Here is a 72089-nt window from a genome sequence, read left to right as displayed (position 1 = left end):
ATTAGTAGAAAATAATAACATAATAAAATCATTAAAATAATAATTATTTTTTATTATTATTAATGATATATTTTTATATAAAAAATCGAATCAAAATTATTTTAATTTGCTATTTATTTATTATATTTAGTTAATAATATGTTATAAATGTTAATATAAATTTTTCCTCTAAGATAATAAACAAGAATACATTGTCTATATATTTCTAAAAAATATGTATAAATATTTAAATGTAAAAATTAAATAATAATTTTGTAAATATAGTGGATATAATTATATATTATAATTACATATTATATATATAATATTTATATATAATTTTTTAATATTAATAATTTTATTTAAAAGAGATTCTAAAAAATTTATTAAAAATAAATAATGAAAGTAATATATATATTTAAGAAATATAATTATAAATTAAGTGAATTTTAAGTGTGATTATATTTTCTTGATCAGACTTTTAGATAAATAACTGTTAGTCATTAATTTTTGAGGATGATTTTATAAAAGAGTTTTTCGTTTGAGATATTTTATAAATACAAATATTAAATATAGACAAAATTTGAAATGAATTAATAAAATAAATTAATAAAAATAAACAAAAATCTGGAATATTTCCATAAGAAAATATTACTTGAAAATACTATTTCATTTAGTGTGTAAATTATGAATAAATTATTATTTTTTATTTACAAATGATTAAAATAAAATACGAATGTAAATAAAATATTTATGTATTTTTTGTTTAATTAGAATAATCAATAATAATAATAATAATCAATAATAATCAATAATAATCAACATAAATAATAACATCAATAATAAACATGAAAAAGAATTTTGTTTTATCTTTCATTCTTTATTTTTTAAATATCAAAAAATTTTCAATTTTTTATGTTATGTTATATACATATAATAGCATGATTCAATATATTATATTGTAATAATATTAAATTTCAAAACATTTTATTTGAAGTAAATATTATTTCAAAATATTATTTTTTTTTATATTTCAAAGATACACTTATTTCAAAATAGTATTTGAATTGATTTATTGGAAAAAAAATCTGTTTGTAAAATACATTAAGAAATGCATACAAGAAATAAAAACATTTACTTTTATTTATTTTTTTCAAAAATATTATTTAATATAATAAAATATAAAATATAATATTAAAGGTAAAAAACGAAATGCGTTATCTTAATTACTAATTAATCCAATTTTCAGGAATATTAAATCATATTCAAATAAATATATCTATTATAATATATCTTTCCATTTTTTTTGTAATATTTCTTTTACAATCGAAAATTTATTTGAACAATGAAATTTGAAATATATTACGTAACTTTGCTAATCTAGCGCTCTTTGATATCTGATTTTATCAGATTATGATTTTTGTACGATCTGACCGGTTCACAAGCATATGTACGTGCACACCGCATAAGAGAATCACAGACACGTTGTAAGACCGACTTTCTCCTGCGGCAAGCAATAAGGCGGCATTACGCAACCGCGCTCTCTGTACCTTTTACTATGTTGCAAACAGAGAGCCGTTGGTCAAGCCTGTTTTCATCATCCGCACTCAAGCTGCGAACTATATGCATGAAACGTATGATTCGAACTCGAAACGATATAGCGCGTTTCTCCACGGATTAATTATTATGTTATATATTACGGAATTTTTTGTAATTTGTGATGATGTCAAGGAAATGAAGTCAAGGAGCTAATTGTAAAATGAAAATAAAAAAAAAATAAAATTATTTTGAAGTTATTATTTCTGAAAAAAAAATAGAATAGAATAATATATATTTTATTATATATTGTTATAGTTTTTGAATGAAATTATTTTTTCTAAAAATTTAAATAATAATTAACTTTAATAATTTAAAAATATATATATGATTTTTTGAATTTTAATTTTAAAAAATTTCATCATAATATTTAATAATATAATATTAATATTTAATAATATTTAATAATATTTAATAACAAATTTTCTTTTCATTAATTCTTATTTTAAAAAATTTATCATCTTTTAATAAATGATTTTTTAATTTTAATTTCAAATATATATATATATATATATATACACAATTATAATTTATATATTTAATCAATACATATAATGAAAGTTGTTATATTATAGATATATTTTTATGCACTAAATAAATTTTAATATTGTTAATAAATTATTTAAATTAAATCTATGTACATATTTATTTTTGCTTTGAACAAATAATGGAATAAATAAAGTTAAAATTGTAATTTTAAAGCAAATAACATTTTTTTGCAAAAAAACATGAAACAACAAATGTTTATAAAAATAATATTGCAATTTAATCGAAGTTTCTTCTATTTTGAAGTTTTTAGGAAAGTTTAAGAAGAGTCGAAGCTAGAAAACGAGTGGTTTGCGAACAGAAGAAATATGTGTAATAACTGCTCATTCAATACAACTTAAAAGTTTTTTCTTTAAGCAATAAAAAAGTTTAAAAATCCATTTTTCGTGTATAAATATATATATATCTATCTATTATATACTGCATAAAATTTAATTTTTTTTTACATATTTGAATAAAATTATAATTGTTTTTGTTATTATTCTTTTATTCTAATATTCTAATATTTTTCTTAATATTCCTTTTAATTTAAATTTTTTATTTAATTTTAAATATATACACATCTTATACATATATTTAATATATTTTCTGGAAGAATTTTTAAAAAATTGATTCTATCAAAATAGAATTGATATATAAAAATTGATTAATATTTATTTATTAAATTACAAGTAATTTATGTTTGTTAAATAAAAACTATGGATATAGAGCTTACTATATTTGTCTTTCATTTTGTCTAATATAAACTTTAATTATTTATAACTTAATGAAATATAATAAAAAAATATGAATATTTCTTTTCTCTTTGTATTTAACGAGGCACATTGTGCGCGCTTGCAATTCCATCGCTTTTGTTGAGTTGTACACGTGTGTGCACAATTATAATAATAGAATCTTTTTTAAATAAATGATATTATATTTAAGTTAATAATTTTCATATAACAATAATAATGTTAAACTGCATTCAGTTTATTATTGAAAAAATCAGAATTTTTATGCTTAAAAATAATCAGGATTATCAATTTCTTTAAAAAATATTTAAATTTATATTAATATTTAAAAAATATAAAATTGTGATCAGAAAAACAAAATATAAAAGAAAGTATATAATTATATATAAATTTCGAAACCAAATAATAAAAACTGTTAATAATTATTTTAAAAACAACAAATTATTGCATAATAAACTAATATATAATATATATTTATTTTTCAAATTATTAGAAAAAATATCAACAGGTTATGAAATTATGAAATTTGTTAAATATACATTTGTTAAATATAAATTTTTTCGTAAAATTCTACAAATTTATTATCAGTAACGACATGTAATATAAAGTGCTTGGACGCATGTATGTTAATAAATAAATCTTAGTAATATTTTTTTATACTAACTTTTATATTTGTTTTGATCTTTAGAATCGATTTTGTAAAGCTATCTGAATATATTAACATCTGTATATGTTTAATATATACGTTTTGTTTAATCCATAAAATATAATATTGTTGTTTATTTTATTGTATTGATTAAAATTAATAAATCTTATTTTTTGTATAAATAATTTAAATAAATTAAATCAAAAGTAATTGATTTTGGAAATATAACAAACTTAATTATGAGGGTTTATTTTTACTTAGAAAAAAAATTAATTTGATAATGATAAATTATTAAAATTGTTAATACAACATGAATTTTAAAAAATAAATTTATTATGCTATAAATATATTAAATATATTATCTTATATATATTATTATATTACATCCTGCATATATATATATATTGGATATGTATATATTATATCCTTATTATATTCTGCTTATGTACATATACTATATACTATATGAATATATCTACTGTATTTGCATCTGTATATTTTATGTGATATTTATGTATATTTATTTTATTTAAATAATAATTATACTTATCATTTTAATAAAATTTTTTTATTGTTATAAATATTAATTAATATTTATTTATTAATTATTTATATTAATTAATATTTATTTTAAAAATGCATTATTTTTACTTTTATTTGATATTTATAAGATAATGTCTCTTAGAATAATTAAACAAATTTTTTTTTAAAGTTTTATGTAAAATGTAAAATATTTGTGTAAGTAAGTATCTATATTTCATTCAATAATGTTTTCGAAAATGAATGATTCTTGGAAATAATTTTATAAAATATAATTATTATAATTATATATTAATTTTTTTGTTATACATTATATTCAATTACAAATACAATTCAATATATTCAATTACAGAAGAAATTTTTTTTTTTTATTACTTTACAAGTAATGCTCATAGAAAACTTATTAGCATATTTAATTTGATTTTATTAAGATTGTTAATAAAATTAGTTTCACAAGATATATGATGTAATATGTGATATATGTGATATATGTAAATATTACTTATCTAATATTTACCGCATTGAATCATAAATGTAATTTTAAATATAATGTCAGTAATAAAGAAATAAATTACAAAATAATACATAAATGTAGGATAATTTACGATATAAATTAGACTCAGAAATATTTCAATAGTTCAAAATTAGATGAAAATGAAGAATAATAAAATTATATTAAAATAATAAAATTACATTAGAAACTTCATTTTTAAAAAAATCAAATTTATTAAATATATGTAAATTTGATTTAATTTAAGTACTATTGGATCTATAAATGAATATCAAATGAATAATGGATTTTTGAATGTTGATCAATGAAGATATTGAACAGTCAATTAATCAAATAAACATATATTCAAATTTGAATTTAATTTTCTCAAGACTTTAAATAAAATAATTTTACTTTATACATTTTACTGATTTCTTCATGTAATTTTGTATATTGTATATTAATTATTTAATTGGAATAAATTTTATTAGTGGGAATAAATAAGATACAAATGTATTATAATTTTTTTATAATTTATAATTTATAATTTATTTAATTATTTATTTATTATAATTATTATTATTTAATTATAATTATTTAATTATTTTTTATAATTTAATTATAATTTTCAAATACATTTTTTCAGGAAATTAATTCAATTTTATAATTGATTTTTGTCTTATCCTGAGTAATATTATTTCTCTATTTCCCTCATTTGCATCATTAATTATAGAATATCTATATATCTATATATGCTTAATTATAAAGTTGAAGCACTAATTATATTATTCTATATCAATAATTATTATTCTATATTGATATAGGATTAAGAATTTAAGAAATTTAGTAAAATAATAGCTGATGGAAATTACTTATTAAATTTAGAAATCGTTTGTTAAAATAAATATTATTTTTAATTTTATTGTTATAATAATATTAATAATAGATTATGTACCTTTTAGACAATTTGTTTAGAAAGAAAAATTTATCTAGACAATTGATTCTGAAATCTCTTGGTTCTTGATTACTTAATTAAAAGCAACGTTAAGAGTTATTAAAAGAACTATTAAATTACATTACTTATAAGGATTATTTAAAAATTAACTTTGCTTTATGAAATTTCAGGCGATGAAAGGATTATTATTATAATAAGACATTGAAATCGGATGAGTCTGCAGAATAGTGAATGGCATTTGAATTTTGCATGATTATATTTCTCACATAAGTGGAATATAAATTTATCTTTAAAACAATTAAAAATAAAAAGAAATATTTATTAAATAAATATTTATAATTAAAATTTAAATGATAATTTATATATTATACATAACCGCATTTGAAAAATATAATTTCAAGTATTTTAATATATGAGTGGATTTATTGATGTGATTTTTTGTTCTTTACAAAATATAATTAATCTTCAAATTTTTTTTCATTAAATTTCGATCAATACGATGTTAAATTTTTATATAATAAATTACGAGTAACGATAAACAATATACGTAACATATCTTTCATAAATTACTTTACATAATAAAATATATTTAAATTTTGAATAAAAATCACAATAACAAAATTTATTATACAATAAATCATAACAATAAATAAATAATTGAATGTATAATTTATTAAATATATTTATTAAATTTAAATCTATTTATTATACTTGTATAAACGTTATTTCCTGGTCTGAATATAAGTATATACATAACTTAGTTTAATATTTTTTTTTAAAAGTAAGTATATCGTATAATATTATTAGTTATGTTTTATAATAATGATATTAACAGTAATTTTATCGTTTAATTTATTCGAAAGAGAAATCAAAATTTTTATTTAATTTTACTAAATTTTTGTGAAATTATCATTGAATTATTGTTTTCTTGACGACAGTATCTTTATATACATTTATTTAATACTTGACTATATTCTGGAATATATTATATGAATACGCATATAGAAAAATAATTTTTTAATAATTATAATTAATTATAATTTATTAATGATGATTATAAATTATAAAGAATGCATATAATTTATAATATTAAAAAAAATATAAAAAAATTTAAATTCTAAAATTTAAAATTTTTATTAAATAAAGTAAAATAATCATAAAATAGAAAAATAAATTTATATTATAAAATAAAATACTAAGTTATATTTAAAAAGTATATTTAAAAATATTTAAAAAATAATAAAATAATAAAAAATAATAAAAAATATTAAATTAAAATTTGTGAATTTAATAAGTTAAATTTTTTCAATGAAACAGAATGATATATTTCTTGGTATTATTATAAGTGATTTTTCATTAGGATTTTAGCATCATTGCATAATTCAAATGAATAATCAATGTTTACTGACAGTTATAATAGTTAAGCGATTTCAGCAAATAAATATTCATTTCTATTAAATTTCACAATTCCATTTTTTGCTATATAATATATAATATATAATATAATCAATGTAAATAATAATATATTGAAGCATTCAGAAATAAGCTATGTTTTGAATTAAATTTGAATTAAATTTAATTAAATGAATTTATTTTAATTAAATGAATCTATTCTATATATTCTACTTTAGAGTTTTTTAATTTTAGAATAGATAAATTTTGAATAATATTTTTTTAATTTTTATATTTTCAATTGCAAGAGATATCAGTTGAAAATAATATAATTAATTCATTGAAATTTAATTAATTTTATTTCTGATTATTATATACGTAATATATAATTAAATTGTAATAATAAAAATAAGAAAAAAAATATTTTTAAAAGTTATTATGCATATTATAGATATATGATATAGAAAGATAATATTATGTATATAAAAATTCATATAAATAAGAATGTGGATTTTATGAATTAGAATTTTTTTAAAAGTTATGCAAAAATTTGTTTATAGAATTAAAAAATATATTTTTAAAATTTTATCTGAAAAATTACTGATATTTGTTTTATTATAATTTGAATCTGAATTTTTTATTTTATAATACTGATTTTGATATAATTTTTAAGTGAAATTGATTCAAAAAAATATTTCACTACTTACTAATTTATATATCATATGTTTTAATATCATTACATAATGAAATATCACATATTTATCTTATGTTAAATTAAAGGTAGATATTTAAATTTCTTCCTTTCAACAAATTTAATAAGAATAATGTTGTTTTTTATTTTAAAATAGATATTTTTATATTTTTTTATTTTTATATTTTTATGTTTTTATATATTTATATTTTAAGTTTTATATTTTAAAATAGATATACATAGAAAATAATTCATAATTTTATTTTTGCTTTATTTATGTTCATAATGAAATACTCAATATACATATAAATACATATAAAAAAATACAATATTGTACGAATTAATTCGAAAGTTGTTTAAACAATTGTTATAATTTGATATAATTTTATTTTAATTTTTAAATTTATTAAAGTCTTAAACTTAAAATTTATTTTTTTTGTTTTATTATATTTTTATTTATGTTGCATAATTATTTTAATTTAAGATTGAATTCTAAAATAAAATTCTTGATATTGAAATTTTTTTAGCAATTATTAATATATATTTATATTATAATAATTTCATTGCAATCCAAACTACTTAAACATTTTATAAGTTTTGTTCAATAGAAATAAGTTAACTCTACAATGAAATCTTTTATTATTTTACAATCATAAAATATATATAACAATATATCTCACAATCATAAAATATATATATATATATATTTCCATTATGTATTGTTCTATAAAATTTGTATAACTTTTTTTTAAATTACATAAAAATTTTTTTTAATTACATAAAAAATATGTAAATATTTGAAAATATTCCAGAGAATTTTTTTAGAATATTTTTATACCAAATTTGAAAAACCTTAATTCGATGAATTAATTCGAAGAATAATACATCATTCTATAATTAATATTATATATTAATAAAAATATTGAATGTTTCGAATTTTTGAATCAATAAATTTCTCTTATATAATAATAAATTCTCTTATATAACAATAAATTTGCTTATAATGCAAATTAATTTTAATTAAGTAACAAATTGGCTGTAAAATTTTTGAAATTACTTGTTCAATAATTTAAATTAAACCAATAATTTACAATATTTCATTTGTACACTAATATTATTAATCGATTAATTATTGCAACACATATATGCAAGAAAATGATTTTATTATATGCGTGTATGCACATATGCGTTTTATTTATAGATATATTATCAATAAAACTCGAATTAATTAATGTAATCTTTGAGATTTTGGTTATAATAATTTTTAAATTATAATAATTTTTAATATGAATTTAATAAAAAATTTAATTGTTTTTATTTATCAATGTTGTTAAAAAAGTAAATATATTCTCTGAAAAACAATATTTTTACATATTATTTTATATTACACAATAAATAATATTATTTAATATTTATATTTAACTTTAAAATTCTTATTTTTTTAAATTATATTTTTTATAAATTATTTTAAATTTATTTAATCAAGTTTATATTTTTCTCTTTTCAATATTTGATACAACAGCATCGCAAATCAATTATTATTGATTCATTATTATATCGCACTTCAAAATAAAGTACTTTGATTTTCATAGAGTGCAGTTGGAGATACCAAGCTGATTCATTACACTTTCTGTACATATGTATAATTCGAACTTGTAAACATCACAGATGGAAATACGTTTTATATATTAATAGTCTGTTCACCAAGATGCATCTGTATGAAAGTGAGCAAGCTGCAAGAAGGAATAAGTTACATAGAATTGGAAATTAACGAATACAGTATCGTATGTAAAGAACGTATTTCCACTTTCGAATATATACACTTTGAGTTTTATGTTAAAAGCAATTGGCCTTGAGTGGTTTGATGGCCTTTAGGAAGTACTTACAAGTATCTCGAAGAACATTTAATTTTAAAGGAATAATTGAAATATTTTATTTTTGTATTATTTTGTGTATTATTTTAATTTTTAAGTAATAATTATAATTTTAATATAATGATTTTAATTAAATTTCAAAGTTTAATTTTTAATGACATTTTATAATATAAATGATATGTTGCAAATTATTATTATATATAATTTTTTAACTTTTATTTATTTTTAACAAAATATAAAAAATATTAAAAAAATTTAAATATCGAATAATTAAAAAAATATTTTATCTTATTGATTAATAGAAATATAGATTATAAGAAATTTTATTTTTTCTATCTTATTTTATCTATATTGTTAAATATTGCAATTTTATATTGATTATGTCTTAAACTAACTTACAAATTAAATAAATTGATTTAATAAATTGATAAAATAAAAAAAAATTTATATTTTCAATGCATTTTATGATAATTGAATATACAAAATATATTATTATAATAACTTATAAAATCAAATTTAAGTATACAGAATAATCTGATCATATTTCTTTGTTTATATATTTGTTTATATAATGTTAAATAATTTTGTTATCTCTTTAATATTTTATGAAGATTTTTTTTTAGAATTTATGATAAATATCTAAAATAAGAACTATCTAATTAATTTTGATGTCTTTGAAATATGTTGTGAAGTTCAATATTCTAAACAATTTTTTTTTTACAAGGGAAAGTAGAATAATGTAGAACGAGCGGCGAAATATTAATGTTTTTCTAAATAAAAAATATGAATGAAAGAATATTATATGAAAAGAATTTAGACAGAGATCGAAGCATTTTATGATTGATCACAGCTCCATGAAAAAGTTTTTTTAGAATGCGAAGAATTTGTAAGTATAAAAATTTCTAGAACGAAGTTTCTTGAAATATAGAAATTTCGATATATTAATGACATAATAATTTTTTTAATTTGGATATTAAGAAATTATTATATATGATAAAAAATTATATTCTATCGATTAGTGTAAATATTTTATACATGTAAAGAATAAAATTAAATACTTCAGCGTGAAGTGAAGGAAAATAAAAGCTATATATAAGAAAAAAAGAAAAATTTCTTTTAATATATATTTATTTTTTCTTAAAATAAATAGATTGAATAATAATATATTGGGACATGAAAATTGTCAGAATGCAGAAAAGAGAATAATTTATATATTTATGATAATTCTTCATATAAAATTTGTTTATCTATTTTTTAGTTTTTTATATTTTTAATTATATATTTCATTACCATATTTATTAATTAATTATATAAATTAATAGTTTTCATTTTAATAAAATATATTTTTCAATTTTAAACGTTTGTTGATTTTAAGTGTTTATTATACCACTTTGAAAATATCTCGGGAAAATTTTATTTTTCCTTGTAGCTAAATATCTTTTTATTATATCTTATTTTTTATCTTTCTTTCTTACACAAGTCCACTTAAGACTCTTATATAAAATAAATGTTATTTTTGCCTTTCGTTTTTTTGTCAGCAATATAACGTTATGCGTTTAGTTTCATAACCACTATTTATTCTTTCAAAATATACACAAAATATCTTTAATATTATACATTGAAATAATTTTAGATGAGTTCGCATTATAAATTAAAATAAGTTTAGATAAGTTCAGATTATACATATAGATTTCGATTAGATTAGAATTGTTTAGATTAAATTCAAAATAAATTTTTAATTAAATTTTTGATTAAATTTTTGATTAAATTTCGATTAAGTTTTGTTTTTTTAAATTCACAATTTAGTACTTTTAAATTTAATTTGGATTTATTTGATCTAAAATTAATCAAATTAAACATAATCTGATATTAATCTAAAATAACAGAATATTCTTGATTTTTGTTCAATCAAACTTTTTTTGTATAAAGAATTTTTTGCTAAAATTTAGCTTAATTTAACATTAATTTTTTGAAATAGCAATTTTTTTTTATTTATTAATGAAAATCTATAATTATATTGGAAAATGACTGTTTCTAATTCCGCGTTTCTATGTTAGTTCTAATTTTGGCTCGGGAATTTGGATTGATAGAAAGACAAAATGAAACTTCGAATAGAAGAAACCTCAGTTATCAAGCATAAAAGAAATAATTTTTGTCCTCGTAATTTTAAAAATTTGAAAAGATAAAAGCTTGAAATATCATCGGATAAAAGAAAGTATTTCTTATGCAGCAACGTATAAGAATTCCAATGATCGAAAATTCAATGATTATCACATGACTTGGGTTTTGTATAACAGTTTCCAGATAATAGAAAAAAATATTAAATATACCAAATATTTTAAGAAATGTTATGAGAATATATTAAAACTAAGTAAAAGAATATGCAATTCCATATAACTTTATTTTTCATTTTTTAAAATTTTTATTTAGAAAAGAAAAATTATTTTTATGTTTTTATAAATGAAATATTTTTTAAAGATATATAAAATTTATTTCAATTTATTAAAAACTGTTTCTATCGTTTAAATTTGGAATTATTTTAAAAAGTAAAATTTTTTTATACTTTTTATCTTAATATTATTTAATATAATTAATATCATTTTTAATTTTAATAAATTAATAACAAAATTTAAAATTAAAAAAAATTAATAACAAACTTTCAAAGTAATAATACAAATTTTGATAGATTATAATATAGATAAATAACCTTAAACTTTGAATATGAACAGAAAATTTTGGATATATATATTATATATATAAAATTTGAAATATTTATTTTCGTTCATCAATACAATAGTTAATAAATTTTAAAATAATAATAAAATTTGTAAAATAAGTTAGAAATTTTTAAGAATTCTTGTGCCTTAAATAATTTATTGTTAAATAGTATTGATTTATTATTAAATTATATATTGATATAAATAATGATATTAATAAAGTTTAAATTAAAAATATTAAATTAAAACTAACATTAATATAACATAACATAACTTGTATAAATTATCATTTTTATTTTTATTTTGAGAAAGAGATTAGAAATTTAATTTTTTCGAGAAAAATATTTAATATAATAATAATTGCATTTTATGTGAAGAAATAAAATTATAAAATTTTTTTAGAAAAAAAGTAATAATTCTTAAAGAAACAAAAAAAAAGAAATATAATGAAAATGAGAGATAGAAATTGCTTATATGTAGATATAATAAATTTGTTTCGATAAATCTGTTCGTAATGAATTATTTGTTTGATATTTTTAACAAAATATCTAAAACAACAACTATTATATTTTCTGTATGCAGAATCTTGTATTTAAAGAATTTTGTATTTAATCTCTTTCAATTAGCTTTAGAATAAATAAATAGCAATAAATAAATAAATATTTTTTATATTTAATAAAAACAATATAAATTTTTTAATATAAATTAATAATAATAATTTTGTAGTGTTCATATCACATTTTTAATAAAATTTTATTAATGAAATTATTTTTCAGTATTTTGAGAAATTGTATTACTAATATTAATTTTAATAAATATAAAAATTTAATGTATTTAAATTTATTGAAATTTATATAAATTAGTATTTTTTAATGGTAATAAATTTAACAAAATTTAACAAAAAATGGTAAAAGTTATTAAATCAGAATAATTGAAGAATTGATTTTTCGTTTGTGATTATTTTTATTGTTATGAAAATAAATGAATCTTTCTATCATATTATAATTTTCAATTCAAATAAATATTCCCATGAATTTTTATGAATTATTAATTACGAAATAAATTTTATAGACAATACTTGGTTTTGAATTGTTTTGATTCATGAACTTAATGTGATTTATATAACTGAATAAATCCAAACTTTTAAAAAATATTCATAAAAAATATTTATATAAAGAATCGTAGCTTTTAAAAATTTGAAAGAATTAATAAACATAATATATGATCGTTAAATAGATAATCAATATATTGATGTAATCGATTAGAAATATGTACAGTTACATATATGTATAAATATCGTCGATACTTGTACACGTTTTTAAACGTTATTGCAGTAAACAATACTCAAATAAACAGATTAATTGAACATGTTAAAACGATCTTGAACCTGCTTACCTTGGGCTGGCCATGCGATGATGTTTCTTCTTCACATTTGCCACGTGACAATAGTCCAAGGAAATCGTCTTTAGAGAAATCCGAGATTTAACAGTAATTTGAAGAATTGAAACACCGATCCCACGATCAAGTCAAATTCAGGAACGATTATCACAAGAAAACAATGGGCTCACTATAAAAATAACAATAATAAGGGGAACAAGAAACACTGAACTATCGAACAATAACTTGTCAATTTAAAAAAATATCTCTTTTTGGAACTTGCGCAAAATATTGTAACATCCGTCACGCGGTTCCTTAAAAAGGAAAAACTGTTATTCGAGTGCGTATTAACAACAGAATTTTTTCTTGTAATTGTCTGGTAATAATCCTTTTTTCGAATCGTTACGATCACACCGACAACAACGACGACAACGATGATGACGGCGATGCTGACGGCAGCCAACGTAGCGTGGATGCACGCCAGGAATAGGGGACTTCGAGGAGGGCTAAAGGGGTGGTTGGCGGTAAGCCTGCAGAGGGGGAGGAAGTGAACCTAAGCGCAGGTTCCTGCGCTCGACGAGTACATTTGCCTATCGAATGCACCTTCCTGCGATGTGAGAATATTCGCAGCAGCAGAGATTTCTTCCTTCCTTTTTCTCTGTCAAAAGCTATAATCTTTCGTTGAAATCTGATTCTGCTATATTAACTTATTAGCGGAATTGAGAAGATAAATTTTTTAAACAGATAATAGAAAATAAAAATATATAAATATTTTTATTTTTTTTAAATGATACAGGATATAAAATTTTAATAGCAACTCATACAATTATTTTAAAATAAGTATTTTATAAAATTAAATAATAAGTATTTTATAAAAATAACACAAATGATAGATACTTTATAAATAAGCTTAACATTGTTATTTATTTTTATATATAACATATAACATAAAAATTCAATATTTAAAAAAATTAGAAATGAGAAATTGAATGTAATTATTTTTAACGCTTATTGCGTTCTGAACGAAAAAGAAATATTTTATTTACATTTAAATATAAATAGTAAACAATATTTGTCTATGATTTGTACATTAAATGTAAGAATAATTTTAAAAACAACGTTTGTTTATAAATTAAATAAATTAAAATATTTTTTTAATATTTATTTTAATTTATTTCAAATAAGTTTTCTAATTTTAATTAATATTAATTACTCCTAAATGATTATTGATTGTGTAATACAAATAATCATTTATTTAAATTATGTTATAATATGATATTAAATATGATTTTAATAAGAACTTAATTAATTTACAATTATAAAAAAATGATTAAATATATATAAAATAAATTATAAAATATAATATATAAAATATATTATATAATTTATAAATTATAAAATATAAAATATAATATAAAATATAAAATTTTTGTGTAATAATCATTTAAAATAATCATTTGTTTAAATTATATTGTAATATGATGTTTTAATTTTAATTTTAAGAAATTGATTAATTTACAATTATAAAAAATGAATAAATATATGTATATGTAATTTTTACTTACATAATATTTAAATAATTTATTAAAGTTTTCACATAGAACCCAAAAGAAACAAAAGAAAAACTACAACGTGCTATGTAAATATTTAAAATGCATTAATGATAATATATACTTATTAGTTAATATACTAAAAAAAATGATTATATAATTATATATAAAACATATATAGTTTTATATATAATATATATACAGTTTTATAATACATTAAAAAAAATAATAATAATTATAATATTATTTTAGATAATATATAAATATTTTAATACAAAATGTAGTAAAATATTTTCTTACGTTTAAATTATTTTTCATTTGTACAACACGTTTTTAATATCTATTTAAATATTAAATGTTAAAATATCTAAATATTAAAATTGTGACCATTTTTCATAAATGATCTAATGATATAAAAACATCATTTCTTTAATTTATATCATTCAGTAATTCTGATTTTTCAAATCATATAATATTTATAATATTATAATATATAATCATAATATAATCAAAAAATATTAAATGCATCAATATTTATATGCACAAATGATAATTCTAAATATTCTTTTGATTGTATATGTAATTAAATGAACTTCTATAAATTCTTCATATCTTTTTTAAATTTCTATAAATTTGATAAGAATTAATGAAAATAATTTTAAAGTAAATTATATTTATCTGTATCTATATCATTTTAAATATAATAATACTTAAATATAATAATATTATTTACAAATAATATAAAATATACAAAAAAAGAATAATTAAAATAAAAATGAATAAATAAATGAATAAATAGGAATTAAAAAGCAATATATAATATTTAATTCAATAATTTTTATTTTAAAAAACAGGATATTTATTTATGCAGCAATTCATTACAATATATTATTGATTTGGAAAAAATGTAAATTTTTTATATTATGTGATAGATTTATTTCGTAAATTAACAACATTACTTGTTGATTCATTTCCCGTAATTTTCTGTCAGACAGAAACAAGTTGTTGAAAGTAATACGCTTGAAAACACCCTTTCATTTCAAATTCATGAGTTATAGTTAACTGGTCGTATTATTCGTACTTCAGTCTCGGTTTCATTCGAAAAGAATTTGAGTTTTACGCGAGGTGAACAGATACCGTGAAAGAATTTCCGTTTTGGCAGCATCGTTTAGTTAACCAATTTGCCAGAGAGGTAGCTTCGTTTAAATGTGAAAGATTACACAAGCATCGTGGCATAACGTCGTGTATGTCGTCATACAACATTGTACCAACTTCCTTAATTTGTTTTTACTTCGTGCGTTCGCCTATTTATGCCCACGTCGCTGTGGGGATGCTTTTAGCTAATAACACGTCGTAACCATCCCCTTGCTTCTCTTTTATTCGCTTCGCTATCTCTTTTTCGCGCTCTATCCCTTCTATCTCTCCTATCTATCCTCGAAGGATTTATCAAATTTCCGACGATTGTGCATATTTTGTTTTTCCATTGAACACATTGTTTTTAAATCATAATTCTGACGTACATAATTCGCCTTTTAAAAGATAAACAATAACGCAGATTCAAACAAATGCAGGTTATCCGTGAAATCAAAGTAACGTAATATTTTTGCTGTATGATGTATAATTTATATGATATTGATTGTAATTTCGTATCCATCGATTGTAAACAATCTGATATTTAATATTTTCAGTATTGAAATCGAACAAAATAAACATATTTCTTCATCATTGATATGCTTTGCTTATTTTATTATTATCTTCTTATTTTATCTTTTTTTTTTAAATAATTATATATTTATTATATGAAGTTATGAATAAATTATGATAATTATATCATAATTTTAAAAATCTATTTAAAGATATATTTAAAAGATAATATTTGAAAATAAAATATCATATGTATTCATGACTCATAATATGATAAATAAATTATTTCTTACTCTTTCCGAATTTTCTATATGTTCAAATTTATTATATTTTCTTTAAGATTAAATTAGTAAAGGAAAAATTGAATTCTTTAATCTCTTTCTAAACTTTTTCTTTCACACATAGATAGTAACTTCGCATGGATATCTATGTATAAAATTATCTATGTATAAAACAATCCTATCTGTAAAATTATCTGTAATGTAGTGGATAATAATAATTATATCCATATAAATTAAATTAAATTATTATTATATAATAATATAATATCATTATAATAATTATTATCTTTATATATATATTGTATTTACCGATAGATAGATTAGATTATAATTTAGTATACAGATATTCTTAAATTAAATATAAATAATTATTTTCTAAATAATAATTTTTAATTAATCATAAGTTCAATATGAAAAAATTATACTAGTTTTAAATAAAAAATTTTGGTTTGGAATATAATGATATGATAAATATAGTAAATTTTAATTTTTGAAATAATGTAATATGAATATAATAAATGTATTATATATATATATATATATATATATATATAATGTATAATAAAATTAATAATATAATATATGAAAAATTTAAAAATTTATTTTAAATTTATTTTATTGTAAATATTAAAAAAAATTGAGAATCCTTACATTCGTATTTATCGTATTACTTTAAGTTCAAATTTTATTAAATGTTTATTTTTTATATTTTCAATTATAAAAAAATATACATATATATGTTCTTATTTGTAATTTAAAATATCTATATACATGTGCACATCAATTTAAACATCAATTTTTGAATGCTTTGCTTTAAAATAGACGTATGATAAATATTAAAACCAAGCGCATTTTTTATTCTTATAAGAATATATCTGTAATTTATTATTAATATCAAGAAAATATATAAAATTAATTAAAATGTTCAACATTTGGTGGAAATGGATGATAGAAAAATTTTGAGTTTTTTTATTTAAATTTTGAGTTTCAAGACATTTTGAATATTATTAAGAATAATCTTTTCTGTAATATCATTAAAATTGTAATAAAATTGTTAAATAAATATCTAGAAATATAAGAAAAATATTCCTTGAAAGCAGTTATGTTAACATATTTCTTGAGGATCGTTTAATTTATTTCAAATGGTCATGCAAAATTAAAAGTAGTAACATAAAATAAGAAACTATTTTTTATTTTATATAATTTATTATTATATTTGATTATTTTTCATACATTTAAGTTGATTATATATTTTTATTATTATTTATTATTTTTTTATTATTTTTTTATTATTACTTAGTTATTAAATACTATTATAATATATTTAATTTTCATAAAACTTGACATAATAGAAATATTTTTAATTTTTACTTAATAATTGTATACGTATATGGTATCAGTGGCAATACATATCATTCAAATTTTATAATCATTTATTAAATAATCAATATAGGTTTTAGAATAGTGGAGATGAAACAGACAACTGATGAAATATAAATCTTCTCACTTTAATGGGAATAAAATAATTATTATATTATTAAAATACTATATCTTAGTTACTGTAGAATATGTTTTTTAAGCAAGACTATTAAAAAATAACTATTAAAAATAAAAAATGCTATTTATAAAAAAATGATTTTGTATATATTTTATAAGTTGAATAAGGAAAAAGAAAAAATATAAAATTTGTGAGCATTTGGATTTCTTTATATCTAGCAGAATAGATGTGAATGATATGTTAGTAATAAAATTATCAAGTAAAACTATTGGAAATAATTATTGAAATAATTTTATTAAAATGAAATGATAATAATAAGTTATTAATTGAAATAATTTTTTAAGATATTTTTAAAATGTACTAGAGTAGTTGTTAAGGATAGTATTTGAAGCAATTTGTTATATATTTAAATTTACATTAATTATTTTAAATAATATCTTTCATGAAAAATAGATATATTTTTTATTGTGTTTTTCAATTAATAAATCAATTTAATTGATTATTAATTCCTATTCATTTCATAATTCCATAAAAACGAATGTTAAAATATGTTATATTTGTTTGGTGGACATTATTTTATGAAAATAATATTCAAATATATACATATAACAAAGAAAATATTTATTTCAATTATTTCAAATTTCAATTCAGAAAAATATAATTAAAATATTTGTTACACATTCGTAAAATCAAATAATTATTTCAAATTTTTTTAATTAATATGGAAATTAATTATTATTCTAAGTTAATCATACTTTAACAGAACAATTTTTAAAAAACCAAATACATTGTTCTGTTGAAGTTAATCGGATGCTAAAGCAACGTGACGCTGTATGGCGTTAGTCGGAAGTTTGAAGAGAGTGCGCATGCGCACAATTTTGTACAGAGCTGCACCGGGAGAGATAGGTTGTATTTGGTGGGTGGTCCGCGAATATTGACGCAACGCAGGCGAGCCAGGGGATAGCAGGTGGCAGGAGTTTTGCTGAGGCCAAGGGCTCCTGGGAATAGTTATGGGATGGAAACACTCGAAGAAGCTCGATTCTTTATAGCTACATTTCTTTTTATCTTGTTTGATAAAGATAGTAAAAAAAAATTTTAAGATCAAAAATTCAATATAAATTAGATTCAATATCGTTATTAATACGATAATGAATACGTTCGATCACCCGAATATCATTCTCATTTTTAATTATATAAAAAATTTATCGTTTGAATTATATCAAGATTGTTCCGATAATTGCAAATATAGGTATTTTCAGCTTTATTTAATGTATTTTTAAATAATTTGATTTGAAATGCTGGAGCGAATAAAAAAACATTTATGATACATCTCTTATTTTTAAATCGAAAATTAATTTTGTCTTTTGAAGGAAATAAAATAAAGAAATATGATAGTTTATATCGTGAATTGTAAATTTTATATAGATTATTTATTAAATTGGTGGGAAAGTAATATTGATTTTGCAGAAATGAATTAACTTTATATATTATGAAATAGTCTATATATCATATTCTATTGATAAACAGATATGTATTTTTTTATATTTTTTAAATCATTCAACATAATCATTAATAAAAAAATTCATTTATATTATTTAATAGAATATATTTTTCTAAAAAAACATTTGTACTTCTTTAAATATATAATATAAAGGATAAAAATATAAATTTTATCTTACATTTAATTTATATTAATTTTTAAACATAGATAAATAAAATATTTTGTGAATATAAAATATTTTATAAAATAAATTTATCATAAATAATGATTTGTAAGTCATTTGAAATTTTTAATCTAATTAAAAATTGACAAATTTTCTACTAACACATGTTAATGTAATAATATTATAATGGAAATCGAAAGAAGATGGCAAATAAAAATTAAATTTAAAAAATTATAATTAAATATAGTTTATTAATTAATAATAATAATTCTCAAATTTTAATTATTGCATATTCTATTATCATTTTTCAATATCATTATTTTAGAATTTCAGAATTTATAATTCAAAATTTATTTTTTAATTGTTTAATTATTACATACTACATGTAAAATTTGATTTTTGATATTCTTTATGATTTATGATAGATTAGTACTAAACTGAAAATTTTTTATTAAATACATAATAAATAATATATCAAAATCATTTCATTTAGATATGAATTATGAAATTTAAAATTATTAAAAATATAACATATAACGATAAAAACATTATTTTCACTTGGCTTTATTTTTTAAAGTATTTAAACGTAAAAATGTATTTTATTATTTTTTTAATAAACAAATTTTATTGTTTTAAATAATTTTTAGATTTGTATTCATATATCTATTTGATATTATGTATATGTATATATATATAAGTAATATTAAGTATAATAATATATATATTACTAAAGTATGTAATATATATATATATATATAAATAATATTATATATAATATATAATACAAGTAATATTCTAATTCCATCAATAACTTTTATTATTAATAACTAAAAAAATTTTTTTTTCTAGTATTTAATATTATTTAGCGTTTGCTAAATAATATTATCATAATTCAAAATAAGTTTTTTATCATGTTTCCGTAAAACAATAATATATTATTTTAATATATATAATTAAAATTAATAATACAAATTTTAAATTAATAATACAAATTTTTGTTATATTTTACGATCATATATTGTGTTAAATATATATTAAGTTAATATATAAATAATATTAAGTTAAATTATTGAATTTTTTTTTCTTTATTTTCATGGAAATATGATTTTGATACAAGAATAGTATTTTTGTACATTATAATAAAATAATGGATTTTTTGATATAATAATAAATATTTATCTATTTTTTATAATTTATTATAATCTTAATTGATTTAAATCTAATTCTATCATAACTTAATTTTAATATAATCTAAAATTAATTGAAATATAAAGTCAATTTAAAAAATATTTTTACATATAATTAGGAAATTAAAATCAAATAATGATAATATTTATAAATAAAAATTGTTGAATGATTCGCAACATATTTTCCACTTATAAAATTGGTGAAAAATTGCTAATGTAAATAATTATCTTTATCTTTTCTTACAATGATTTCTTATAAGTTACATACATTTCTTAACTTGAAAACAAAATGTAATTAATTAATTACAATAAAGTTACATAGCAATAATTTTAGAAATTATGATTAGTTTAGTATCTTATATTAAGTTTCTCTATGTATTTTATATAAAATATTATATTTTATCTTATATATTTTCTTCTTATAGTTTTATTTATATGATTATCACAAAAAATTATATATAATAATTATTATATTATATTAATTATTATATGAAATTAAATATAAAATTTTAAACATAATTCTGATATTATATTCAAAATCTATATTTATTTAAATTAAATTATATAATAATATATTCAAATTTTAACTGGAAAAAAGTAAAGCACAGAAAGATTTCAGATATGATACTAAAAAAATATATGTAGATAAATATATACATTTTACGTTTTGTAATATAGAATGTTTTTTCTTCTTTAATCTTTTCAGATAAATGATATCAATTTATCAGAAAACCATAAAAAAGCTATTATTATATATTAGAATGCAAACTAATAAATAATAAGTAAAATTATAAATAAATAATATTATTAAAATTTCATTAATAAACATACCTAATTTTTATGTTGTATGTATGTAATATATGTTATATGCATATATAACACTCGTAATATAAATATTTTAAAATAAATTTTCTCGATAGTTTTAATTTTATAACATTATATATATATTAATATATATTTTAATAATATTTATTTTGATTTGTTTAATCACATTAACAGTTGCACCAATTCAAATGCAAAGGATTCGACTGAATAAAAGAAGGATTTGCTATCTTATGAAATTGTGATTTAACAATATTACTTCTATTGCTTTGTATTATTATAGTAGTTTGTACCAGTAAAGTGTAAAACAAATTAGTAAAGTTAAATTTAGGTTACATCCTCGAAGAACGGGATATTCATAATCTAGGTATAAATCATTATGCTATAAATTTAGTATCATTTTGTCGTATTCAGATTTGAACTCAAATTTAAATGGAATATATTATAGAGAGATCTTAAATACTCTCGATGTGCATATTCTTAAAATAAATTGAAACGTTTTTAGTATGATATAATATTATTTAATTTTAGATATTGAATTTTAAAAAGTTGCCTAAATGAAGGACTAATTTTATTTAAAGTTTCTAAATATCTTTCAACTATCTAATTAATAACTTAGAATAAATAAAATAGATATATCTCGAATAAATTTATATTAATAGAAGGAGAACTAATAATATTGCTTAATAATATTTTGAAATTTTTTTAAACAATATAATAAAATATAAATCATAATTTTATTGAAATCTTTTTATCTTTTTCAAAGAAATTTAATCTAATATGATTTAAAAATAATATAATCTAAAATACTATTATTTTAAAATTCTAAAAATAAAATTCTAAAATATATATGATTTTAAGTTTTGATAAATATTTAATTATAAATATATAAATATTTATTAAAAATTTCTAAATAAAAAGAAATTAACATTTCGAAATTTTATAAAAATAAAATATTGTTTAGAATTTCATCTATTTTGATTTTTACTTATATTTTTATTTAATTTACATTAAAGTATCTCCAAGTCATTACTACATTTAATTAAATAAAATATTTAATCAAAATTAATTTCAGAAAGAAATTTTTCTTAGAATTTTTCGATAATAGTTTTAAAATTAATCATTGTACGAATTATCCGAATATACAACGATCTTTTAGCAAAATGAATGACATTTTCGTAATGACCTGTTTGTAAATAATCATTTTTCCAAAAAATCAATATCTATATATGTGAATATAATTCATATAAAGCGATCAACGATGACAAATCGATGTGGCCTCTTTCCATTTATACAAAATCGATTCTATATGATCCTAATCATTTTTATTTTCATTTCATTTTCTATTTTTTTTTCAGAAATAAAAAATTAAAAATAAAATTTAAATTAATATGTATATATGTGTATGTAATTTATATTTATTTAATATATATAAATTGATAAGATATTATTAGTAATGTAACTTAAATAGATAGAAAATATAAATATTATTATATTTTAAATGATATTAAATTATCTGATATAAATTATTTGAATATATTAAATAAAATTTTATAAAAGCGAAATCTTATAAGTCTAAATTTATTTAATTCAGAAATTATAATTTGATTGAAAATTTTTAATGTTTTTTTTCAACATTTTTTCAATTTTTAATACAATCTTATTTTGAGAATTTTTTCTAGCAAAAGCACTAAAATCAGGACATTTCGTAACTTAAAATTTTGTTCTATTTTTCATATATAGAATTATATTTAAAAAAGCGAAATACACATTAAAATTTTGCAATTTTGCGCATTGATTTCATCTTTTTAAAGTAATATTAGATCAGAAAAATTGCTTCGTTTAACTATGAGTATAATCAATTGTACTCACAAGTTTCATTAAAAATTAAAGAATTTTTTATTTTTTTATTTTTTTTTACAAAATTCCTTACCAATAAATTCTATTGAAAAAAAAGAAAAATAATAGAAAGATATTCGAATTTCATTTAAATATATGATGCAATTCATTACGAAATATTCAGATTCTTTTAATTGTAGTTTTCTAAACTGTTATTAATAGCTTTGATAATAGCTCTTTCTACAAACAGAGAAAGTTTTTTTTTTAAGTATTTTTTTTTGTTAATATAAAGATTATTAAAAAAATTCAGATTAGTTTTATAGAATCAATCAAGTTTATAAAAAGTTTCTCTAATATATATATTTTCTTTCTTTAATTAAAATTGCATCTTTTTTTCGTTTATTAATCTTTCATTTTATTATTATTGGAAAATTAATATTATTATAATATTATTAAAACATATTTAAAAAAATAATTAAGACGTTATAATATTAAACTTAATAAAATAAACGTCAGTTAATGCTATTATTATGTAACAGATAATAAAGTTGTGCAATAGATGAAAATCACTTTTTTGTTTATATTGTTCGTGTAAATTACAACATCTCAACATCTAAGTTTTGTTGAAATCATTGTTTATCATGCCCTTTCAACTTATCTAATTAATTTTTCCGTGTTAATTTGTCCTACTCAAAATTTTGAATTATATATTAATTATGAATGATGCAAAATGCACTATAATTTATTAGACAGCCATGTTATCATTTATATTGTATTACATAATAATAAAGATATTAAAAATATTTAAAGCTAGTTACATTTTCTCTACATAAGAATTATCAATTTAAATATCAAAAACTAATTATTTTTAATTATTTATCTACAAACTTAATAATTGTAACTTACAATTGTAAGTGTATGATTAATATTTACCTATTATTACTGTTTATATGTAATAAAATAAAAAAACTTAATTATTATTTATTATTTAAATGACAATTATTGTGCAACTAACATACATACATATATATATATATATATATATATATATATATATTTGGTAAATTCCATAAATACAAAATTAAAAATGATTAAAAAAAAAAAACTATTGTTCAATATTTTATATTGTTCAATATTTTATATTGTTCAAAAAAAAATAATAAAAGTATATTTATAAGGTATTTTTGTAAAGTTAAAATTGTTTTTATAGAAGTAAAAAAAAAGAAATTATGTATTGTTATTATTATATAATGTTATTGTGTTTTCTATTATAATAGCAAAAATAAATAAAATATTTGATATTTTATAAATTTGGAAATTTTTATTCTATCTTATTATAATTTGTCATACAATAATTATATAATTTGTCATATAAAATTAAATATATTATAATTGTTATATAAAATACATATTTATACATACGTAATAAATATATAACGAATTATATTTAAAAATAACAAAACCTAAAAAATATATTAATAAAAATTTATCGGCTATTGGAATTGATGTTTATATTTCTTACGTTTATTATTCTTTATGTTTATTATTCTTTAAATTATTCTTTAAATTATCAGCAGTTTTTAAAAAAATTCAATTTAAATTTCTTTAGATTTATTTTATTAGATATATATAATTTTATTAATTTAATACTGATATATATTTTATTTAAAGTTGTTCTGAATGGTTTAAAAAAGTTGATCAATTGAATAAATCTAAAGTTGTTTTATTTATATAATTACATAACATTGTAGTCTCTTTGATTTAAAATTATAATATGTATAAAGTAACATAATTAGTTAAGTCCTAACTTTGCTAAAATTTTAAATAGTAAATAGTATAAATAATCTTATTTATTTTAAAATATAATTTTAAAAATAAAATATTTTATTCATATTTTTGTATAATAAGTTTAAGCAATATTAAAAAATAGTATTTTATTTGAAAAATATTAAAAATCTTTGAATTTTGTCTTAAAATTATTTATTTATTTTAATTTATTATAATTTATTTTATTCTTAATATTAATATTTTATTTATTTTATTTTAATATTATTATTGCTGAAAATAATTAATGATATTCAATAAATTTTGAGTATAAATTAAGTTTTTTCACTTCATATATTTTTATCAAAAATTATAGTACTATATACTGGCTAGATAGTTGTTTTGTGCAAAAATAAAACGAAAAAATATAATAATTCAGAAAATATATAGAATAATATTTCTTTTGTTTGTAATTTTATTCAAAAAAATTAAATAATTAATGTTTTTTCAATTAAAAAAGAGAATGAATAAAAATAAAAAAAACTACGTCAAAGGATAATTCAATATTTTAAACTAAATTTTATTAATGCCAAATTATTAAAATAAAATATTTTTTCGTTCAGATAATATTATATATTATTATATTATTATTATAATTACATAATATTATATATAATATTATATATTAATATATTATATATTATATATTAATATTAATATTATATATTAATATATTGTATATTATATATTAATATTAATATTATATATTAATATATTGTATATTATATATTAATATTAATATTATATATTAATATATATTAATATATATTAATAATATATTTTAAATTATATAATATTATGTTATTTTATTTATTAAAAAAGATCCTATTTAAAATATTATTTTATTTAAATCGAATTATTTCGTTAAATATTTATTTCCCCACACTGAATTCTAATAATCTATTAATGTTAAAAAATCTGTTAACTTTAGAAAGACCAAATTATATTAATCACAGATATTAGTCTAAAATAACTTTAGGAAAGAATTAAATTTTAAGTTTGTAAAAAATATATATTTTCAATATATCGATCTAACGTAACAAAAAACATCAATATTCTCAAAATATCGATACATCATTATCATTCTTAATTATATTTTATTTATAGGAAAATATTTCAATAAAAATATCTTTTAAAATCAAAATAAATTTAAAAAAACTAAGCTAATGTAATGACAAATACTTACCTTTTAATGTAAGTGAATCGACTGCTCTACTGTAAACTGTTTGTGTAACAGGTTTGCTGCAGGTCACGATGAGGGCGGTCTGATAATTTCACCCTTGCGCCGGCTCGGTCAAGGTCATTGCCTCCAAAAGATCGTCACAGAGAAATCCGACGACCTTGCAGCGCTTGGTGGCTGCACAACTGAGGTTCGGGTTCGATGCCCTCCCCTTCCTGACCTACGTTGTGTATATACGCGTGCGCCATGCTCGACTGTACAATTATCCTCAATTATGCTAATTAAATCGTCGCGGTTTGTTTTTCAAAATCAATTGTATGCTTTAAATTTATACTGTTATATTTTTCATTTTTATTTCACTATTAAATTTCAATACAATGTAAATAAAGTTACATTTTGGTGTTTTATATATACATATATATATAAATATATATACATATATATATATATATATATATATATGTACAGTATATATTAAAACTTTTTTATTATTGGCATGGATTCACACTTTATTTAATTAGAGTAGAAACATAGAGACAAAATTAAATTTAATAGTGCATTTATTTTATTTTGCATTTATATGTTATAATAATGATTTCTTATGTGTGAATTTGATTAACAAATTTTATATGATAATTTTATATTTATATAACCTATTTATATTATATAATCTTATAATGCAACACCTTCGTTTTACATTTTCAAATTTATAATATAAGATTAAAAAATATATCATAACTAATGATAAAAATAATAATTAAGAAATAAAAAAGTATAAGTTAAAAAAAACAAATTAAAATTTCAAGATTTTTATAGAAATGATTTTTACACAGAAAGTTTAAAAGAATAATAAAAGTATTTTTTTCATTGTTACAAAATAATCATATAATTTTAATATTTTTATTTCATTTTAATGTATATATTTATAAATTTATGGTAAAAAAAGCAGTTTCTCTTTCATTTATTTGAATAAATTAATTCTAATAAAACAAGTATATAAATAATTACTAGAAGTTAATGGAACCAATTATATTTTATGAAAAATTTTTAATTTTAATATCAAAATATATTAAATTTTTCAAATGATTATTCTGAATTATATATTAACTTTATTAATTGATCCTATAATTAATTCATTTAATTCTTATATAACTTATATATCATTTTTATTTCAATTTATAACAATGGTATATATAACAAGAAGAATTTAATAGTGATTTGAAATATTACAATTATTATTTTAATTTGAATAATTTCAAGTAATACTAAAAGTAAAAAATATTAAAAATTTCATAATGTATAATGTAGATATTAATTTAGTTGTATAAAAATTTAGAATAATTTGTTGCAAACATTTGATAGAACATAATATTTAATATTAATATTAAAATATGTAATATTTAAAATATATTATTCGTTTAATGGATGAATAACATAATATAATCAATATAATAGATCAAATAGAATATCTATTTCTTAAAATTAAATACCAAAAATAAAAATATACGCATATTAAAAATAAATTTTTAAATATATCGATTCAAATAAATTATTTAAAAATAATTTATTTTTATTTCTAATGGACAAAATAATTTTTATTTGTTCTTAATATCAAATAAAGAATTTTATTTTCTTTTTATTATTATCGTACATATTATATATTATATATATTATCTTGTATATTATATATTAATTCATTTATTATTAAAATAATAATTCATTATTTAGAATTATAATTCTTCATTTTAAAGAAGAGAATAATAGAATTTATGCATAATAGTGTATGCAATAAAAAATTTTTTTATTTAAAAAAAATAATGTTGAACGTCTATGAAAACTCAATATAATTTATATAGACCTCTAGTCCAAAGAACAGATAATAATTATATTTTATAAACATATAATAAAAATTATATTTTCCTCTCTTTTCTTCCTCGTAACTATTTCCTTTTTCATGAACAATCTTCTCGTTTTTTCGATTTCTTTCTATCTATGTTTATTCCTTTCCTGGAAAAAGATAAGATGAATCTCTAATAGATTTAATTCTCCATGGAAAGCAGTGAGATTGATTTTGAAACAAAAGATTTTCCTCGTGCTCAGATCATCGATCAGAATGTAAAATTGAAAAGTGAGTAAATAAAATCGAAGGAAATGCTATCATTTTTACAAATGTGACAGAATAATCTGAAAAATTGATCGAAAAAATCACAAGAATTCTTCCGATTATCATTCAAATATATTTTTCTTCAGAATTATATTCTTGGTTATTATATCATTTACATTTTCCATTTGATATAATAATTTAAATTTATAATGTTATATATTTATGTAATAATATTTAAATAATATCGAAATATAAATATTTTTGAAACATTTAAAAATAATGATATTTTATGCAATAAATTGATCGAAAAAATCACTTTTTAAAAATTTATATATATAGATATATTATATTTATATTATTAATAACATTATATTATGAATAACTTATTATGAATAACTTATTAAAATTTTTTATTCAAAAATTCTAGCACCAATTCTTTAATATTTACTATTAAATATTACAAAATTTTTAATATTTAAAAATTTTTCAAATATACATTTTTATGAACTAATTGTATTTTAGATTTTTTTTTAAAGTAAATAATATTAATATAATTCATGTATATGTAATTATTCTATTAATAATATTTATGATATTTAAAATATTAAATAAGAAATAATTTTCATAGTAAAAATTATATAATAAAATTATAATCATAGTAAAAACTAATTTTATTTTATTTTTATAATTAATGAGCTAATGTAGCTAATAAGCGATAAGGCATTTTCAATTTATATAGTATATTTGCATCTTCAATAAAATGGAAATAATTTTTGATATATAATTCTTTTCTTGATAAATAATTCTCTAATTTAAATATATAATATAAAATTTTCTCCTTAAAAAAATCAATTTTGATAATTAACTGATAATAGACAGATAATATATAGATAATTTGCTTCATTTATTCAATTTAATTAATCATCATTGCTTTTCAGAAATTATAACTGCGCATGTTTATGCAAAATACAATTTATATAAACATATTTAAAAAAAAGTTAATTAGAGATTTATCTTATTCGTAAAATGCGAATATTTTATTTCATGAATAAATTCCTTGCAAAAGAAAACAGAGAACATGAAAAAAATCTTACTCTCGCTCAATGTTCAATAATATCGATCAATAAAGTAATTAGACGTACCCTAGAGATGTAACAAACAGCTTTGTATCCCAAGAGAACGAAGATTTGAGTTCGATAGGGATGGTTTATCGAATTTCGACGGCCATACCCTGGGGAAGATATCGGGATCGAATTCACCCTCCTGCAAATAATATACTTGTATAGGCACAAATATTGTACATATGAGTACATATATATATATATATATATATATATATATATATATATGTATATATTCAACTTTCTCTCTATATATAATGTATTTATATGACCAATACGCATCTAGTAAAGGATGTTAGTAAAGGGAATGAAAAGATGAAAAGACTTCAATCCTCGTTATTGTTCATTTTCTTCCATGTCCCAATAGATTCAGGATTTGCAATGCAATATTAACATCGGTATATTAATAGGATATAGTTCCATAAGATTCTTATTATGCTATGCATTTATTGAAGAAAACTTCGAATTAGATTTCGTCAATGTACTGAAGATTATGTATTATGTTGTGTATTTGTTACATGAAATAGAAATTATCATCCATATAATTTAGGATTTAAATTAGGATTTTTGAAATGCTTCAAAACAAATATGATTTAAATAAATAAAATAATTTTTTAATAATTTCATTATTTATAAGTAATGTTTTAAAATTTGTTTTTCTGTTATAAAACCACGTAAATATGTTTTCTTTAAAAATTAATTAATTTAAAAATTATTTAAAAATTAATAGCAAAAATTTATATAATTTATTTAGAAATCATAAAATTATTATCTATAGATATTTATAGATATATAAATTCTATTTTACATTATATGTGATATTGATAGATATATTAATTCTATTTTACATTATGTATTATTCTAAAATAATTTTTATTGGAATTATCTATACAATAATCATATAATATTAATATATACACAAGAAAATAATTTATTATATTTATAATATTCCTTTTTGAATTAACTTTTGTTAAAACATTTTATTTGATTGAAATTCAAATCTTTAATTTTTGACACAATTCAGTATTTTTATTTAAAGGAAATATATTATATATATATATATGTATATATTCAACTTTATAATAAAAGTAAAATGAAACAGTACAATAAAAGTAAAATGAAATAAAATTTTGTAGAAAAATAATTAAAAAAAATTTAATTTATATTATATGTATATATATATATGTATATATATATATATAAAATATAAAATATAAATATAAAATATATATATTTATATATCTATAAATATCATAAATATTAGTTTTGTGATTTTAATATAAATTATATAAATTTTTATCATTAATTTTTAAAATAATCTATAAATTATGAAAATAAAATATAGCATATAACAAAATTAATTTAAAAAAATTATATAAATTGAATTACTTAATTTTATGAAACATATTTACATATTTATATGAAAGAAAAATAAATTAAAAATTTATAAAAATATTGAAATTCTAAATTTACAATATAAAATTAAAAAAATATAAATATACAATATAAAATCTATTTAAATATATATAAAACTATATAAAATCAAAAATTTTAAATGCGATAGCTTTTATGATATAAATAATATCACATAGGATTTTTTTTATAATAAAGTTTGAAATAATAAATCAGATGCAAACACATAGAAGAAATATGCAGAAAAAATATCCAAAAGAAATTTTTTCACATCTGATCGAAATCAAATTAGATATGGTATTAAATCTATATTGAAATATTTTAAAGCATGCATCGTTCAAATTTATTGCATTTTAAAAATTGCATTAACTATATATTTGTTATTTAAATATATATATAAAATAAATACTATTTATATATATAAATATATAAATAATACTTTTTTAAAATTCATTAATATCTAAAATATAAAATGTTATGTTATAAAATGTGCAATGTAAAAGTTTAATATGTTTATATAAAAATAAATTATTCATAAAATAATTATAATTTTAAGAATGATAAAAATATTAATATTTTCCATAATATTTTATACAATAAAAAATAGAATGTTGAGAAAATATAAAAAAATTATTTTTATTTTAACAGCTAATAAAAATTTTAATATCTCATAAAAATTGCATACTATGAATAATAATATGTACTTTCTGATAACTTTTATATTATTAAAAAATATATTTTTCAATTAATCTATTTTATGATATTTTTTTCTTTCTTCTTATTCTATAGCAAATAATATTAGATAAGTATCACAATTATTTTGATATTTAATTTTCGAACAGCTACATAAAACTTTACATGGTATTTTTTTTATATAAAAAAAGAAAAAATATAAATTTTTTATTTTTTTTAAGATTATTTAATTTATTATTAAATGTTAATTTAAATGTAATTAATTATTCAACATTGATTTCATTGAAAAAATTTTAAATTAATGAAAAAATTCTTAATTTTTTATTATTAATTGTTCCTTTTAATTATTGTTATTTAATAATAATAATAATGATGATATTTTAATAATTACTGAGAAAAATAAAAAATAAAAAAATGTGCAATATTTTATTTTTATAATTTAAAAGATTTTTTATAATAATTTTCAGAATAATTTATTATTAATTAAAATAAAGATATATTTCATTATTTCGAAATTTTATTATATGATATATTTTTTTGAGCTTTCTATCTTTTAACTTTTCGCGATTCCTGAAAATTTATGATACTATATATTTTACAATACTACATAAAATAACAATCTCGATGTTATTAAAAAAATTAAAATTATTTTACTATATTTTAAAAATAATTTTACTTTTAGTTAATTAATTCATTATTTAAATAAAAATTCACTTTAATCATATTAATATACAGGATATAAGTCACTTTACTATTTGAATTTAATAATTATTAAATATTTTGTATAAAAAAATGTTTCAAACAAAAATTTTTTAATATTAATAATATACAATATAATAATTATATTGTTATGTTATTTATTTTATTGAAATATGAATTATGAAGTATAAAGTGTAAGATCTTCTTAAGTATAATATGTAACATTTTTAAATATACTATGTAATTTGTTTAATTTAAAAGAATATTGAAATAAAAAATTGTTAAATTATAAAATTGAAAAACAGTAATTAGCAAGATACTTTTTAATTGACTTTTAACTTTAATAATGCTTGAAATATTATTATGATCAATATACAAATATACAAGCAATTAACGAATACGATTAATATATGCACATATAATATGTTGCTTACAATGCGATGCTTCATATTTTCAGGTATTATATTTCATGATTAATTTTACTTTTTATTATTCATACAAAAAGTCAAGTACTTTTTTTTATAGAACATTTATTTTTTTAAATCTTCAAATATTACATTTAAAAAATTCAAAGTCATTATATTTCTGTAAAAAAATAAAATATAGAAAAATTAATTATTACATTGCGTCTCTTTAATATCAAAAAACTTTTATTTGAAACATTTTCTTATACAACAAATAGTTTACAAGTAAATTTAGAAAAAGAAATTTTTGAGATAAATAACTAACCCTATATATATGTGATTGACATTCTATTAAACTGTTTTGTCATCGCGTATTTTTTATTTAAATAATTAACTATAATTAACTAATAATGACATTCGTGTAACTAATAATTCTTGGATAATAACACGTAATATGATAAAACACATACGATATTATATTAATTTGTGCAACGTGTGTTAAATTCTCGAAATAGAATCGTTTAATATTACGCTATTCGTACATTATACATGATTGAACGTTATATATATTATATAATTAAATATTAATATATATTGCAATATTAAACGGAAATTAATATTGTTACTCATAAAATACAAATCGATTGTTTATTAAATATTAATGAAATATTATATTTAAATTTGTTTGTTGAATTTTTAGATATTAAGTTTTAGTATATAATTTTTAGTATAAAATTTTTTAGAATAAGTTTTAGTATAAAATTTTTTTTCCATGTTCTTTAAAAAATGTTTTTGAAAAATTTTTTCTTTTATGTATTATGTATATATATATATAAAAAATGCAGTTAGATTTTTCTAAATATAATTATATGCATACAAAGTCTTAATTATAATGAAAATTAATTTAATTATATAAATTAAATATCAATGTATATAAATCTGATTTTATTTATATAATATAATTAAAACAAAAAAATATATAAACTTTTATTCACATATTAATATAATTAAAAAGTGAAATATTCATCTTACAATGTTCTCACATATATAAATTTTATTTCAGCAATAAATGAATTAGCTTAATATAATAATATAATTATATATAATTATATGAGAATTGATAGAGATCATCGATATTTTAAAATAGATAATAAAAATCTTATTTTTCCTTGTTTTGATCTTATTTTGACAATAAATTATAATATATCTAGAATTTTTATGATTATTCATACAATGTATAAGATTTTTATATAAGAAATTTTTAAATCTTAATTGAGAAAATAAAATTTGTAAAAAAATTTGAAATCTTTTTTATGTATTTTTATAAATTTCATTATAATCTGAAAATGATAAATGATAGTTTTTATTGTTAAAATTCAATTATTTATGTGCAAAGTTGCGAATTTTTAGGGGTTTTCCTACACAAGGAATTCTATACATTGAAATGAAAAAGATGCCAAAAAATGTTAGTAACTCAAAAATATATATTTATATATAATTTATTATATATTATAAATATATTTATATATATATTTTTATAAATATATATATATATATATATATATATATAAATAAATAAATCTAAACACACATTTAAAATCGAAGATAATTAATTCTGATTTATCATAATAATTTTGATTTTATTTAAATATTAATATTCCTAAAAATATAAAATTAAAATTATTTTAATTATTTTATTTTAATTAATCTTTGCTTCTCTCTAGATTTTGCATACTTGCAGATATTATATTATACAAGATATTAAAAAAAAAAAGAATTCAAGAATTAAAAATATAATAAAAAAGAATAAAAAATATCCAATTAAAAAATTTTAAAATTGATCTTTTCAATAAAAAATCGAAAATCAATTGTAAAATCGACAAAGATTTGATATGAAAGAATTTCTTCGTTGAATAAAGTAAAGAGATTGATGCATGTTAATACAACACAAGGTTATTAACATAATTATTACTATAACGGATAATAAAAAAATACTTTATATATACATATCGAAATGCAAATTTTTGCTTATTATTTGAATGTGAAAATATATATTTTGTATATGGTCTTGCCAATATTTTGTTTGTTCCTATGAAATAATCTCTATTAATATCGAATAATATTGATAATAATTGTATTGAAAATTTTGAGTTAAGTTAATCTTGAATCAATCCTTCTGTTTATATTTAATATATTGCGAAGAAATTCACGATAACAATTGTTTATCAATGATAAAAGTCGATTTTATGTCGAAAAAGATTGATTGCAATAATCATATGATTATTAAACATTTCTTGTTGAATATTATATACTTTAAAGTCTGGGATTCTTTTTTTTAACATTCTGTATAGAAACGAAAGTGTTCTCATATTACCTATTTATGATTTTTCTCTAATGTATATGCAAGATGTATGTTTATTACATATTTGCAGTAGTAAAATACTATTAGTTATATATTTTAAAATTGATTAAAAGAAAAAAGGAAGCCAGGAAAGGAAATAAACTATAAAATATTGAAAACAATCTAGATATAAATATTAAATATTATAAATTTATTATTATATTTTATTATAAATTATAAATATTAAAAAGTATTCTTATAAAAATTTTACATATTTAAGTAATTTGTTTTTAAAAATTACCTAAATTACTTAATTTTATCATAAAAAAAATTGAATTATTTACAACATTCTATCTAATCTAATCTAATTTTTGAATAAAAAATTTCTGTCTATTCATATTATTATTATAAAATAAATTATTTTGCTATTGTATGTAATTGATGATTAATGCTATTGTAATGTAATGAAAAGTATTAATAATTATATATAAGATGCATGTACAATTAATTGTAAAAGCATTTATATGCTATCTTTGAAAAAATTTACGTATTTTGAAAAATTTGATTTAAATGAAAATTTTTGTGTATATAGAGCATAACATAATGCATAAAATAAACATAACATAATTATGTTATTTATGTTATTTATTTTCGACACGGAAAATTAATTTTCAAATTCTTAGCATTTTTCATGTTTTCCATAAGTAATTTTAATTGAAATTATGTATTTTTAATTTCATAAAATTATAAAATATTATTTATAATAGAAAATTCGAATATTTTATATTTTAATATTTTATTTTATCTTTTATTATTACGAATTTATATATATTTAAAAAATTGAAATTTTCAAGATTGATTTTGTCTTGTAAAAGTGATATTTTATTAATAAAAAAATTGTTCCATATATAATCCATTGTGATCTATATATTTATAGTATTTTATAAAATCTTTATTGATTTTTAATAATATAATAATAATACTTTTTAATAATATTTATTAATTGAATTCGCATAAGTGTATGAATATTTTTGCGACTGTATATAGGTAGAAAATGAAACAAAATATTAAATATAAAATTTATATATTTATATAAAGAGTATACAAAAAATATTGTAAATATTGCAATTTACCTTTAAAAATTTATACCTTTAAAATACATAATTTTGCTAAATAAATTATTAAATAAAGAGCAACAATATATTTATTTTGTTATTTTCAAATTTTTTTTCAAATACTAAACATTAAAACAAAATAAAAAACATCAATTTCTATTATTATCAAGACAAAAAATTAATTATTTTATTAATATTTCAATTTTCATGTTTAATTGTTAAGCATAAAATAAATTAAATACTAATAGATGAAATAATAGAAGATAATAAATAAGAAAAATGGATTCTTATATGTACTTGTTTTTGCTTCAAAACTCTTCATGTTTTGAGATCTTTTCAATTTGATATACCAAAATATATTGTACATTATAAATTTCCTAATATGGATATTTTCTTTTCTTGTTTTTTATCTATATTTATTTCGGTAATATATGAATAAATAGTTTAACTAATATCATTGTTAATATCACTGATCATATTGATCATATTATTAATCATAATATGATAAATACATCTTAGTATAAAGAACCATAATGAATCATTGTTCTGTCGCATTAATAATATTAAATGGATTCATTTTAATAAAATAAAAAATTTTTATTTTATTTTATTTTTCATTATTCTTCATATTTAATGTATTTATGTTAATGCAATTATATTTATTAAATATTAGAAATAATATGTAAAAAATGAAAAATAACTTCGTTAACAGAAGTATTTTCAATGAACCATTAAATATTTAATAATAAAAAAATTACTTCACATGAAAGAAATTCTTGATTTCATCGATATAAGTCATTTGATTCAATTCTTTGATTCAATTCGGTTTCAGTCTAGATTCGAAGGGTGGTCTGATTAAATTCCTTCCGGAATAAGAGCATAGCAAAAGAGTGAGAGAAGAGGAGCATGAGAAGATGGCCAACGAACCCTCGAAATCACCGGAACAACGGAGCCTCTTCAATTCGTGCCTTGTTCGATCGATTCGTTCGTGACGCACGAACAAAGATTGCTTCCAATATAATCGCGTTTTATCGACTCAGACGGTATTCATCAATGTATCAGATGTTTCCGAGAATTGGATAATTATAACCTCGTTACTTGTAACATTTGATAAATTAATTGATTCAAGTAAGAAAAATTAAATTTTTTTCGATTATTAATGTGTATCAAATTAAAATACAAATATCTTTAAGATTTTTAAATATGAAATTTAATAAAAATTAATTTTATAAAATATTATTTTATAAAAATTAACAAAATTAAAAAATTATTAAAAGATAAACATTTATTTATAGAAATTAGTTGATAGAATAATTAAACATATATGATTAAGCATATAAATATAATAAAATTCGATATTTATTAATAATAATGAAGAATAATAACAATGCTAAAACTGAAAAACTATATATATATATAAAATTAAAATTTAAATTATTGGTATCGTTGTTGTTTATACTTTTTATTAATAAAATTATAAAATAGTAATATTAAAAAATAAAATTTACAGTTTTTAAATTATTGGTATCGTTGTTGTTTATATTTTTTATTAATAAAATTATAAAATATTATAATTATAATTATAAAATATTAAAAAGTAAAATTTATAATTTTTAAATTATTGGTATCGTTGTTGTTTATACTTTTTATTAATAAAATTATAAAAAAGTAATAAAATTAAATATGTTCTTGTACAATTTTATAGATTTAAAAAAACATAAAATAGTTTTAGATTAAAATTTTAATTTTAATTTTAATTAGATCACTTTAATAATAAAATAGTAATTGGTAATAGTAAAAATTACTATTGATTGTAAAACATCACATAATACATCATATAACATTCAAGATGTTATTATATATTTAGTATAATTTTTGCTAATATAAGCTAATTTTGTTTGTTACATCATCTTTGTATATAAGTCAGTATAAATTAATGATAAAATAAATTAGATATAATTATAATTAATATAATAAAAAATTAGAATAAAAGCATGATTTATGCGTGTGATGTACAATATTTTAATGTCATAAATTAATGAGAAATTTAAATAAAGATAAAGATATTATAGAAAATAATAATATTTTAGCATTATAAAAGAATGAAGAATTAAATATTATATTTTATAAATAATTTATAAAATGATTTAAAACAATTATGATTAATAAAAATTATTTACATAAATAAATAACATAATAAAATAGCAACTTATCATTTCAGAATAATTTATTCACTTTATAATTAATGCAAATATTATAATTAATTTCAAAGTTATTTATTATAATTCCATGAAATTATATTAAAATATCAAATAAGTTTGATTACAGAATGTTTTATTTGCGATGCATGTTATGAAAGAAGAATAATTTTGCTTCGATATTTTATTAAAATACAAGATTTCTACAAAATACATTAGAAAGAAAAATGATTGCATATAATGTTTTAACTGTTCATAGTAGTATGAATTAAATATTGAAAAATCATTCACAATTATATTATATTTATTAAATTAATATATCTATCTTACTCCAGTTTACAATTATTTATTTTTAATTATTTTTTTATTAGACGAGACGATTGAATAAGAATTGGCAAATATATATCAAAATAATTTTTAATTTTTTTATTAGAGATATTGTAAAATTACTTTCTTTATATATATAAATAATATTTTAAAATATTATTATAAATATTATATTCATTATTAGAAAATTTCATCTCAAACAGATAAAATGATTAGATTAATATACATATACATATTTATTATTAAAATATATAAAATTATAGTTGTATATAATAATATATATAAATTAAATAATAATGATAAATTTATTATATTTCTGTATAAGAAATTATAAAAAATAAAAAATAAAAATAGAAAAGTTAAAAAAAAGTTATTATTTTACTTATTATTTTTGCTTAGTACTAATATCTTATTATAATCTTATTATAATTTTCTCTAATAATATAATTCCAATAAAATCCCAATTAAGTGTTTGGTTTTAAACAATAGATCAAAAAATTAAAAAAATTTTCGAAAATATATCGAAAAGTTTCAATAGAAAATTGCATTTGCATTATGGATAAAAAATTTTTACCGTTATATTAATAAATAATATATTTTTTTATGGATATGTTTTCACAAATATGTTTTCATTATACAAGTCTTTACATATTTTGCAAGTATTTCAACTCTTGTTTTTTTTCTCTTTGTTATTTTAAAAAAGATAAAAAAATTCTGCATTAAAAATAAGAATCAATAATTTTTTTGAATACAGTTTTGTTATAAAATACTATTATAAAATGTTATTGTATTGTATAGAAAATGTTTGTTCAATTGTAAGAAATGGACTTATAATATCGAAATATTGTTATTTTACTACAATTTCAATTAAAATAATGAATATAAATCCTTATATATGTATTAATAATATTTTATTAAAAATCAGTGTTGAACGAAAAGAAATTATATACTATTTATAAGAAACAAGAACAATTGAACTTGTAATATTCCAAGAATTGTGCAGAAATTGTACTAATAATAGTTTTGTGCATTTGCATTATGGATAATTTACATATGAGAATACGTATTTCAAAGAAATAGCATGCGTAGTTTCATAAAGTAAAAATTGAGAAGCATAAAGGAATCGTAAGGGACATGAAAATTAATACCTATACTTCAAGCTTTCAATGCGTTAGAGACAAAAGATGTCTTCGAGAGTGTAAACTGTAGGGAATAAAAATCATTCAATGTATTTTCCTCTATAATAAATTGATAGTTACAAAAGCTATTATTATCGAAATAACTCTTGTAAAAAATATAACATATAATTGTGTCCTGATTACTTCAATTTTTTTTTTACTATTATTGGAAATGAAATATTCAAAATCTTAAAATGTTTCAAAATTCAAAAAGTTTCGAGTTCTTGAATATTAATATCTTTTTCCATTTTTGTAATTCGAATTTTTTTCTGAAATCCAAAAAAAGAAAAAATAATTTATAATTATATAAATTATATAATAATTTATATAATTTTATTATATAAATTAATTATATAAATTATATTATATATAAATTAAATTATATTTATATAATATTTATATAATAATTTATATAATTTATATAACTTGTATAAATATCAATGATGATATAAATTTATTTTTATTTAAGTAAGTAACATTCTAATTGAATTTATGTTTATTTAGATTTAATTTAATTATGATTATATAAATTTGTATAGAATAATAGAAAAAAATAAAAGAAATTTTTTGCAAGACAAAATAATTTTTTTCTATCTAATAAAACATTTGTTAAATATGTTTATACACATCTAAAAATTATGTTTTGATACATTTTTAATAAACATTTTTTTTTTCATCAATAAACATCAATAATTTAAGTTATTATTCAAAATTATTCATGAAACTGTACCCTCAAACATGAATATCTAAATAAATTTTAGTAATCTCAACTAACAACTAACAAGTTGTATCATTGAAAAATCAATGAAAATTTTATTTTAAATAAAATTATAAATGTATAAAACATAATTATAGGAAAATAGAATAAAATGGAATATTTAACTTTATACTATGTTGATAAAGAAAATACAAAGCAAACATTTATTCTATATGAGAATCTTAAGTGGAATTCTAATAAAAAAAATAAGATTTATATTAATATCAAAAAAATATTTAGTTGCAAATAAAAATAATATTTTCTAAAAATAATTGAAATATTTTATTATATTATTTTATATTATTATATTATATTTTTTATATTATATTTTATATTATTTTATTTATAATTATGTTTATTTTTCACCAAAATTATAGTAGATAAAATAACACTTAATCTATTGTAATTTAAAATATATACAATTAATTAATTATTAATCTAATAATTTTAAAGAAAAATAAATACATATGTATATTAAAAAAAATTCCAAATATATATAAAATTTATTAATATAATAAAATCCTTTGGCGAATTGATTATAAAATCAAAATAAGCATAAAATGTTTTACATATAAATTTTATAAAAATGTTAATTAAAACTTTATTAAGTTATAAGCAATTGAAATTTACATTAGTCGAAAAAACGGAAATAGATTAAGATTGTTTTGTCTTCGATATATTGCACTTTATACAAACTTAAATATTATAATTTATTGAATAAACTTTAATTGACATATTTTTATATTAACTTTTATGTTTATTTTAGTTTTTAAAATTCATTCCATGAATATATTTATTTCGTTATAAAAAATATGAATTTTTTTAAATAAAATATTATTTGGAAATGATGAAATCAATCTTTATACATAATTCCAATATTTTTTTGTTTTTTTTTTCAATATGATTTTCTAATAGTACGTAAGAGAAAGAAAAAAATTTAACTTATTAAACAAATGTTATACAAATTTTAATATTGTAGTACGCTTATAAAGAAATGGAAAAAGAGATAGAAGCAAGAATATAAAAATTTTATATAAAAATTTTGAAATTTTTATGATTTATTTTTCAAAAAATTTCTCCATCGAAAAGAATCTATATATATATGAATTTTCGAATTAAAATAATTTGCTGGCATAATAATATGCTAAAAACAAGAAGTTTTGTAACTGATTGTATATGTAATGAAGATCATAATAATAGGAAAAGAAAATACGAAATAACATGCTCTAAGCATTCGTCAGTCGTTACCCCATAAATCATTAGAGATTCACAAGCAGACTGTTTCCCTCGTAATTGTCGACTGAGAGAACCCCTCGTCACATAATGTATCAGCAATTACGGGGTACCACGTTAGCACGATGTGTGTTTCCTCGTGATGGTCTGGAATGACATAGTACGTGGTGGACCGTATATATATGTATGTACACACCCACCCACACACACACACACACACACACAAAAGATATACATATATATATATAGATATAAATATATATACATATAGAGTATAGAATTGGTCATGAAGACAATGTAGCATGGTTACACCATTAATCGAGCCGATTCTCAGTCACTGTATCGCAATCGGATACGATACACAGAAGACGAAAAGAAATTACTTCGAATCGAAAGCCGATTTCTCATTATAATTACATTATTTTACTACAACTTCTTTGGAGCAAACCGGCTGATCTTTAAAGTGAAAGAATCGTTTATGCGCAATATGTTTAAAAATTGTAGTTGCTTATGCATCTAGTGATTCTTTAAAAACTATGTCAATAATATAGATATTAATAGTAGAATGCACGAAATGTAATTCAAATATTATAACTTTATGAGTACATGCAAAAATATATCTATATATAATATCTCATGTCAGTATATCTCTTGACGATGATTGCATAATATAAATTTACTTTTAATTATACATAATATTAAATATATGAAATATCTACTAAAAATATGAAATATTGATATTTTAGATTTTATATATATATATTATTTTTGTTTCAAAATAAATTAAACTATAAATAAGAATTACATAATGAAATATAATTTATGTAATTATATTAATGTCTAATTCAAATAATATTCAATCAAAGATGAGAAATTTGAAATAAATTGAAATAAATACTAAAATATTTCTATAAGAACATAAATAATTTATTTGAAGATACTATTTTTATTTATTTTATAAATTATTATATATATTATTTATTTTATAATTTTATTTATTTTATAAATTATTATTTATAAAAATAATAAATAATAAAAAAATAATAAATTATAAAAAAATAATAAATTATAAAATTAAAAAATATTTATATTATATTGCAAGTCATTATGTTTGCGAGTACTTATTACTCGCGAGATTTATAAACAGAGATTGTTCGAGAAAGTTCTCCATGGAGATTTTTTCTTGTTTTTATGGCTAGCAGGACTTTGTTGAATTTGAACAATGAGTGATGTTTGTTGGAGATCTAGTCGATATATTTTTGAGGTTTTAATCGACATATACGATTGCATATTTCTGCCATACTTCGGTTTGATTGAGCCAATCTTAGCACCACATGTTCCAGACATGGTTGATTCAACGATGGATGGCATTATTCTGATTCGAAGAGGCCTATGAGAGGAATGTGCTAACTTGTTCCTGCTTGACTTGAGATTTTTGTTTACATCATCACACAAGCGAAGAGTTTTCGAGCTTGAAAGTGTCGAATCAGGCACTGACTATTGGTTAGTGGCATGCCTCATTGAAAAATTGTCTCTCTCAATTAAACTAGAGAGAGGTTTTTTCTGTGTTGGACATAATTATTTATAGTCACTTTCAAATGAGTATCATGATGATCATATTCCAACCACTGGATTCGACAATTAATCTATGAACATATCGTACTCTGATTATAGACACGATTATATGCGCGATATTGTGAGAGATCTTGTTCTCTAATAGACAAGTGTTTTGCACGAATAACTTATACAGCCCACAATTAAACAGTATACTTGTTATGACTAAGTTATGACTAAGTTAAAAGATATTCGATAGTCATTAACTTATATCTATTAAATCAATACAATATATTCGCAGGCGCTAACATTAGTCCTTGGAACCGGATCTTCGATGGATTCAAACAAGGACGTTGAACAAACCAACTGCTATCGAAATTTGGGTTGTAAGCATAGATTTTATCAGAAAGAGAATTACTTTGTCTTTCTGGAGAGCAACAATCAGCAGATATTGGACTCCTGCAAACGGGCAGGTTCAGACAACGAAAACTGATTAGCAACTTGTCTTCAATCTTATCTACCTTCATCAAATACTGTTTAAACAAAGTGCATAAGAAGAAGATCATGCAAATTGGATCCAATTGTTTATTTAACATAGGAACGGAAGTCAACAATGCACATTTCCTGATCAACATACAGAGGATATTGTCTTCTGCAAGCAGCGAAATTTCCATCAGCGAAAGAGTTGACAATCATTTTCAAGATCAACGAGGACAGATCAAATGATATCTATTATCGATCTCGTCTTTCCGGTGAATTGAGTTGTTCATTAAATTTCTTGATTCGTATGTATATGATGGCAACAGTTGAGCTCCAGAAACAAATCGACGAGCGCGGCCATATACAGGCCAGTCTAACCCGATTAAAAAATTTCTGCTTTGCATATGGGAAATAACTAAAACTGGTCTTCTTTAGGAGCGATTAAATTACAAAATTTCATTAATTGATAAATTCGCTGTAATTCAAAATTGCATCGAATTGTTCATCGTGAATATCGTGAATGAGAGGATGCATTTCCGCAAAAATTTCGAGAATAGGTATTTCCAATGAGATTTGTATTCATATAAAACGCGCAAATGTATTCAATGTCTTGCCAATCTTTTGTAAATATGTCTTTCGTAATAGCAGAATTATTACTATTAACTTAAGTGATCCTGGCCTTTTTTCTGAGTATTCATTATGAGCCAGAAAAATGAATCTTCAACGGTCAAATAAACAATCAGCGCTCAAATTTGTAGATTTACAATGAAGTTATGAGTAACTCATTATTCAAAATGATCTCGAAGCTGTTCGCTTTGCACGAAAATTCCGATCTCATGTGAGAAAACATACTGCATTAGATTATATGACGGAAATATCATCAACATTAAGAATCATCGTGAATAGCGAGTTCAATTCATACCGTGTTCTCAAAATGTCGAATACCAATTTTAAGGTGCACCATCATCATTAATCAAACTATCACGAATTTGCGTCCACCTCCCAGGGATCAAGGCAACTAAGGGACTTGTCAATAAGCCTTACTGATGAGTCCTGATAGGCCCTAGGACGAAATGCTTTTCTTCCCTTCTCTTCTCTTTTCCTTCTATTATCTCTTCTTTTTCTTTCAAGTTATACCAGAGTACATACAAGATATAATAGAAGAAGAACATCAACGAAATGGATATAGATGACCATACACAATAGAACGCAATAGAAATCTCCTATGATCCTGGAGTCAACATAACCATCAACACGAGCCACAATATCCATCGAAATATATTAAATAAAAAGTTGGACCGAAATAAGGAGCAGGCTAGGTTCGGAGCAGTATGACTACTTTGCTTGCCGCAAACTGTGGAATCGTGTGTATGGAATTTACAAGATCTAAAGAAGACATTACTACAAATCTGCACTTAGCATATTCGCGTCTCAAAACTTTATAATATAATACATCGTTCTACTATACATATATACGGTTTACTATACATCTGTAACAATTGAATTGCGTAAATTGATCATATATGTGAATTATCATATAACAAGATTAATTAGATTAAGTAGTTTTGACAATATCATTATTGACACATATCATATAGCGAAATTTGCAATTGTCAATTTATGTCGATTATTATGATTTTGAATATAAGCAATTTAAAATGAGCAGCATATTCGCCAGCATTTATTGCTCATAAGATTTATAAAAAGAGATTGTTCGAAAAAGTTTCTCATGGAAGTTCTTTCTTGTTTTTATGGCTAGTGAATCTCTGTTAAATCTGAATGATGTTCACTGGAGGATTATTTTTGAAGATCTGATTGGCATATTTCTACCATATTTCGGCCTAGTTGAATCGATCTTAGCATCATTTGTTCCAGGCACGGTTAATTTAACGACGGATTGTTCTGGTTCGACTTGTAAGAGGAATGCGCTGACCTGCTCCCGCTTGACTTGAAATCTTTGTATATAGATAACCACCTAAGGGAAGAGTTTTCCTCGAGTTTGGAAATGTCGCGAGTCAGGCATGACTATTGGTTATTACACAGTGTGCCATTGGAAAACTGTGAAACTCCCAATTAAGAAGGGATTTTTCCCATGTTGGACATGATTATCTATCATTATTCTAAATAAAGTGTCACAGTCGTTACATCGTAATTTGTCGTATTGTCGAATACAATAGTTTATAAACATATCGTGCCTTTAACCATAAATATGCGACATTGTGAGAGACTGCTAGATAAGCATTTAATAGATAAGCATTTCGCACGAAAATTATATACAATCCACAATTGTAAATATACTTATTATGACTAGTCAAAGGATATTCGATAGTCATTAATTTATATCCACAAAATCAGTACTATATTGCAGGCGCGAATATATTATATATATTATATATCTTTATTATAGTTATGTTATATATTTTTATTTTATAATAGTAGTTGTAGTATGATATTATTAGTTTTATATATTATAATATAATTAAAGTTAAAAATCATTTATTATTTAAAATATTGATTTTTCAAATTTCAATAAAATAATCATTTATATTTATATAAATTGATACAAAATACATAATATATATATATATATATATATATATATATATATAAGTATATACATAGTAAGAAAAATTTTTGCACATTTTACACTGAATTATAATACATTGTATTAAAACCAAAAAAAAATTTTGTTTTTAATAAAATTTTACATATGGAATATTGTATTTTATTTTTTTCTTACATTCTTTTTTAATTGACTGTAATATCGTGAAGCAGACCAGATCAATCTATAACTAAATCTATAACTAAAACCTAATCTAAATTGGTTCGAAGAAATATTTTTGTTAATAACTTTTTAATAAATAATAATTATAGAAATAGTAAAATAAAATAATTCCAATATTACTCAATTATTATTGATTTTAATGATCTTAATAAAAAATTATTGAAATCGAAAAGTGATTTTTTTAATGTAAATAATTATTTAATTATTTATTTAATAATTAATTTAATAATTATTTAATAATTAATTTAATAATTATTTAATAATTAATTTAATAATTATTTAATAATTAATTTAATAATTATTTAATAATTATTTAATAATTATGTTTTTAATGAATAATTATCACAAATAAAACTTTCACAATATACTTTGACATAATAAGAAGTCATTAAGATTGAACAATGATGTTTTTTTCATAAATAATTATACAATGAAGCAATGTCATTCATTTTTGAACATTAATTGACTTAACTGTCTATTTATTGCGAACAAACTCTAGGTTCCAGATGAAAATGAAAATTTTGCATTTAGTAATCATAGTTCATTTGTCATTACTAACATAAATGAAAACATAACATAAATGCAAGAGGAATCGTGTTAATGTTAATGTTTAGCATATTTTAACGCCTCGTCCATTTTATGATAACGTTCAATCTCTTTCACGAACCCGTCGTTGCATACCGCACTGCGACATCCTGGTATAACTTGATGCAGCTGCCGTCGCAAAAAGTTCGACCTTCTATGGCTATAATAAGAATAATGCAAGTGTCTTCGGCCTTTTGTAGAAAATCACATGTTGGAGATACATACCAATAATTCTTTTTAAGAATAATCAATAGTATATGACTGATGAAATTTAAAATATTCTCTATAAAATTAATAAAATAAACAATGTTTTATAATTATTATTATGTGAATTATTATAATGTGAATTGAAAAGCAATATATACATATATTTATTAATAATTATTATTTGAAAATAAATAATGATAAATTATTGTTTATATTGAAAAAAGACAAAGTTCTTTTGTTCTTTTCATACATATGATACATATATTTCTACATAACGATTTCTCATTATTTTAAAAAAAAATAATTCCATATATTATATTTTTAAATAGATGATTCTAATATAATGATATTCTTTTACTTACATCTAATACAATTTTCAACTTTCTTGAGACAATACGTTACCGCCAAGTAATTTGTGATCTCTTTTATCTTTAAGTGGGAAAAAAAATATTTTCAATGAGATAAAATAAGTATATAATATTTTATTTTTAGAAAATTAAAATTTGAAAATTTAAATTAAAAGGAGAAATTAAAAATTTATATCGTAACAAATATAAAATATTTAATATAAATAATTATCAATATTTTTTTTATTAGTTGAAAAGCAAGAAACAATAATAGAGCAATTTTTATGTATTCCAATATAGATATCTATATCGAAATAAATAAAAAATATAATATAATAAATAACATAAATTTTTATTATTGAATTTTTTATTACAAATAATTATAAATAAAAATAATTTTGCAAATTACATTAGATATTTGAGGATTGCAATCTATAAGTTGAAGATTTTCATAAAATATATAATACATATAACTATATAATAGATATTATTTGTAAATTAAATTAATTATAAATATTGATATTTTGATTTATAAATATATTGTTTATTAAATGTTAATAACTTAAAAATAAGCAGAAATCGTAAAGCATGTGTTAATGAAATATTATATTGTATGTATTAAATTATATTGTAATGTATTAAAAGAAATAATTTGAAAAAAATGTGATATGGAGTTTATGAGCTAAAAATATTATATAGATAAAGTAAATAAAAAAACAATAATAAAAAATGAAAATGAATGATATTAAGAAAGTGGTTTGGACATGTAATGTTGAGATAATACATTAACAGATTTTTCATTTTTTGAATACAATAAATCTACAAATTTTTTATTTTTGTTATTTTTATACTTTATTATAAAATCATATGCTCATATGCTCTTGTATATAGATACTTACAAATATTTTTAATTTATAAGAATAATCAAATACATTGCAAATTTAAATTATCAAAATAAAATAATGAGTCTTGTATAAATATTTTCATTTAAGTAATTGAATCATGGAATAATAAAAAATAACAGTATACACTAAAAAAAATGATAAATTCGTTTAAAATAAAAATAAAATATATAATATATTGTTAATAAAAAATAATTTTTAATATCTATTTAGAATATATAGAATCAAAAGAAATATCAAAACCAATTTTTATTATTTAATTTTTTATTTATTATTTAATTTTTATAAAAAAATATTATTTCAATTATTTTATTATAAATTTTTAATTTTTGTTTAAATATTTTTACAACGATTAAAAATAAATATGATTTTATTTAATTTTTAATATTATATTATTATTATATTAAATTAGATAATTAAAGTATTATATATTTATATTATTATATATAAAATATAATAAGTATACTAGTATACTCTATTGAAAAAGATAAATTTAAATTCAGTTCTTCATACCTATTACTATTATTACATTATTATATTAATATGATAAAAAAAAGAATTAATTTAGGATTAACCGTTTAGCCATTATTTCATTGGCTATCGATAATTTATTTGTATAAGATAAATATTTTAAATTGCCGAAAATTATCGAAAAAATTATTTATTATGATATTATACTAATTATATTATAATTATATATATTATATTATATATATATATATTATATTATATAAATATATTAATATATTATAATATTATATTATAATTATATATAACTTCCTAAATCATATAATTTTAATATACAAAGAATATAAATATCATATAGAAAGTATTGCATCCAAACGTGTAATTATCTTCCATTCTATTTGTTATTTCAAAAAATAAATAATTTTTAAATAAATCTAAATGTAAGTAGTTTTAAATAAAACTTGATTTAATCTTATATCTTGATCCAAGAAAATCTTTTTATAATTATTAATTTCTAAATGAAAATACTTCAAATATTTCTAGATGATATTTGTTTTTTTCAAATAGAATTATATTTTGAATATACTAGAACAAATATTTCAAAAAATAGCAAAGATATAAAAATAGTTAAAAAATATTCAAAGAGATAGATCTACTATCATTTATTTAACATTTCTTATGTATTATCTTGAATAAGATCTGTAAAGATCAATGTCACAATCTTAAAAGAAAATTTTAAATTTTTTACTATATATTCTGTACGCGCGCGCGATATATGTGTGATATCGAAATTTTCCTATCTTTTTTTTTTACTACGTAAATCTATCTATTTTTAATGTAAAAATAGATTTTTGTCTATAAGATATGAGCTTTTAATAGTATAATATTTGATAGTATAATATTCATCATTATTAATAATTTTTCAATATTACTCGATATATTAATTTATTTGCATAAGAAATAATAAAAATAGTAAAATAAAATTTAAAGTTTACCGTATCGACAAAATTATTGATCAATAATTTCAATGTGTCAATGAATAAACAATATCATTAATAATATCATTATAATTAATGTTGATCAAATTACGTCGATAAAAAATATAATTAATAAAATGATTCTCGGCAATTACATATGAATTTATTTCAAATACATGAATATTTTAATTCTAATTTTGTAAAATAAATGAAGAAAAATGTAAAATAGCATTTATTTGTTGGTAGTTTTTATTAAAAATTTTAATTTATTATTTTTTATATTATAATTTAATATTTTATAAAGAAAATTAAAAAAGAAACGTATATAAAAAAATTGAAATAACATTGAAACATTACAAATATTATTATTTCCGAAAAAAAATACAAACTAGATCATATTAATATTCAATATTAAGTTAATATTTTTGATTGATTTTTTTAATTTTTTATTTAAATATAAATATAAGTATCATAAGTTTTTATACACTTTTTTACAAGGAAATTTACTTAATCCAAAATTTATTTTTTTTATTTTAATATTTTTTTTTTTTATTTTAAATAGTTTATATGTGCATAAAGCATGAGTTATACTTGGAGTGATTTTTTTATTAATGAGAAATTTGGAATTAAATCTAAAATTTAATCAAGTTAAATATAATTTTAGCTAGCATTTTTTTTTTATAAAGACTGGAAGATTAAATTCTTTTATTTTATATTTTGAAATTTTGCTTTATTTCGTATTATTACAAAATTATGTTTAAAACGAAAAAACGAAAAAAATGAAATTTTGAATATTAATTTTTATTTTTTTTAAATAATATTTTATTTAAAAAAATGCTCTATATTTATATCACACAATTTTAAATAACTTTTTTTAATTTTATTAAAAATAAAAAATTTTTAAAATTAATAAACTAAAAAGTAAAAATTTATATGTTGTCTATTACAAAAAAATTATCTAATCTAAGCAAAATTATACTTGAAACTTGATAAACTTGAAATTAAAAAATTTAAATTGATTTCATTTTGTCAAAACAATTTTTTTTATTATATTCTATGTATTCTACAAACTTTCATTAAAATCAGAATTTTTGGTTTTAATTTTAATTTAATTTTAATATAATATAATAAATTTTTGATTTAATTTTTTTGTAAAATAATATATGAAAACTTTGATGCCTACTATATATATAATTTTTTTTATTTAAATATATTTTTATAAGATATATAAATTGAGATTAAATATAATTTTTTATTCAATCATAAATAAATTACTATGATTTATATGTGATCTTCATTATGTTATTTTGCTTAATTTAATAAGTAAATTTATTATAATAAGTAAATTTATTAGTTAAAATTAATTAAAATAGTTTATACACATTAATTCTTTAAAATTTTAATACTAAATTTTTAATGCAATGTATTTTCTGAGAAATTTTTTCTTAAAATTTTTTCTAAATATGAGAAAAAAAATTTCTTCCTTTAAAAATTAATTGAAAATCTTCATAATAATTCGAACGAGATTAGACATTTTAATTAAAATTTAATTTAAATATTTTAATGATTAAATAAATAAAATTTATTAGATAAATTTGATCACAGAATATAATTTTTTTATTATTACAAAAAAATTAGAAAAAACCTTTAGAAAAGATTTGTTACTTTATTTTTTTTATTATAATTAAACAAAAGATTCTAAATCTAAATTAAATAATAATAATCTGTGTATTTTATTTAAAAATTAATTTATTTAAAAATTTTTATATATCTATATTTAAAATATCAATAACGATTATAGTAAATAAATTTTTTGGACAAATCTATCAATTAGGTACTAAAATCAACGTATTAAAAATATGTAATATTTAAAAATAATGTAATATTAATCTAGATATTAATATTATGCGAAAACTCAGAAATAACAATTATATTTTTAAGCATATCAAAAATATATTAGTTGTGTAATTAAAAAAAATGAGGAGTATAAATAGTTATTTTAAAAATTTTTATGAAAAGAATCATTAATATATTATTTTATTATTTAAATTCAAATATTAACTAATAATACATATATATACATACTAATAATACATATATATATATATAATGTATATTACATATATATATATATGTATATTAATCATAAAATTATAATATTTATTTAATATTTATTATAATTATTATAATTATTATTCATAATGTTATTAAAAATTATATATAAAAAAATATAATGGTAAATATATGTTATATATAAAAAGTCACATATCATATTCTAATACTCTTAATATATATTGTCAAAAAATAAGAGATATTTTATTAAATTTTCTTCAAAATAAAATTTTTTTATCCTATAAATGTTACTTATATCAAATGCAAAAACTTTATCAAAATGAATTTAAAAAATTCCAGTTTATATTTTATTGTCATATAATTGTACACAATGTTATAATAAATTATATTTATTGTATATTATTACTATTGATATTTTTTTTTGAAAATTCAAATATTTGGTATTTATCAATTTAATATTTATTATGCTTATAAAATGGATAAATGATCATATTATTAAAATTTAATAGAAATATTTATTTTTATTTGAAGTTAAAACAAGATGAAGAATCGATATTATAATTATACATTTTCATTTCTGTATTTTTATAATTTTATATTTGATGTAATTTAAATATATATCTGTAATTTATTTTAAACGAATGATATTATGATATATTATTATAAGAAATATGATCACATTTTACATTTATATATCTGATAATAGTAAAAAATAAAATTGTAACTTAAACAATTTATCATTTCTTGATATTGAAAAAATTACAAAAATCTTTCCTTTACAATTCTAAATAATTTAAAATTTATACTAATGAATGAAACTTGTATATCTTTCTTTCTATGATATTTATTTTTCAATTTTTTCACAAAATGTTTCTATAATTTAAAAATTCAAATAAAATAGAATGTTATATTGGTTTATATTCGATATTTCATAAATTTAAAAAATTCAATGTTGATTTGAATGAATCAATTTCTTAAAAGCATATAAAAAAGAAAGAATAATTCAAAATTTTAATATTAATATCAAATCATATTACTATCTCTTATCTTTCACTATTTTACTTCAATATCTTATATTCTTATTATGAATAATTCATTAACACTTTATATTATGTTCTTTAATTTGCTTTCGAATCATCCTTATATTTTTGAATTTTTATGATATAATCAAAAATCTATTTTTGAGATCCTATTTGGTTTAGTTTTAATTTTACTTAATTACAAATAGGAAATCATTGAGAATCAATAACTAAAATATCGTAACATTATTCTTAGGATTAAGGACCTGAAAGAGACTTATTTATTATTTATGTATAAATATATAAATAAGAAATATATAAATAAAACGTGAAAATAAGAAATAACATATTGATTGTCCCACACACAAAGGAGACTTTTTATCTGATAAGATATGTATAACTCGGTATAAATGGAGAAATGGATAAAAAAAAATGAATTTTAAACAAGATTTGGAAAAAACTAAGAGATTATTTTAATTCATTTAATTGATAACATCGGAAATATCAATTATTTAGCTAGAAATGTATAAAGCATTAATCTCTTTCTATATTTATATGCCTTTTTTTTCATCTTTTAAAAAAGTATATCTCTTTCATAAATTGTTATATTGAAAGAGAAGAATAATTTTAATACTATTTCATTACTTTTTCAGATATCAAAATAACAATATTGTCGATTTATTTTGTCATTAACATAAATATTATCAATATAATATTCTTTCTTTTTAAGCTCTTAAATCAATCCGGATAGTTTTTTTTTTACTTTTTCTTATTATTACTTTAGATACATAGCATATTAATATATCAATTCTCTAAATCGAATAATAGTTAATTCGTAGTACATTTTTACGAAATTTTTAAATAATTTGAAAAATAATATTTTTCATTTATAACAAATTTTTTTTTATTATCCATATTTAATTCATAAACATAGTTCATAAAATAGTTTTTAAATTAGTCTTTCTAATCAGTCTATCTAATTATAATATTAACAAGTATTATTTAGCTATATTAAAAAATTTTGTAATTGATCTTATCGAATTTTTATTATATTATTTCGTTTATTGTTTCTTATATTTTATTTGTATTAATCGAATTTTATATAATATGAAATTTTAAGTAAAAAATAAAAGAAAAATTTTTTAATAATAAGTACATAATTAGAAAAATTGTGAAAATGATGTTTTTTTTATAATCATTTATTATGTCTCTTTCATAAATTTAAAAAAAAGAATAAATAAATGGAAAGACTAATCAATAATTAATATAATATTAAATAAAAAGTATAAAACAATTTATTTTATTGTTCTTATATAATAAGAAGATAAATAAGATAAGATAAAAGAAGATAAGATAAATAAACAAAATTCTCATGAATTTAGAATATCGAAAATCACGAACTCTTAACATGAATTTTGTGCGATTTTAGTATGAACTTCATGCAATAATGTCATTATATATAATATTATTTTAATTATTTAAATAAACATTATTAAAAATTTTCAGAGATGTTTGTAAATAAATATATTATTTATTATATAATTATATAATCAACTTCATAAATTCTAACATTGACAATATGAACAACAATAAGCAGTAAACTAATCACTGAACTTCAAAAAGTGATACATTAAAGTTCTCGTTAATGAACAAAAATTCAAGCAAAAAATGTTCACGAACAATTTGCAAATAATTTACAAAAACATTTTCAGAAATGTCAGAACAATTCATGAACATTTTTCAAACAATATATTAATTTCTTTAGTTTCTTGAAAATAATCGATTAATTGTATTTGCTATGGCTTTACTACTCTTAAAAAATCAAGATTTGTAAAAAAATATCAAATTACTCGCGAATAACTTTTACCCACTTTTATCCAATTTTAATCCACATATCATGAATAATAAAAATTTATATTTCTAATCTTGTAATTAATTATAAATGATTTAATTATTATTTGTTTTCATTTCATTCAAAAAATCTTATCAATAAGGAAAATTTTATTGTAAATATAAATTTATTATTATTTGTAATTTGAAAAAATTGTGTGGAATTATGAAATATAAGCAAATAATTAAATGTTCATTAATAAGAACATTTCTTTTAATCTTATGTAATCTTTGTATTATGAATAATATACGAATAAATATATGAATAAATTATTTCTAAAAAATTTAATTTCCATACTGTTCATATATAATTGTGAATACTGATGAAAAAACATCTTTAAAGGAAACACTTGTGAATTCGCAAAAGTGAATATGGTAATGCATGTTAATGGTAGTAATGATGTTGCTTATCAGAATAAGATTATTAGAAAGAAATTATAACGAAATTTAATGAATAATTCTTGTAAAAGAAGTTTGATATACGAATGTACAAAAATGTGGCAATGGTATACAAATCTTTAATGGCATCCAATAATTGTCTGACAATTGAACGATATTCAACATTATCGAAAAATTACGTAATGAACCGAAAATAATTTAATACAATATTTGTCATCAAATTATATTAAATAATTTTACACAATATAATTATTTATATATAAAAAAATTATTAAAATATAAATTTGATTTTGTTTTTTAAATAAATTTTTCATTAAACTTATTTTATCATAATTTTCATTTTAAATTTTTTATCTACCTATAACGTTATTATTTCTTTTTTCTATCAACATTTTCTCTTATTATTAAATATACAGCTGAGCTAAGAATATATTTTTTTCAAATAAGTTGAAAATGATTGATTTATAAATTTCTATATTTTTCTGTTTTTTATATGTTTTCATAATATAAATTTTATATCTTAATTTTTCTTACTCTCTAAAAATTTAATTTATCATTTTACTATCAGAAAAGCAATTTATATATATTTAAACTATATTATAATTTATTTAAATAATTAAAAATCTATTATTAAAATTTGAAAGAAAAATAATTAATATTTTATAATTCAAAAATTTTTTTGACATTGTATTAATTTATTGCTAAGATTTTTTAAATAATTTTTTAATAATTTTTTTTATTATATCTATAACCAATGAATCTTGAAGTTAGTTCATGAAAGGTGTTAAAATACTTCAATTTTTATTACATTATATTATCTTCTATTTCTAATTATTTAATCACATATATGTCTTACTAGATATGACAATTTTTATTCATATTTTATCAATCACATTTTATTCATAATTTATTAAAAATAAAAAATTAAAATATTGATTTATCAATTCCTTAATTGAATGTGATCTATTTGCGAATTATTCGCAATATATATAAATATATATTATAATATAATTTTAATATAGATATATTCAATATGAATCTATAATTCATAATTTGGCTATCTTGATTTATCAAATTTATTTATTAATAAAATGTACTAATTTTTTACAATGTAAGTGTAAGTGTAACAAATTTCATTTCTCAACAATATAATTTAATTGTAAATTATAAAAATTAAAGAAAAGTATAAAAAAAATTAATTTTTATCATTTTACTCTTATTCATTTAAAGCTACAAAAAGAATGCCGAAAATCCAAAATATCAGAAATCTAAAATTTAAAAACACAAATCTAACGAATTGGACAAAATAAAATCGATCGTTTTTTGAAAACGATTTTGCCTATCTTGTAATTAGAAAATGTCAAAATTCATAAGAACTTCGAAATTTGTTTCAAAATTAATTTCGTTAAATATAATCATGATTTTAAATCTTTTAGATATTTTGGATCTTTTAGATATTTTCCGATCCAACAATATAAAATGATAAAATTTTAAAAAATTTTATAATATCCAATAAAAATAATATATACATAAAAATAAATCTATTTAATATATTTCTTTCATTTTTATACACAATAATTATTAATTTTTTTCAATTATAAATGTTTTTAGCTATAAATATTGAATATTATATAATAATTAAAAATAGACATTTAAATAATTATCATAAAAATCATTCAAGTATATATATATATCATGTTCGTATTATATTAAGATATCAATTAAAAAATATAATATATCAATATATATGATTATAATAGAGTTTAAACTCTATTATAACTATTATAACTACATAACCATTTGCAATGCTAATCGTAACAAGATTTCGATTTGAAATAAAATGTTTTGTAAATTTTAATTTCAGACAAATTTTCAACATAAACGATAATAACTGTTTTAATTAAGTTTACCTAGTTCTTGCTCTACGTTTTCCGTTTGTTTTAATTAGTATAGGCTAGATTATAATATAGATTATAATAATTATGTATGCTTCTAATTAGAAAGCAAACAGAAAAAAGAAAAGAATGACTAAAATAATGGTTAAAATGGTTAAAATAGAGCAAAGGATATTTCAAAAACAAAAATTGTATTTTTTAGTTGTTAAAAAATAGAGAAAAAAATAAAACAAATTGAAATTTACATTGAAATAATGTAAAATTAATTGAAACTGATTCGAATTTGTATCGTTTAAATTGGTTGAAATAGTAACCATACCTAAAATTTCAAAGATAATATAATCGTATGTTTCTAATATTGCATTACATACAGTATTTCGTTTAATTGAACACGATCAAATATATTACGAGAGATTAAAAAAAATTTAACAAAAATCATATTTAAAATCTAGAATAAAAATAGAAAGAAACACGATATTCTATTATTCATGTTTTTTTTATTTTTATATGAAATTTTATTAAATTTTATAAATGTCAAGAAAATATTCCCTCTATCCGAAAATATGATATACATTTGCGAAAAAAATCAAATAAAACTAAAATTAAATATAAAAAAAATATTAAAATCATTTTATTATCACAATATATTTACTATCACAATATCACTGAATACAAATTATTTTAGTGTAATCCAAATTTAGTTAAAATGAGATTTACCCTTGTTGAATGTTTCTTTTATATATACTTTTCAGCTAATCGACAAAGTTTTACCTTATTTATATGAGGAATTTTATAGAAATTTCCCCCTAATTAATTCCATACACGTTTATAATGTTATAAAAAACATTGTCAAGAGTATTTCTTTTTAATTTATTAAATATATCTTGAATACATTTAATTAATTCATCAATTGTATTTGGCGAAACTTCATATAGCAATTGAATAGAGTTAAAAAACCCCAAATCAAGAACGTTTAAATCAGGACATTTAATTCAATGGTTGTCACTTAAATTGAATATTCCAATCATCAGTGGAACTTGCAGCAACAATATCTTTATCATTATCAGAAAAACTTTGCAACTTTATTAATAGCACTGTGTTCTAATTTTTCTTTATTCTTCATATATTGTAATTATTGCAAGATAACATAATACAAAAATACATAATAACAAAATTGTTTATTAGTCAATTGCTTCGATTTTGCATTTCTTTTTTGTTTTTTAAATTCACATTATTTAGATTAAAATTTTCCATTTTGAAATTGCGATGACTATTTTATTTTTCTTAAAATAACTAATTCTTGGTCTTCAAATTCTAACTTAACTCAAAAGCAACGCCTGTTAAATATATTAGATTATTTAACTATGTTAAGTTATTTAATTATCAATGTAAACCAATATAATGAATATTGTTAGTTCTTTCGAAACTTTAAATAATCTAAAATTTTCTTTCAAATATATATCATATTTTCGAACAGAGAAGGAGTATATTTTTAACTAATGATTTTTCGATATAAGTAAGTTAATTTTTTTTAAGGAAGTAAGAAATGTCCAAACAAATATATTAATAAATTTAAATTTAAATATGATTTTATTAAGAAAAAGAAATTTTTTCCTTTATATAACTTTCAAAAGAATTATTTATAGGATGCATATCTAAACCAAACAATTTTTAAAATATTTTTTCATAATTTTAATTTCTTATGAGATATTCGATTTCTTACAGTTAAAAGAAATAATTTATGTATGTATGTATATATATATTATATATCAGAACTAGCAAAAATACAATAAAAATAAAAATGAAAAAATTGAAATTATTAAAATTAATTAAAATTAAAATTAATTAAATTTAATTATATAAACATTATTAATGTTATCTAAAAAATATAGTTTTATATAAATAAACTTTGTTAAATAATATATATATAAATATATATAGATGAATAATAAAAAAAATAATTGTTTTTGATTATTTTTAAATTGTATTAAAATATTTTTATTTAATACAAGTTGATTTTAAAAGTTTATTTAAAAGTAAATAAGATTATTTAAGATTATTTAAGATTATTTAAAAGTTGATTTTCGAAAAATATTTTTCAATATAAATATTTTATTTTGTTCTAAATTATAATTAAACATTTTAAATTTTAAGTTAGAAACAATAAGTTTTAAATATCTTCATAAAGCATAAAATAATAAGCAAATAAATTTGAATTCTTGAATTGAAATGAAGTAGTCCAACAATAGATTCTTCATACCAATCCATTTATTTGAGGAATATTTATTTAAAAATTTTTATATTTCATAAAAAAATAAATAAAATATATTTATATATAAATATTTTAAATTATATTTATTATTACATGTATTATTATTATTATAAATATTCATAATACATATTGCGAAATCACTCATTTATAATAGTGATAACGATTATTCGAAATTTATAATTTTTGAGTTATTAGTTCGAGAAAAATAATTCATATTTTATTTTATATTGGTAGAATTCTTTAATTTATGTTTTCAAGTTCTATTTAAAAATTTTATGTAACATTCTTACATGGTTTTATGATAATTCATATTATATTCAAACACGTTTTCACAGTTCATAATTTTTGTTTTATGCCATTTATATTTTATGTTAGCAAATGAGCTATATAAATACATCTTATTTTTAATAGAGAAGTTATATAAAGGATCATAAATTATTATTTTATTCCTAATGGAAAAACAAAAAATATAATTAAAATATAATTAATTATAATTAAAATAATAATAATAAATATAATAATAAATTAAAGTGAAATATTAATAGTTCATATGTACATGATCTTTCAAAATGAATTGTAGTTTTATTATTATTTTATATTTTTATTAATCTTATTATTTTCTTGCCATAATCTTATTACTTATATATGTGATTTTCCTATTATGAAAATGTCAAGTTAAAGATCAATATTTACATTAAGAAGTCATTAGATATTGACAAGTCTAAGAAATATTATATAATTTAATATTTTAATGACACATCAAAATTTTTTTTTAAATCAAATATTATATTTTCGTTACTGTATTATAAATTTTTTGCAAATATAAAATTTGTATTATATTTCTTCGAACATTTAATTACATAAAATTTAAAATAAAAAATTTAAAAATATAAATTTCTTCAAAATTTTTTGTGTAATATAAATGTGCATCACGTTTAGGAGAATTTTAATAACTCTTTTTAAGCCATATAAATAAACAGTAATTAAGTTTAATAAATATGCTTATGCGGAAACTATAAATTTAATAAAATTAATAAATCGTTCTATATTAAAAGTAATTGATGTAATTACAATTTTTAGAAAATATGATAAAATTAACATTAATATTAATAGTGATTATATTATACAATGTATTCTGATAGAAGATATATATTCAAATTATAATAATTGTATAAGAAAATATTAAATTTAAACTATTTCCTAAAAACTAACAAAAGTTCTTACTAGCGATTTTCAATCTTCTTATAAGTCTGTATCGCCAAAATCAAAATTCATAAATTTCTGTTTTATTAAATACTGTATATATAAAAATATTATGTAATATAATACTAATATAATATAAAAAAATATCATATGTATATGATTTTTGAATTTTTAAAAATACTATATAAAATCTTAAAATATAATAGGCTAATTTTTTTCCTTAACAACTAGCTCTAAAATGTTTATTGCATGTAAAATATTATTATATTATATTAATTAAGATTAAAAAAAATCATTATTTTCATTAAAAGAAAAAATGTAATGTTTCATTTATATTATCATTATTTAAAATTAAAATATAAATGAATATTGAAAATAAACTTTTGAATAAAGAAATTATACACAATAAATTATATAAATTATTCATATAATAACCAACTATTCCCTAGATATACTATTAACGATATATACATATATACTATTTCATAAAATTAATTCTATTTTATCTCTTTCTATCATAAATTAATAATATTTTTTTATAAAAATATTGATTAACATCTTGTATATGTCGATAATTTACAATCCCAATGCTAGTTTTAATTTTTTCTATCAAGATATTAAAATATTTTTGTTAAATATAATATAATATAATATATTATATTTATTTTTTATTAAAAAAAAATATTAATATTTGATGAAAGAAAACTAGGATTTAATATTAAATGATTGATGACTACTTCCTTATATATCATATATCATTTCTTTCAATTATTGTTTTTGTATTATTCATTAACATCAATACATTTTTTTAATAGAATTTTAAAATTCTCTAAAATTTTATAAAATTAATTTAATTATTAATTTAATTATAAAATTAATTATTATTTACTATAAATTATTGTTTTTAGATAATATTTTTTATTTTATCATATTTTTTAATTTTATAATAATTTTTAATATTTTTATAATAAAAATACGAGAAATTTTAAGCAAAACAGGAAATTAAATTATATAATATTATATTATATATTATATATATATAATAATATATGTAGATTTATAATCACTTTTGCTTTTATAGTTATAATATAGTTCATGAATATAACAGCTCGATAAGTGATTTAATTCGATCGTGTTAAATCGATTTTAAAAGAAATGGCAGTATGGTAATGAGATATTTGTTACACGCGAATCTGGGTTATAAATTATTTCATAATTTCATTATTACTATTCTCATATTAGTATAAATATTGTCAAATTTTGTCATACTATATTATAATACAAAATTTAAATTATTTGATTATTATTTCTATGATTCAAATTACAGATTTAAAAAAATATAAACAATATAGTAAATAAATTTGCATATACACAAATATTTTTTTTTTTTTTATATAGTTTTTCAGTATTTAATTTTAAACTGAGTATATACCAAATCAGAAAGAAAATGATTCATAAAAAATGCAGGGCAAATTTCTTCACATTTTCTAAACCATTATATTCTATGTATTTTTACAATTAAATCAAATTTCGATATTTACATACATATATTTACATAAAATGATGATAATATAATGTATTAGAATAAGTTTATTATAAAATAGTGACAAATAGAGTTTCTTATGTCATTATTAATATACATTTATTAAAATTAATATAAATAATATTTTATATTTTCTTATAAATTTAACTCTTGTTACATTAAAATACTAAGAAATTAAAATAAAAAGAAATTAAAACATGAAATAAAATAAATTAATATAATAAAATAGATAAATATGTAAGCTATAATATTTTAATAACGCAAATATATAATGCAATAAAATTGATGAGAACATAATAATAATAATATTTCAAATATATAAACATATATCCACAATAACATTTATTTTAAAAATAATTTAAGATTCTAATAATTGTATAATAATTTCATTCTAAATTTTTTTTAACTAATAAATATATTATAAATAAAAAAAGTATATTATTTCATGATTGATGATACAAGCTAAATAAACAACAAATGATTTTATATATAAAAAAGAATCGAAAAAAAAATATTTTTTTATCTGAATTTTTAAGAATTTCAAAAAATTCGAAAATTTATTATATATAAATAATTTGATTAATTCCTGAATTTGATGAAATGCGGGAAAATCACATATAATAGGTTATTTTATGGAAATAGCAAAAAATGTAAAATTTTTTTATCTGAAAACTAATTTCGAAAAATTTGAATTTAAACATTTATTAGATATTAAACTATTTGATTTCATTTTTTATTATATCAAAAAGGATTTAAATAATAATATTTTATTCCATACTTATTTTTACATATAGAATAATCTTTTATCGATAATTCATTCATATCCAATTTGAAATTAATCGAATTTGAAAACTTTCAAATTTTTCAATTATTTGAATATGAAGTAAATAAAATAAAATTTTATCTATTTTTGCATGTGTAATTATCTTTTACCTGTTTATATCATTTTTTTTATTTATATATAGTTGTATATAGTTATTATTTATAATTAACTGATATCTTATTATATATTAATTATAATTTTTCAATCATAAGTATTTGATTTTAAAATAATATATATAAAAAAATAAACTTGTCCGAATAATATACATAATTTTTTTAAATATTTAAATATATAAAGAACTTTAAAAAAATATATATTTTTAATATAATTTTATAATATAATTTTAATTTTATAATTTATTTGTAATTTCCATTTCTGTTGATGGACAAATTTTTTTAGGACAAAATAAATATTTATATATAATATAATAAATATTATTTGCAAATATATTTTTTATGATGCAATAATTATGACTTAAAAAAAAGATATAGAATTTAATAGAAATATATAGAATTTGTAGAATGTATATCTCTGTCCATCAGAATTGAATTTTTGCTAAAAATTCATTTCAATTGCTAATATTATATTTTTATCTTTGTAAAAAAAGAATTATACACAATCCAATAGATTTATTTTAAAACATGAAAACTTTACTTTTCAGATTCCTTTCTTAGTTTTTTTTGTATTTATGTATCATGGGAACATCAGGAAGAGAAATAACAGGTTTTCTTCATCAAAAATTTTATAAATTCAAAATTTTTTATGAGGATTGAATCCATAATTTGAATTTTTTCTTTAAAATTATTCTTCAAAAGTTATTGTACGATTTGTTTTTAAATTTTCTTTTAAACTTTGAATATGCGGTTAAATAAAATTCGATCATTTCGTGATAGTTACAATACAATCATTCGTTGAACGATGAATTTTTATTTTAATTTGTTTTAATTTTGTTTAATAATATTTTAATAATTAATAAAAATAATAATAATATTTTTTTCATAATGCATCATTTATAATATAAATTATAATTCCAATTTTATTAAGTGTCTTGATTTATATATATATTTGATTATGCCATAACTTTAAGATCTGAATCTTAAATTTATCGCGAGCAATAATTTGGATATTATGTAATTTGGATATTATGTATTAAAACTTGTCTTGTTTATTTACTCATTTTTAAAATTAATAATTTATAAGTATTCAATAAATTAAATGTAAAATTATAAATTTAATTTTTTTATTTGATAACTATATAATTTATTTCATTTTTAAATATTTTTATCATATTAACTTAAGCAGAATCATTGCATAATTACAATATCTGATATTATTATACATTTTATAAATCGAAGCAATTATATCTAATTGTAAAAAAAAATATATATATCTAAACTACGAATCATGCAGCAAATATAAAAAATTTTTAATATTTAAAAAGATCTGTCATCCTGAAAGGCTCTTCAGGAAAGGCTTTGAAAATAAATTGAAGAAATAAGAAGAAAACAAATTATTTTAATGCACGTTCTAAAAAAAAATAGATTGAATACTCGAAATATTTAAGATTCTGAAAAGGTTTATATATAAGGATCTTTTATCAGAAAGCAGCTATAAAGTTGTTCATCATAAGATCGTCTTATAATCACCTAACAAAGTAAAACTTCTCGTAAGAGGAAAATTGAAACGAAAAATCAATGTATAACTTTTATTGATTACATACCCGGAAATTGGATTCTCACGTTCGATTTGGGCTGGGTGAGAAAAGGGAAAGTCTTCTGGGAAATGGAAACTTTGTCTTAACTTATGGGAATTTCTCTTCTGCTTCTGTCCTTTTGAGCTGGAAAAGATAATATAAGAGATACAATAACTTGAGAAATCTTCTACTTAATAAAAAATATAAACAATAATGATTTTTTTTCGTACATATTGATTTCAAATATATTTATTTCATTAATTATTTTATTATTTAATTCATAGTATTATTATTTAAAAAAATATTATAAAAATATATAATGTTATATAGACAATATATATAGAATTAATTCTAAAAATTATTATATGAAAAAATAAATCGAAAATATAGAATAAAATTATTTCATTTTTGAATAAATTAAGTTTAAAAATTTTTTAAATACAAGTAAAATTAACTGATTCCGAATACGAATGAATTATTAAGTAGTCAGTATGACTATATACATATATATATACAGTCAATTGTATAAATGGCGAATTTTCAAATTCAATTTTCTCGAAAAATAATTTTTACATGAAAAAAATTTACTTTATATTTTTTACTTATCTTTGCATGTACTTGTGAATTATCTTCTATTGATAATTTGTATTTCATTGATAAATAGCCAATTTCATTTGTATTTAAAAATTTTTGAATTTTATTTATTTGAAAATGAAATCTTAAAAAAAATTTTATTTTATATTTTTAAATTATTTTTTCATATAGAACTCACTTATATTATGAAGTTATATTCTTATTTTAATCTATTCATGATATAAAATCATTTTATTATTATTATCCAAATAAAATTATATTTATATTTAAAATCATTATATTTAAAATAATATCAATAATATATATATATATATATATAAATAATATAATATATATAATATCTAATAATATAAATGTATAATAAATGTATAATTATTTATTTCTTGATTATTTATAAATCAAAAATGAATAGATTATGATCTATAATATGATTTTTTGATTCAAAATAATAAATATATAATATCCAAAATAAAATTATATGTTATGATATTTGAAATATACAACATATTCTTACTTTAGTTTCATTTCTGAAGTTATAGTCATAAAAATCTAAATTTGCATAAACATCTACAGTCTAATAAAATTATATTATATAATTATATAATAATATATTATATAATAAAATTTATATTATAATAAACAATAAAAATATATTTATAATTAATATTAATAATTTTTAACTTGATGATATTGGTGAATTTACAAGTTATAAATTACAATTATAAACTTAATAACTAAGAAGTTTATATAATTTTTTAATTTTACATTGAATATAAAAATTAGTTGTAAAATTTTTAAATTTACATATAAAATTTTACTTTTATATTTATATTTTTATATTTTTTTAAATTTAAATTTAGTACTTCTGATCTGTAAAAATTGGCTAATAAATAATTTTACTTCAATTTTACAGTTTTCATTTCTAATATACATAAAACAAGACAAATATTAAAGTATACTACTAATATACTAGAAAAATATGTTCAATAATAAACAATTTTTTAGCGATTATATTAGTGTTAATTTTGTTTATTATACTATTTATATTTGCGTTAATTTCTATAATAATTCTTTTAAATTATCAAATAATATATAAATATTTTATAGGATTATATACATATAAATTTTTATAGGATTATGTAGATGTTCCCGGATTACGATCAAACTGTATATGTTTTATGAATAAAAACAAAAAAAAAATGTTATATCTATAAACGTTTTATTACATTGAAAAGAAGTTTGTTTTCATTTCAAAATCGCCCATTACGAATGCAAGCTTGAAATAGCTAGAAGGAACAAATTTCATAAATACCATTACCTTATTTCGATGTACTAACAACGAACTCTATTGACTATAACTCTATTGAACGCTATTGACTTTATATTTTTTATTTGGTTTTTTCTTACAACTTTTTATAAAGCATTTGCAGACTTATGTTTGTATAATATTTTTTTCTTATTTTTACTCGTAGAACATATAGTGCAGTTTGATCGTTTAATTCGGGGATATTCTGTATATCAAAAAAAAAAAAAAAAAAAAAACTCTTAAAGAACTTTGATAATTTCACTTGACAATTAATCTTTTATTAGTTTGGAACATTATTCTCAAATGTTTGCAAAAATAATCGTTCAAGTGCTTGTCAAACTTTGCAGACGATACGAAAGTATACAAAACTAGTAATTTCGTTTTATCCTATAAAGTACTCGTGGGTTAATACAGAAACTTTCTAAATTTAATAAAAAAAAATGGTAATTTAAATTTATATTTCATACTAATTTTTTAGTTTTTGTAAATTATATTATAAAAAGTTTACGATATAAAAATATAAGAAAAAAATATAAAAAAGATATTCATTGTAGTATTAAAACGAATTATTAAAACAATTATTTTGATTGATTGCATATTGCTTTAATTACTATTGAAATTAAATAAATATGAATAAGAAATTCATTTTTTTGTACTTACTCTTTATACATTAGACTATTTCAACGCAACGTGATCCAAAAAATACTTGAAAAATCATAACGAAATACGAAATTATATAAATAATTATTTATTATGTTTGAAATAAAATGTAATTCTTTCTAAAATAATGAAAAAAGTATAATACATAATGATTATTTTAATTAATTTTTGCAAGGCAAAGAATTTAAAGGATAATTAATGATTTAATCTAATATATGTTAATTTAATAAAATTTAATTCATCGAAATAATATAGATATAGTTCTTATTATTAGTTATTTTTTAATAATAGAACTATATAAAATAATTTTCGAAATTAATTATTATAGATAGCAATCAACAAAGTTGATTAATCAAAAACTTATTAGTATCATTACGTTTTATTATTGGTTTATCATGTATATATATATTTTTAATATTTATTTCATATTATATGTGTGATTATTAGCATTATATAATATTGATTTGATAATCATTATGCAATAGTGGTACAGAATAATAAAAGATATACTAAAATATAATTGGTTTACCTATGTATATTATTAAATATATAGTTATCTATATATATTATTAAATATATAAATAAATAATTTTTCAAAATTTCATTATCTAGATTAAAAATTATTTTTGTATTGTCATTATAATTAATTTATTTATATAAAGTTGTATAAAATTATGCAGAAAATATGAAAATAATTAAAATAAATCAAACAAATATCATAATAAATATGATATTATTATAATATTATGACAAATATTATATTTATCGATATTAAAGTAATATTATATTATAGTATGACTAATTATTCAAATGGAAGATGAATATATATTAAAATAACATGTATAATTTATATTAATAATATTTATATTCTATAATATATATTGGATATTGATTATATCAAAAAACAATTAATTTATTTTTTTATAATAATTCTTTTATGAAATATGTATTTTATTAATAAATATGCTTATTTTAAAATTACTTAATTTTTAGTTCTTTCAGTATATAAAAATTTTTATATTATTCGAATTTCTTATTTAAATGAATTTATTATTTAATTGAATTAATTTAAATAATCAACATTAGTATATAGTATAATATAGTACAGAAAATATGGTACTATACTCGTATCATATAAAATATTTAAAAATTATTTAATCTTGTGAAATTTTTCTTTCAAATAACTTGTCTTTTTTTGCTTATTATTAACGTTATTGTATTTTATCACTTTGAAATTATAATATACAGTTTTGTCAAAATTGTAAGCAATTTAATCCCAACTAGTAGAGTACAAAATGTAGTATGTCACTATAACAGTGTAGAGAACGACGTCGATAGAGAACAATGGAAAATATAGCGCTCTCAAAGGAACAAAACATCACGGGCACCGCACTAATTGTAAGCTCACAAAACAATACCGGCTGCAGAGTGCTGACTGGTAAATGCGTTACCGGTCTATGTTCCAAAAATATTCATTTGTCCTTCACGCGAGAAAACGTCAGTTTGGTACGTGAATCCAGATATCGTTTTATAATACATTGAACAATTAATACTAAAATAACTAAATTTGTCAAAATTACGGATTTCATATTTTTTGTTTTATGATTATTTAGAACGTTAAAATATTTTTAGCAAAATTAATATTGACATTAATATTACTATTTTATTGAGAAATACAGAAATATAGTTGTAATTTATTTATTTTCATAACGTCATTTTAGATATATATATATATATATATATAGTAAATTACCATTAAATTATATGCAAAAGAATATTTAAGTATTAGTTAGATTATTATAGCTAAGCCTTAACTATTATCTATATATGATAAAATTTATGCAACTGTTACATAAGATTATTACTATTACATATATTAAAAAATGTTTTTTTATAATTATCTATTATTACTATTTATATGTCTTTATAATTATGAAATTAGTTTTATATAATTATGAATTTTAATTTATGAAATTAATATTATTTCTTTCTTAATAATTTTTTTTTTTTTAATAAATTTTCCTTATAAAAAAAACTAATAATAGATATTTTGAATAAAAATAAGACCAAAATAAAAATTAGATTTTATTTTCATAACAAATATAAATGTAAAAGAAAAACTATTAATAGGTATTCAATTTATAATTTAAAAAAATTAAAATTAAAAATTAAGAACAAATATGAAAAAAAAGAATTCCCAATAATTTTGGTTATGCCAAATATAGTAAATAAGATAAAACATTTGTATTTGTATAACCAATAAAAAAATTAACAAAAAGTAAATCAATTTTACCAATAATGAAAAAAATATAAGCTATCTATAATTTCATTAATGAACATTACATTCTAATTGAAAGATGGATGGCATGAGAAGATTAAAAGAAGATCATGCAGGAAAAAAAATTGAAAAAAATTAATATAATGAAACTGTCTCACAAATAGAGCTAAATAAAGCTAACCTAGAAGTTAAGCATTATTTTCGTATGTTTATAAATCTCGTTTCTTAAACATAACTGATATTTTACATTGATATATATATTTGAAATGATAATAACAATAATAATAATTTCATATTTAATTTGATTGTTGATCATTTTGAAATAAATTGAATATTTCTTAAATACTATTCTTAAATATTATTCTTAAATATAAAAATTTTACTAATTATTTAATTAAAAGATTTTATTATTTTTATTTATAGATGATAGAAGAATTTTTTTATGAACAAAATTTTAATTGAAAAATAGCTAACTTATATAATAATAGAATACAAATATTCAGAAATCTATTTTTAGTATTATCAAAAATACGAATTTATAAAAAAATATTATAGAATATTATATTTATATATATATATATATATAAATATTAAAAAATATTAAAAATATATTATATAATTTTTATGTATTTTCAAAATTGTTTTAATATATTTAAATAAATTTTTATATATTTTTTTTTATAAGATAATAATGATCAATCATCAAATATATTCTATACATAAAATTAATAAAAAATTTTCTTTTGGTACATAAAACATATTATAATAAATCATATTGCTATAAAAATTATGTGAAAAATCTTCATGTTATATTATCTTTGATTGAAGGAAATCAAAGTATCTAGTGACAATATAGAAGGAAATAAAGATTTCTTGTTACTTAAAGATTTCGTATTATATTTTGTATGCAAAATATATATTTTTCAATACAATGATTTGAAAAGTGCATGATCAAATTATTTAACCAGATAATAAAACGTATTTTAATAAATATAAGTTTTTTAAAAATTATGTTGTAAAATTTTGCATAAGTATTTTCAAATGAAAATTATATCCAAAAAAAGTTTTCAAATCTTTTGACATGTATGTTGATTTTCCAGATTGAATTTTAAATGGTAACATACATTACGTGAACATAATCTTAATAAAATTTTCATTTTCTATTCATCGTTCTTTTTATGATGAAAAAATATATAATAAAGAAAAAAAAACTATCGTTTATAAAATCTGCAATATTGTTTTATAAACAATTTCAAATTGTTAAAATTTAAAATAGTCTATTGTAGATTATATTTAGAATTATGTATTTCTATTTAATTATTAATTTCTAAATTCACGTTATAGTGAATTAACCAATGAAAATTTCTTATTTAATTTTTATTTTCTTAAGATTCTCTTTTTGTATGCTCAATTTTTGTTAAATATTCAAAATAATCTATATTCAAATTTAAAAATAAAAAAAATGTTGAAAAAGAAAAATTTCTCACAGAAGTTTTTATAGAAATTATAATTTCTATAAAATTAATATTT

General features: G+C 17.7%; 1 protein-coding gene across 3 annotated transcripts; it reads right to left on the bottom strand.

Moving 5' to 3' along the window:
- Positions 1-27139: 27139 nt before the first annotated feature.
- On the bottom strand, positions 27140-69798 carry LOC133665740 (uncharacterized). Of its 3 annotated transcripts, XM_062072030.1 has the most exons (5): positions 69407-69798; positions 68282-68326; positions 65749-65865; positions 30270-30390; positions 27140-27277 (listed from the first exon to the last, which is right to left on the bottom strand). In XM_062072030.1, exons 2-5 carry the CDS (start codon positions 68290-68292, stop codon positions 27164-27166), a joined length of 363 nt encoding a protein of 120 aa, XP_061928014.1. In that variant the 5' UTR covers positions 68293-68326; positions 69407-69798; the 3' UTR covers positions 27140-27163. The 3 variants fall into 3 exon arrangements, with proteins under 3 accessions (XP_061928014.1, XP_061928013.1, XP_061928015.1); XM_062072029.1 differs by lacking the exon at positions 69407-69798 and having other exon boundaries at positions 68282-68581; XM_062072031.1 differs by lacking the exon at positions 27140-27277 and adding an exon at positions 28616-29030 and having other exon boundaries at positions 68282-69737.
- Between the last annotated feature and the right edge of the window lie 2291 nt (positions 69799-72089).

Source organism: Apis cerana, linkage group LG2 (genome assembly GCF_029169275.1).
Source record: "Apis cerana isolate GH-2021 linkage group LG2, AcerK_1.0, whole genome shotgun sequence".
NCBI classification, from domain to species: domain Eukaryota; kingdom Metazoa; phylum Arthropoda; class Insecta; order Hymenoptera; family Apidae; genus Apis; species Apis cerana.
Note: the sequence above shows the minus strand (reverse complement) of the source record. Positions and strands in the feature narration are given on the sequence as shown.

What these genes read in the sequence shown, in the direction of transcription:
- LOC133665740 (XM_062072030.1), bottom strand. An exon ending in CGTGAGAATCCAATTTCCGG is followed by an intron (nt 30,391 to 65,748) that starts GTATGTAATCAA and finishes TATTATTTGCAG; the next exon opens with GAGGGTGAATTCGATCCCGA. An exon ending in CTGTTTGTTACATCTCTAGG is followed by an intron (nt 27,278 to 30,269) that starts GTACGTCTAATT and finishes ATAATTGTACAG; the next exon opens with TCGAGCATGGCGCACGCGTA.